Here is a 70,825-nt window from a genome sequence, read left to right as displayed (position 1 = left end):
TTATTCTGTTGGCAGATCATTTGATTCTTTCATTATTTCTTAAAAATAAGCAAAATTATCTCCAATATGTCAAGAAAAATGATCTAATAACATGTGTTCTTTAGCTAAATTACTTAACTCAAGTAACAAACCAAATCATAAAGCATTCTTACAGCAATCTCGTCATAAACAATCTCGTCTTGCATTCCATTCCACAGTGCTCGCCCTTTAAGGGTGGGGCCTGATTCCCACACTGTTTGGCGGGTCTCCTGCATAGTTTCTTGCTTAAACCTGATTAACTGATCAGTTCATTGCCAGGTTGAGTTGTTGTATTTGAACAGGAAAATCAGGCTTTGTTGTTAGTTCCCCACCCCTGATTTAGAGGAACAGCATCTCAAATCTTCAGGCTATTCACTGTTATTCAGTCCCAGTTGGTCAGAAGTGACCTACACATTATCCCATCTTGTCTTCACTTACATTAAAACTTCAGAAGTCCACATATCACGTGACCATTTCATGGATCAACCAATGGAAATGGTCCAAAATTACTTTAAAAATAATAAAACATTTTTACACTGATGCACATCAAAGTCAGAGCAATTGGCCCTCATTCGCCAATACCTTCTTAAGTTTTTTGGAAAATTTGTTCTGTAGAAAGATCCTAAGAAAAAGTATATGCTAGATTCATGACCACAGAACTGTTCTCGTCTTGGTGCTCTTATATGTAGATTCTGTTTTTGCCTGAGAACAAATCCCACATAAGAAAACACTGGTGAATGTCAGAATCTGTGAAAACTGTGGTTGTGGGTTTTAAGAAGAAATTTCTTCCTAAGAATGGCTGGTGAACAAGGCCCACTCTATTTCATCTCCTATAAAGATCCATTCCTGTTTTTATTATGAGACCACACCAGCAATCCAACGTTTTATTGATAATAATTTACTGTAGATAATGCCCATGAAGCATCTACGTAAGCCTTTGTCACAGCTGACATAAACCTATATGAGCGTTCATAAAAATTTATTCCAGTAAGCGTCATCTGATTTGAAAACTGCTTTGGTCAACTTTGATGTCTAGTTGACAACTATACTAGTTGACATTGACTTTATTGTGATGTTGAGTTTGTTTCTGGGGTGAAATGAAACCCTCTTAAAACTAAATGTACCAAAAAGGGTTGGGATACAGTAAGACAGGGGTTGTCAAACCAAATGGTAAGAAGAGCCATTTTATCCTTTCAACAAAAATCAAACCACTTTGGGAGCCTCAGTATTTTATGTTCATTTTACCACCTTGGCTAAGTATGTGTCTCAGTGCTGATGTAATATAAATATAAAATAAACAGAAATGGAGACTCTCATTGCTCTGCTTTTAGCTTTATCTCAGCTATAGCTGCTTTGCTCACATCTCTGGCAGGAAACATTTGTGCAAAAGTAGAACTGTTTTTTGTAAAATGTCTCTCAGCATTCAAGTTTTTACGAGGTTGAAGTCAGCTTCTCATTCAAATTTTTCTGTTCCACCTTAAATGGTGCCTGACGCACCAGAATGTAACTGCCTTACCATTTAAGGTGGAATGGGACCATTCAAACAAGAAGCTGGCGAATGAGAAGCTGACTTGAGCCTCAGGACTTTTTAATGTTTGACCGTTTCTCATCGCAGATTAAATGTATCAGGAAACCAGCTGGAGTGATTATAAGTGCCAAAATAAGTCCATTCATCTCCAAATCATTGATGTTTTGTCTTAAATCTTTCTCTGTCTTTTCATTTGCTACTTGCTAGGCCAGATTACTGTCTGTGTTGCTATGGTGACCAGCATACATAACACACCAGTTCTACATAAACTCCATTGTTTATGGACCATTTCTTGGTAAAACTGCGTTAAACTGATCAGCAGAGTTTTATTTTACTGCAAAGGAGGATCATTTTATTTTTACCTAATGATATAATTCTGCTGTGGAGCCACAACAGAGCAGAAAAAGAGATGCATGAGTCTCCAGAACTGCATGTTGCCAACCCCTACGATGAGAGAACCACTTCTGGTTTACTAATGAACCTGTCAATGGATGGTTCTTTGGAGAGATATCTTTGTGAAAATGAGATCTGTGAGTGTAAAGAACATTTGTATTATGTAAAGGTTCTTTAAACCTTTTTACTCACAAACCTCTTTTTCAAAAGTGGTTCTTCAATGGCAGTGTTCACAGAGCCCATTTATTAGGGCACATTTATTTTAGTGCAATGTGAAATGTACACTAGTCAAGGACAGTAAATGGAAGACAATTTATTACCGATCACTTTTAAAAAATAAGGTGCCAAAAATGATTTCTGAGTAATACTGTAGGAGAACCACTTCTGGTTCCCTAAAGAACTTTTGTAGTGGAACATTCTTTAGACCATGGTTTTTCTAAATGAGATGTGTGAGTGTTTAAGTGTCCTTTAAAGTTTAAAGAACCTTCACAGAAAGCAAAGGTTCACAGAAGAACCCTTAAATTGGTGAAGAACCTTGAAAGATTCTTCTACAGCAGTGCTCAAAGTTTTTTTAAACAGTGCATAGATGTTGTGGCTCAGGGTAGGTCACAGTGATGCTGATGACAAAGCCTGCAAAGTTTGGCTGACTGAACAAAAAGTGAACATTTTCTGTGATCCCTAAAAAGAGAGTTTCATTTTGCCATTTATGCGATTTAAATTATGTCACATAATCAACATTATGTCACTGATGGACTTAAAATACCTTTGCTTTGAGTGACTCTATACCTAGTTATGCTTATTTCATTAATACAAATGATTAACAAGCAATTTTTTCACAAAATCAATCATAACACTGCCAAAACGTCAAATGTTTTGATGGTGACTGTTTCAGTAGTGACACTTCTAGTTCATTGTGAATGGAACTAGCAAACACAGCTTTCAACAGTTGTACACATGTCAAATAATCATATTTTTTTCATCAAAACATGAAAAAAATAGCTAAATTGCAGAAAATATGTGGTTTGATTGTGACAGTTCTTAATGATCCACACTGATTTTCAGACTTTGGGACACATTTACTTCAAAACAATGGGATCTACCTGCTCACCATGTGGACATGAGGGACAGGAATGCAGCCTCACTTCCCGCTCTAAAATGCAGGCATGTGACTAAAAGAAGGCTCCGCCCCCAAAACAACCAAAACTGACCTGAAAAAGTGGGACAGCAATTTTTTTTCAGTAAACTCATGATAAATGTAGATCTTTGAACTTCACTTTAAAAGACGTCATAAAAATCTTTTAAAAAACTTCAAAAAAGGCAAATAAATGTAAACATTAGTTTAACAAGTGTAAATTTAGGGATCAGGGTTTGGGACAGACGCCTTCTAACAGAAACTTATGATAAATAGAAAGTTCATTGTAATGATTTTGCGTATATCAAGTTTAGCGCTCTCTCAATTAATGCCTTAGGTCAATATATCACATCTAAGCCCTGAATATGTTTTTGCTTCACTGCAGGACCACAGTTGAACAAATTCAGTCCTTATTTTGGTCCATAATGTGCTCCATCATTACACATACATTCACTGTCATCTGTCATGGTTATTCTGTCAACGTGACTCGGCCAAAGCAGCCTTTTATTTATAAATGATTATGTGTCATGAAGTCTTACGTAAGTGTCATGTAGCCTTATGAACTTGACATACAGTAAAGCTTCACCCTGTCGTGATTACGTTGTCTTTACTATGTGCCCTCCTTTTCTCTGAATCATGTGTGTGTGTGTTTGTGTGTGTATACAGTGCAGGATCACGGCTGAGCACTTAGGTCACACTCCTGCTGCTGGCAATGCCGCAGCAGTCACAACAAGGCAACTCACTGTGTGATGGAGTGAACAGGAGCTGTGTGAGTGTGTGTGTGTGTGTGTGTGTGTGTGTGTGTGTGTGTGTGTGTGTGTGTGTGTGTGTGTGTGTGTGTGTGTGTGTGTGTGTGCTCGTTTGGACATATGTGCATTTGCAAGCCCTTCCAAATGATTCTTTGTATATGTTTTATGAAAAGCACATGCATGTTTCTGTGTGTGATAATTATGACTTACCATCACATAATTCTCACTTAATATCCCATATTAATAGCTTACTATATCATAATTATGCCTTCACATCTTATAATGGTTACTTACCGTAATTTGGACTTTCTGTCCTAAAATAATGATAATAATCATTATTATAATATGCTAAATTAATTTTGAGATAGTGAGTCACGATTAGAAACATTCTCATTATAATGAAATGCAGTTATTATTTCACGTTATCTTAATATCTTGTCATTATTAGATACTAAGTCATAGACATGAGGTGTAAAATCATAATTATGAGATGGTAGGTCTCATTTGTAATATATTATGCCATAATGATGACATAGCAAGTCAAAATTATGGGAAACGTTCTTATTATTGTCATCATTTCTCTATTATTACTATGTTATAAATATGCCTTACCATCTCATGATTATGACGTGATCTTTCATAATTGTATTCCACAATAAACCAGTCATCATCATGAGACAACAAGTAAAATTATTAGAAACATTTTTATTATTACAGCTTACTAAATGGCTAAACTATGAACTAAAAGCAAGCTTCCATACAACTAATCTATTTATACACATGCAAACACAGTCAAATTCATCTATCTTTTCTCGAGGGCCTCATTAGTTTACGTTATCATTTTCCTCTGCCTTTAGAGCTTATATGCACTAGGCTTACATTAATAACCACAATTCATAGTCAGCACATTCCAAATTCTTTGGTCAGTCTTTAGGTCACAATTTTTGCACGTGATACATGCGTAATAATTTAAGACCCTTAGCCTTTTACGTAATCTCAGAAACTGCCAGACCAGTACACACTCTCAGTGGGCAGCAGGGCTGAATGTGAAATGGGTGTTTGCTTTAAAGGTCATTGCCTACGGCGTAGTGTTTTCACAGGCTTAACTTGGTAAGTCCATGAAGGCTAGCACCTAGCGGGCATGCGGTGACATTAAAGAGGCCGTCGACATGTTTCAGAATCATGCTGGTTTCATTAAATCAGATTTTACAAATTGCCTGGAGCAGGGCTGCCCAGAGTAGGACCCGTGGGTAAAATTGGGATCATAAGGATGTTAGATATGATTACTCACCCCATCCCAGATCCAATAAGAGAACAAGCATATTTTCTATACTATAAATTGTATATTAAACTCTATAGCATTGAAGACATTTAGTGATGTAATGTAGCATAATGTTATGAAATTCAATTTTTAAAACTTGCTTTAAAACTAATCGACTTTCTTTATTTGTGTACTATTTTGTCTTTTTGGAACTTGGCCCACCACAAACATCAAGATGAAAGGTTTGGGCTGCCTAGGCCTAAAGTGTGCTAGCTATCTAAGCTGCTGAGAATCCAAATGCTCCTAGTTAGCTACACTGCAGAACAGCTAAGCATCCGTTTGCTCTTAGTCAAATTGGTGATTTGCTTAGCATCCAAATGCTCTTAGTTAGCTTAACTGGAAGCTTGCTTAGCATCTGAATGCTCTTTGTTCGGTAAATTGGAGAATTGTCTAGCATCCAAATGCTCTTAGTTATCTTAACTGGAAGCTTGCTTAGCATCTGAATGCTCTTTGTTAGGTAAATTGGAGAATTGTCTAGCATCCAAATGCTCTTGGTTAGCTTAACTGGAAGCTTCCTGAGCAAAAGAATACTCTTAGTTAGCTAAACTTCAGTGCTAAGCATCTGAGTACTCTTGGTCAGCTAAACTGGAGGACTGCTGAGCCTGTAGGTCGTTTTTTTTCTCCTGTTTTCACAAATTTTTCTTTGGCGTTCTCCTTCCTTATGCAAGTGGATGATCTTATATCTAATCTCCTCAGAAATATCTCCTGAACAATTTGAATAACTTGTATTTAATGGTCATTATGACTGGAAATGAATTAAATGATGTGTGGTCTCAACAAGAATGCCATAGTGGTCACTTTTCATTTACATGGAAAAGTCCATCCATCAGTCCATCTTAGCTGATTAGCACCCCAGACAGGCCGCCAGTTTATCGCAGGGCTACATGAATATAAATTAGTGTATGTGTCCATATAACTAGCCTCCGGTTGTCCCTAGATACAAAAACATGCTAATGGAGTGTCATATGAGGGCAGATGGGGAAGCATGTGGTACTTGAAATGAACTTGAGCTGAGATGGTAAGTCACAATTATGATATACTAAGTCATGAAATGGCAAGTCTCTCTTTTTTCTCTTTTACCCATGGCACTGATGTATGAGAACCTGCTGCTGTGTCATGCTCAGAAGATTCCTGTTGCGGTGACTCCGCTCCTGCTCATGGTTTGGAAACCTGCCACAGACTGGCATTACGTAATGTTTTCCTGAGGTGAAACAGGAGGCCAGTGACCATTAAGAGGTGGCACTGAGGCCTGAGAGCCAAACTGACATTAGTATAATTATACTGCCTCAGATATATCCTCTGGTGGGCAATGCACTGCAAAATATGACACCTCAGCGATTGAAAACTTCTTGAATCCAGTCAATATAGCTAACATTTCTCATTTTGAGATTATTGTAAAAATATTAGAAGACTGAACTTATTTCTAGACTTATTTGAAAAATTGCATGTCTGCATTATGGCTATCAGCCAATAGAATAAGACAATTTCAATACATAAGATGATTTAAAACAAGTAAAACATTTAGATATAAAGTGAGTAATCTTACAATAGTGTTATAATATTTAACAATATCAAAATGAGATTAGTGACTAGATTTGACGTTGTCTTTTTGCCACAATTTCATTTTTGTGCAGCCTGTTGTCACGATTGGCTCCTCCCATGCCATGCGCTTCTTTGTTTTGGTGTCCCAGTCCTGTCCATGTGTTTGTTTTGGTTTGGTAACTCCGCCCCGATTGTGTTCACCTGTCCCTCATTGTTCCGTGTATTTAAGCCCTGGGTTTGCCCCTTGTGTTTGCCAGTCTTTGTATGATTGTACTGGTCTCTGTTGAATGTGTTTGTCTGTGTTAACGGTTGTGTTCTGCAGTCTATCATGTCTTACCCTCGTTCTATCCATGTTGGCTCTTTGACCGCTTTGACTATGACCCTGGATTTGCCCACAATAAATCTCGCTTATCTCAGCGTGTGCGTCCACCTCCTTGCTCCCCCTTACACCTGTGAACTTTCTTACACTGCAAAAATTTTTAATTGGCTCTTGTGCTTGTTAATAAAACTTTGTCTGTGTTGACATAATTATCCCAAGCGTTAAATTTGCCAATCGAGTCACAGAAAAGAGAATGAACTGTGCAAGTCTCATGGGATTTCCACCTGCAATGATGACACATACACAAATACTGTTGTACTAGTACTTGTCAAAGGACATATCAACTTTTTGAAGTTGTGGAACTTTTTCTGAGGATTTCATATGTTGAAATGGGACCTCTACCCATTTACCGCATTAGTAAAAATTATAAATGATCTTCTATTATTCACGGACCAAGGAAATGTGTCGTTGTTAGTCCTCCTTGATCTTAGTGCAGCATTCGACACAATAGACCACGCTATCCTACTAGATAGACTAGAAAACCTTGTAGGGGTAACAGGAACAGCTCTTTCCTGGTTCAGGTCCTACCTCACCGATCGATATCAGTTTGTTAATGTAAAGGGTGAATCATCTGTTCGTGCAAAAGTAATTTATGGTGTTCCACAAGGTTCCGTTTTAGGACCTATATTATTTACAATATATATGCTACCACTAGGCACCATTATCAGTAAACACGGCATAAATTTCCACTGTTATGCAGATGACACCCAGTTATATATATCAAGCAAACCGGATGATAAAATTAAACTTGCCAAGATTGAGGACTGTGTAAAAGACATAAAAGATTGGATGTCAAATAATTTTCTGTTACTTAACTCAGATAAAACAGAGGTCCTGCTTCTTGGTCCAAAATTAGCCAGACACAGACTGTCTAACTCAACACTAAAACTTAACAATCTCTCAGTTTCATCAAGCCTATCTGTTAAAAATCTTGGTGTCATGATAGACGCTGATCTCTCTTTCGACACACATATATCTAATATCACTAGAACAGCTTTCCTGCATCTCCGCAATATCGCTAAATTAAGAAATTCATTATCTCTACAGGATGCAGAAAAGCTAGTTCATGCATTTATCACTTCAAGGCTAGATTATTGTAATGCCCTGCTGTCTGGATGTCACAGCAAAAGCCTTAACAAGCTTCAGCTAGTCCAGAACGCTGCAGCCAGAGTCCTCACAAGAACCAGAAAGTTTGACCATATTAGTCCAGTTTTATCAGCCCTGCACTGGTTACCAGTTAAATTTCGCATTGATTATAAAATTCTATTACTGACTTATAAAGCTCTAAACGGGCTCGCCCCTCAGTACCTGAGTGAGCTCCTCTCCCACTATGAACCATCACGCCTACTTAGATCACAAGGTGCTGGCCTACTACTGGTACCTAGAATAAATAAAGCTACATCAGGGGGGAGAGCTTTCTCATACAAAGCCCCCCAGCTCTGGAATAATCTTCCTGCCAATGTTCGGGAATCAGACACAGCCCCAATCTTTAAGTCTAGGCTAAAAACTTATTTGTACAGTCAAGCATTTGGTGATTAGTCTTCCCTGTCAGGTCTAGACCTGCTGGAGTCTACACTGCTCTGTTTTACTGTAATCTGTGGTCAGCCACTCTTTACAGTATTAACTCTGTTTTTTTTCTTCTCCTTTCTCTGCCGAGCTGATCAGCTGCCCATCCTGTGCGCCTGATGCTGTTGCCTCTACTGCCTTGATTGGTGCCGCTGCTCACCAGCCTTCTGGACCGGTTTGACCACCACTGAGCTTCTTGCTGTACAGCGCTGTGCAGTCCTCACCCTCAGATCTCTCTCTTTCTTTTCCCACTTTACTATAATACTTCATACTAATAATGTTTGCTGTCCGGTGTCGACCAGAGGAGGATGGGTTCCCCTTCTGAGTCTTGGTTCCTCTCAAGGTTTCTTCCTCTTTTAGGGAGTTTTTCCTTGCCACCGTCACCGCTGGCTTGCTCATGGGGGCTCGGACCCGGAGTTTCTCTCTTCTTTTCTCTTCTCTCTGTAATGCTGATTGTTCTGTAAAGCTGCTTTGTGACAACACCTGTTGTAAAAAGCGCTATATAAATAAATTTTGCTTGCTTGCTTGCATGTATTAAAATGTAGTCTGTTGCCATTTGCACCATCTACAGGAGACAAGAATTTATTGTCTCTGAGCGCCATCTATTTGCTTATTGGGCTTGTCTTTCCATTTCACTTGCCTCCTCTGTGTTGTCCTTCCTTCTTCCTCCACTGTATACAGTGTCCACTTCTAAACCTTCTCCAGCAGGAACTACAAGCTGGAACAACTTGGAACTTTGGGACTTTACTGAATTGAGTTGGCAACAAGATAGTAGATCAAGTTCAGCCAGTTGTATTACTTCATGTTGGATCAACAAAATTGCCATACTTTGAAAGATTCTGTCCATAGTTCAATTAAGTTCAGGTAAAGAAGGTTTTTTTTGAACGTACAGATGCTCCAAGTGGTTCTAAATAAATGTTCTACATCTGTTTTATTCTGGCTGACCATTTGATGAGTTTAAAATAAGTCATTGTTAACAGTGGTGCTTCTGGTGTTTAGTCTGGACATAACACAAAGTAAAATAAACAGAAAAAAAGTGGAGAATACACAGACATGCAGACGTAAACATTACAGGACTAATGGACTGTTTAGAGCTGTTTCTTTGTGTGTGTGTTTAGAAGTGTGCCTGAGTGTGTGTCCAGAAGAATAGTGGGAGTGTGTGCAGCACTACTTCAAGCTGAACAGCAGCTCGAATCGTTTCCAGATAAGGATGCTCTGCAGAGGACGCATATCATTCTGTCATTTAGACACCTGCTATTTCAACAAGTCTCCTGAAACAGTGTGAACAGGGAAGCTGTCCCCACTTTCCCCTGTACCTCTCTTCTTTTAAGCAGGCTTTCTACTAGATGTTAGAACATTGCTGCTGGGATTTGTTTCCATTCAGTCAGTAGAGTTGGGCCACAAAAAATATCATCGCTACTTACTGTAATTGCAATATCTTGCAAATTATTAACCCCTTAAACGGTCTGGGCCCACTGGCAGACCCAAAGTTTTTCTGTAACCTAAGAATAGATCAACAAGTTGGCATTAAAGTCTCTGTAGTTATAGTTATAAGTAGCCTTAAAGAGGAATTCCCCAATTGTTCAAAATTTTGCGATAAAAACAAAGCCATTTAAAGTGGTTTGATGTGAAATGGTTCATTGCAAAGAAAACTTTACAACTTCTTGACAATTTCTTTACAATTGTGGTGATCCAAAACAACCAGTGAACCTACATATCTTCTGAGCTTTCATATGCAATGATGATGACTGTAAAATAGAGGGAAATCTGGACAGAGAATTCCACCCTTTTCCAACTGAGGACCATGGTCTCAGATTTAGAGGTGCTGATTTTCATCCCAGCCGCTTCATACTCAGCTGCAAACTGGTCCAGAGAGAGCTGGAGGTCCCGGCCTGATGACGCCAACAGGACCACATCATCCGCAAAAAGCAGACGTGAAATCCTGAGGCCACCATACTGGACACCCTCCGCCACTTGGCTGTTCCAAGAAATTCTGTCCATGAACGTTAAATACAACGTATTTCAAATGTAGTTTAAACATATGAAAATATATGTTGCTATATTTCTTCCACGTGAGAAGCCTCCTACAGTGAGAGCATATCCCTCTTTATAAATTCAAATCAGTCATTCTTTTGGAAGTTTGATGCTCAGATGAATTAAAAACAAGCTTCAGCTGTTCTGTGTATTAATGTAGTTTTATAGCTTTGACAGCCTTCATTCCCAAATCATCGCTATACTGATCAATACACTGTTCTGTGTTTGAGCTTGAAAGCTCATCTGGCAGCAGAGATGTGCTTGCCACTTGAACTACACTGGTTCTGCAAGGATTCTTTAGTGTTACTATGGTTCTACATAGAATCATCACCACTCCAAGAACCCTTTTCATGATTAAAGTGTTCTTTGCATCATCAAATGATTTTTCAGATTGATAAAGGGTGTATTTCATATGGTTCTACATGGAACCTTTTTGAAAATGGTTCTATACAGCATTAAAATAGGTTCTTCTGTTGTTACAGGCTCACCTTCCTAACGGAGGAACCCTTTTTAGTGCTACGGAGAACCATTTCTAAAAAGGGTCTCTGTATCAAAAGTATTTTAGTAGTAGTACACAACCAACTAAAAATGAAGGTTCAAGGGTTCTACAGTAATGCAAATGGTTCTGTATAGAACCATGAACGCTCAAGCGTATTTTATATGGTTCCATATAAAAACGTTTTGAAAATGGTTCCATATAGCCTATATGTATCAAAAATAGTTCAGCAAATAGGACACTCTTAAAAATGATGGTTCTTTAGGGGTTCATTAGTAAAACAAATGGTCCTACACAGAACCATGAACACTCAGAGGACCCTTTGTATTATTAAAGGATTCTTTGCATGGATAAAGGGTTGTTTGAGTGTTCGTGGATCTATGTAGAACCATATGCTTCACTAAAAAAGAACCCCTGAAGCATTTTTTTTAAAGTGTCATATTGCTGAAATATTTTTGATATTATTTAGCAAAAAAGCAAAATATTAGCTTCTGCTTTAATCTCCTCTACTCAGGTGTCCATGTTTATGTGTCCTTTGTTGAACCAGCCCGGTCATTTCACTGCGCATGTCCATCTAGGATGAACAGTGACCAGTGAGCAGCATACACTCCCTGGCCTGGTGAAACTCCTTAGTCACTCTTTGAAATATCACATTTCGAGGGAGTGGGGAAATGAATAGCATTACGGCTCTTCTTCCCGTCGTCAGGGCAACCAGTCCTCATAGCTGTCACGTTTGGGCCTCTGACAGTGAGTGCCTTTTAGGGCCTTTGAATAAGCCAGGCCCTAAAAATACTCAGAGTGCCGAGCAGGAGGATGCTCTCCACACTGCCTACCATTCAGCTCTTCTCTGCCGGCAGCTGGGGAGAGTGAAAGAGACAAAGATGACGTTTGTCTGAGAGAGGAAACGACAAAGATCCTCTTTTAGCTCCATGGAAGGTTAGCTGAAGGATGCAGATGGTGCATGACCTTTCTTTTTTTTTGCAGCGGGTAAATGCCATTGCTTCCTCGGCAGCTTCGTAGTTTTATTCTGGTTGCACTCGGTTGCTTACTAACCTCATAAAGCCATTTATATTAGCTTCACACCCGGCGTAACGGTAAGTATAATGTAAAAAGAATAGCTTGCAAGTGAAGTAGGCCACTACTTGAGCTTCATGGATTCTTTGGAAGTCAAGAAGGCGCTTTACAGCAAATCAGGAAGTACAAAGGAAAATCAATCAAGAGGAATTCCACAGATTCATGATGCAAAATTCAGTCATCGAGATGTAAACATTCAGAGTGGTTTGCTTTGAAACGGTTCACTGTAGGACAAATCTTAGACTCAGTTACCTTTACAGTGGTCTTTATAGGGGTCACAATGTCTACAACACAAATATGGCCATTTTATTTACTATCCAAAACCAGCAGTCATCTTTTGCGTGATTTTGTTGAGTGGCAAAAAGTGGTCAAGCTGTGAGGAAAATGGGAAAATAAATTGGGAACCAATGGAAAATAATTTTTCTTTGGGGCCTTTTTTGCCATACATCAGCCGGCATGTACCTCAGACATGAATTAATTGAGTAAAAAACAAAGAAAAACAAGGACAGCGACGGTATGTTTTAGGGCAAGATCCAGTCTCAAAACTGCCATAAAACAATGCCTCAAGCATCAGGCAAAATATTTCTAACCATTACATATTATAATAGCAGCACGCTGTTAAAATAATCAGTGAACAGTTCTCAGGTTATAGCCGTGTATCTATGACAGAAAATGTATGTCTTACTTTTTTAGAGGAAGTGAATGCCTTGGAAACCAAACCAGCCAGCTGCTTCTCAAATTGTGGTAAACCACCCTCTTTGCACTGTGCAAATGATTTAAGCTTGAATTGAGACCACAGAGGCTGTTTGTGAATCAAATGAAAGGTACAGTTTTCCTCTGATACCAAAATTTAGTCGATCAGGTTTGGTGTCTCAAGTTTTCTTCTTTAGTTTTGCACTCAAGGCTAATGTAGCTAACAGCTCAAAATTCCTTCTCAAGTAAAAGCAGTCACTGTGGTAAAGTTACTGACGTGAAATAGTGACTCAAGCAAAAGTACCTTTTCAGAAAACGACCTGAAAAGAAGTACTTAAGTATAAAAACTATTTAAGTACTGAGTAGCTGCAGTGGAGCTTCTTAGTACATCCAGTGTCTCTCAGCATAGAAGTTTCTTCTTGTTTCTGGACCCTAAGTTAGAGAGAGTGAAAGTTGTGACCAATCATAAAGAAGTATGGATGTGGTCACCAACATAACAGAATAAAAATATACACAGAAATGTGGTCAACTTAGTTAGTCTGTGGAAATGTGTGCCCAATAACTCAAAAGAGTATTTGTAAAGTCAGATGCTGATGTTGAATGAGAAGGCCTGGCTCACAATCGATGTTTCAAGTTATCCCAAAGCCTTCATCACAGGTTCTACGCAGATCACTGAAGTTCCTCCACACCAAACTCATCAAACCATGATTTAAAGGAGGTCGCTTTGTGCACTGTGTTAATAATTACTACCCAACTCTGCTTATAACACCATGTGTCAGCTTAGTGCGAACAGCAAGTTCAAGATAATTTAGTAATTAGAGCAAAAGAAAACTCTAAATTTGATCTACTGACATGCAAAATCAACACAATCACATAGATATGTTGTCTCTTTTATTTTTGTACTTCTGCAATTTCAACAATAATTGTTAAAAAAAAAATCTCATGTCATACAAATCATCATCTATACTCCAAGCATATAACACGAACACGTAAGGCAGAGACAAATGATACAGTGGCAAATGGCTTTAGATCAAGGAGACACCATCTCCTTACAATCACATAGGATAGCATTTATTATTATTATCATTTTATTTATTTATCTAAACATGTACATATCTGTTAGATCCATATAAAGACACTTAAAAGAATGTAGAATTCGAAGATGATTACTGAAGTATTAGTTTGGTAGGCCAGGGAAATGAGAATGGATTAGCTTTTTGGCTGCCAGAGCCACTCCCAATTAAGAAATTTCTCTCTGCCAAAAACATTACCTTTAGAAAACGTGGGAGATTTTTTATTGACATTATAAGGATCAATGGCAGAACATACATGGCACCAAATCAACCTCTGGTAAACGACTCTGAATATTTGTTCAGTATTATTATAGCTTTTGTTGTGATTTGTAAGACCTTTCTTTTTTTATATTTTTAACTCCTAAAATACACTAAACGCTATGTACAAGTGGACTTTCACATATATATGCCTTAGAATTTTAAATAGATCTGACTATAAAAAAATAAAAAAAAGTGTAATAATATTGAATAAATTAAGGCTGCCATTCGTTCGAGGGGGAAAGACTCCTCCCTGTCATACTGAATGGATCAGAATGAATAAATTTAACATGGCTCTGGTAGAACGGAGACTGCCAATGAGGGGGTCTATACACAGAGAGGTTTAGATAAAATAAGGCTAATAAAGAAATAAAGAAGACCGGTCTCTAAACACACTTACAAGTGATCTGAGACCAGATTACTCGACTTTCTTCCCAATGTAGATGTGTCCAATTCCAGCTGCTGCTTAAGTCTCCACCAATCACACAATGCCTCCAAGCTTGGAGGGTGAAGGCCAGGTGTCATCTGAGACACGTGAAGCTCCACTGCTTAGAGTAGAATGATAACGGCTAATTATGATATGTCAGCTGACAGATGTGGCGTTGGCTAGCATTGCACTAGTCTTGCAAGGCCAGATGTGATCTCATAATGAGAAAACATATGTGGGGACAACTTAAACTTTTAGTGCTGGATTGAGGCAGCAAACAGCTGCTCGTCCCCTCTAAAACCTTCCCCCCAAATTCCTCAAGTTAACATACAGAGTATAATTGATAACACAAGCAAAATAAGCTAGCTAGCGAAACACTATCTTTAGCAAACTAAACCGATTTTTTTTTTCCTTGAGAGAGATCATGCTTATGTTAACTGCATTTGCTATGTCCTCTAAGCATGTCTACAGACTTAGATTTAGTTTTTGGGGGACTTGACGGGCTCACCATCGCCCTCTACTTTCAGCTCTGCCTTCACAAAGCATTGGACTAGTTTAGCACTTACACTTAACTTAAAATTTCTCATTATTGTCCCCAAACTTTCTCATTAAAAGATCACAGCATCATGCTGGATTAGGGGGGAGAGGGAAGGCCATTTTAGCCCACCTAGCAAAAACAAGACTAGTTTTGCTCTCTTGGTCTCCAATCCATGGATTGCTGTGGCATTACCAAGGATCTAACTCACAACCTCCCAACAATAAGGCCCCTTTAGTGCCTCAAGACCAGTATTTTTCATTTATTTACCATTTATCTGAACCAGGGAAGATCAAATCCTTATTTAAGAAGGCCTGGAAAGCACCTAAGGACACTACTGTGATGTTGGTCATTAAGTGCCAGTCAGAGAAGCTGGTTCTGAATTTAATCACTAAGTCACTATTGTGACACAACACAACTACAGACAAAATACATTAACCACAGTTCTAAGTAAAGACCCCCAAGCTTGGCATTATCAAACCATTTCCGTCAGACGCCGGGCGAGGAGAGAAGACTGTAATTTGCTTGGCATAAGCCTCCCACTGCACCACCTTCAGTGTATTTGGCCCTGTGATTAGATTATGTGCTTCTGTGCCAGGGACAGAAGCACGAAAAAGAAGCCAAAGCTAAATATAGCAATAATGATCAGTCACAGAAGGAAAAGCAGCAAGTCACACAATACTCATGTCTTTGAGGTCAGCACCATAGATTATTGATGGGATTCTGGGGTGGACAGGGGCTCGGAAAAGCAAAAAAAAAAAAAATCAAAGCTGCCACTAACAAACAGTCTTTCTCTCTCTCCCTCGTTCAGGCGTCCTCATATAAAAATGGCTCTCCATTCGGCTAAACGGCAGATACAGTACGGACTATCATCACCTTAAAAACACGACCGTACTGTCAGTTTCAGTGCGCTTGCTTTGTTTGTTTGTTTTTTTTTATCACAGCTCCGCTCATTTTACAGTAGTAGATCTTTTTTTTCACGTTCTACACAATTACAATCAAATGAAACAAAACATAATAATAAAAAATAATCAAATCAAACACAGGTCCACAAAAGAATAAATACAAGAGGGCCAGCCTCTAGGATGAATGCACACACACACACACATACACAACTTCAGGCACGCTAACTGACACTATTACACTTGCTAAACGTCAGGTCAATGTACGACAAGCAACGAAACCTGCGCGTAGTGATTGAGCTCAAGTCTAGTTTTGGGGGGGGGGAAGCGGGGGCATAAGAGTGCACGTGCGTGCGTGCGTGTGGGTGTGCTAGATCATGTGTAGTTTCGCAATCTACCTCGATCTGCAGGCCCTTTGTCCGAGCCTGGCCCTCAAATTAAACATCCCACAACCTCTAACGGATCATTACAAATGGCTTTACCTATGGCCACAGTTAGTTTAACTGGCATAGAGGTAGCTAGAGGCACTGACTGAATAGGGGAAATGAGGGTCTGTTATGTATAAACACATGCTGAAGAGCGAGAAGAGGCTGTGTGCTCTGGGATATTGACTTCCCAGTGTACTACAGAGGTATAATGTAACCTATGCAAACATACACGCACTCAGTGTAGGAGCGAGACAGTACATCCCAATTCATGTCATAATAATATCATTCTATGTTTGCTGTATGATTAAAACAGGTGCCTTACTGATGCTGTGGGATGTCTGCACAACATTTATACAACTAATGTATCACCTACACTACTGTTCATAAGTTTGGAACCACATTCAAAAGTTTTCAATAAAATAAAATGAATCTACACACAGAAGCACCATTTTAGTGCCCTGAAGAACCATGTTTGCAAATGAAATGTGTGAGTATGAAGAACATTTCAAAGTTATAAACAAAATTCACATAATATAAAGGTTCTTAAACCAATTTAAGGACTCTTACTAAAGACTTTACATCTGTGGAAGTTCTTCAAACTTTGAAGAGGTTCTTCCCACTCATATATTTTATTTACAAAATTGATTCTTCACTGAAAGTTTCTTTAGGGCAGTGGTTCTCAAATTTGGTCCTCAGGCAATTTTTGCTCCCATCTAATTTGCAACATATCGAGATCAAAGAGCAAAGATGTGGACCATCTGTGGGTCCCTGAGGACTGGTTTTAAAATGATTTCATTTTTAAAATGACATGATTTTCAAAACTTTTGAACAGTAATGTATATCTGGCAAAGCATATTCTGCAAATCTGAAAATGTTCCTCTATCAAAGCACAAAATATACTGCTATGACATCTTCCTACCACTCCTCTAGCAGCTTCTGATCCTATACTGCCCATGTCTGTCCAACTCTCCCTTTCAGACAGACGTTACTGCCAGTGCTTTCTGGTTGTGTGCCCAGAAATGGCTGATGATTAATTTTTCGCTATAATGCCTTAATCAGTGGCATCTGCATAGTGTCTAGCTTATGTGCCTCTTACTCTGGCCAAATTACGATGTTGCAGACATTGGAAAACATTGCAGAGCTTGGAGAGAACATTGGGTTAAGAATGATAGAAGCCCCATGTAAACCAGGCATGACATTTGCTAAACAGTGAATCCAGTGTGTTTTAAACACCATTAACATCACTGTGTAAACATCACTATACAGAAATGTGCAGCTGGTTGCATAACCCTGAAAAATGGGCATCATCGCAACTTCAATTTTGAAACACCAAGTGGTCTTCTCTTAAAAGAATATGCCACCTAAGAACAGAATAGAGTAGAATAATGAAATTACCGGTGGCTATTGGTTATCTTGGTTGCATTTGGCCATTACAACTTTTTTTTTGTAGTTTTTGGTGATCCCAATAAGATCACCTAATAAGACTAACCTGGCTAACGATGAATATCAGTGGCTAGTGGTTATCATAGCTGCATCACTAGCCTTCAGTCAACAATTTTGCTGATTCTTTATCTTGCTGATTTTGATGTATTCTTTAATCCAGACTTGCACAAAGGATAGTAGGACAAACACTTTCAGAGGACACAGGCAGCCTTCAATTCCACAACAATTATGTCACCTTTTTGCATAGCTCTCTTCAATCTCACACGCACACACAAAGCCAATACGCATACATAAAGAGCACAACAATTGCATGTCACAATAGACTTTTTCAATGCCCTCCACTGTTATTACATATTTTTCCAGTAGATGCGTCAGAGGGGTTTGCATAGTCTATTGCCTTTTCTTAGTGCATTCTAGCATAGCATTAGCGGTCAGTGTGAACCCCCACCCCCTTTCTCATGATTGAAAAAATGAAATGCAAAAAATCTCTCTACAAGAATGCCTTATGTCATCTAGTGGTGTAAACAGGACTGCCTACACTTGTGTATTGCTCCATCATACGCTCAAACCTCAAATGAGCTAATCCAACAGGTCCCCATGCATTTGTTTAGGCTGTGAGTTAGTGCGCTGTTACCATACTGGCTATAGGCATGCGAATAGAGTCTATGCACACGCAAAACACTCAAACTCGTTGTGACGCAGGATGCCTACCATGTCTGACGGTGTCTATCCCATTTATATCAGTGCATGTTTGTTTATATTGTATTGCACAGAACCCGCTGCGCTTTATTCTAGACGAAGGAATGAGACGTTCTCCTGTGGCAGCAACTAATGTATCTGCATCGAGCGCCATGCTTGTTGTCGCACTGGATAGCTTACTCATTCCCATTGTAAACACATGACTCCACTCTCGCTGTGGACTGGTTAGAAGACACACGGCACTCGTTGCTCTGGTGGTGTCTGGTTTGGTCAGCAGAGAGGTTAGGCGCGGCCAGAGTCCGGGCAGGTGAGCTTCAGCCAATCCATTTAGCAAACAAGTGAGGGGAAAGAGTGGCTAAACGAACGAAGCAATTGCAGAAGCAAAAGGCCGAAATGGTGTTGCAAAAAGGCGGACGGAGACCCGATACCTGAAAAGCGTGATGTGATATAAAAGAAAGCTCACAAAAAACAGTTCCTCCTCAATAATTAGCCTGTAGCAGAATGTTGCAGGACTGCGTCGTCTTTCCTTCTCTAGAGCAAAAACGTTATGAAATGAAAATCGAAAAGAAAAGTGAAATGTTCCGCAGAGGTTTGTGGAGCAGTGAGAAGATGAGTCCTGAAAGGTGTTCTGGCCTTGCTAGGTGATACGGTTGAGTTGGGCAGGACTGATTCGTGTCCTGCCCTCTGCTGAAGTGTGAATGCGACAGAGTGATGGTCATTAATAGTCTGCAATGGGGGCCAAGTCTCGGCTCAGAGCAACAGATATGTTGGTGTAGAGACTCCTTCGGGACACTTGGGGGGAGTAGCGCAGGTTGTTCAGGCCGTCCAGCCTCTGACGCTCCTTGGAGTGACGGAGTAATGTGTACCTGAAAAATGACAGATAGGCGGCCGTTCATTTAAACGATTTCAACTTCATTATCACTATGGGAATTCTTTAGAGTAGCTCACAAAATTTCAGATTTCATGATTTAAGTGAACTATTAGGTATGATTCAAAGTTGTATTAATCCAGGAGAGTACAAGCATGTGTGTTACAAAACTGATACATGTCTATATCTCTTTAAAAAAAATTGGATATAGAGAGTTTTTCAAAAGAATAAAAGCTGATGTTAATGGAAAACACATTTTTATTTCTCTAAAAAAATCTATCATAATATAGCACTGATGCTATATTATATGTGCCAAAGTGGTCTATAATGCACTTTGAAACAAAACCATTCAAATATGAAGTAAAATGCTTCAAATATAGGCTTGTCACAATAATGAAATTTTAGCTGACAATCAATTGCCTTATAAATATTAAACTCCAATACTGCCCAAGCTAAAACAATAATAATATATAAAAAAAAATCTCAAAGTTCATAAGACACAAACTAACTACTGAATCCAGTAAAAGGTTCACAGTAGGTTTATAGTCATTGCATTTTTATTAACACAGCTGGTAACCAGAATCGAGGAATAGTACTGACCTCCCCAAAAACTGGACCTCTCCTCGGTGGTGGTGAGGAATGGACATATAACGTCCAATGTCTCCTGGAGGTCGGCTCACGGTGTAGCCAGCATACTGAACCCTGTAACACATAAAAGAAAAAAGGAAAGTCACACCCATCTCCATATCTAAGACTTTGTCCAAGGAGTGGAGTGTAAACATATCTCATGTACCAATACACTAAAAAACTCTTAAAAGCTTCCAGTTTTATTATTATCTGCACATTTTTACTTATTTATTTATCATAGTCAAAAATCCGATTGGAAAACATCATGTACATCATTCAATATCATTGAATGTGTTGTTGCCAAACTACACTATGCTAGACATGCTTGGAACCTAGTGAGGCTAGAGTTAAACAATTTAGAGTGGAGTTCCTGTTTGGCTTAGGAGAGTTAGCTCACACTTACCTGTTCCAAAGGTCATCATCCTCCCCTCCCCAACCCCAGAATGCATTGGGAAATCCATTTATCTTCTGAAACTGCTCGGAAGTAAGGCCGCTGACACCACCAAAAAACTCATCATAGGGAAGCCTACGCAAACAAAATCAAAAACAACAATACAAAAAAAAACAATGAGTAGTGTGGAAAAACACAGTAGATGGCAGTAAAATCAGTCTCTCAAGAGTCAACATTTTCTTGTTTAACTTCGTAGGATGTGACAGGTTAAAGACAGGAAGTGCATGTGTGGGAAGGCTTAGGCTAAGTCTAAATGAGAGTGTGCTTATGCATATGAACACTAAGATTTTAATAAAGAGTTGAGAGACAACATGAGGTGTGAATCACATAATTTCTTACATGATTTCATACATATTTGTGATATCAAGCATACTGACAAACTGGAACGGTTTTCACTTCTACTATAAATATTCATTTGATATTCCTAAAGGAAAAAAAACGAAGAATTTTTTTTGGTACAACTGCTGTGTTCATTGTGTTTTTTGTTAATAATGCAATAAGCAATAAGATTCCATGAGTAACTGGGATTTTATCACGGGAAAGGGGTGCAAAGTAAAAACTCATCTATGGTGGTAAAATCACTGTAACACATGGCCTCAGGTACCTTATTGCTTTCATAAAAATATGACAAAATAAAATATAAAATGCATGCAATTTCACTAAATAATTTAAGCATTTATTTATAATAATCAAAATGAACAATTCTTCCACCAAAAAATGTACTCTGTGGAGAGCTACTGTTGCCAAGCAAATGTGGACTGTTGAAGAGGGACAAGAACTATTCATAAACATTTTCATTTACTGTCATACAACAATGTAAATATTATAATATAGTAATGTTTATTGAAGAAACCTTTGCCTTATACATAGTTTTTATTAACTAAATTGCCACTGTAACAATAATGCTAATTTTTAATTAATGTTGTGTTGCCATCAAGCTAATAGTGCCAGTGTTTAAAGGCAGATCTTGCCAAAAACACACAAAGCATGTAAGACTTGCAAGTAACATGTGTTTTCAATTTTTTTAGTGAATCACTCAGTGAATACTTTAATTCAAAATGAATATGAATCTTCAGCATGTTTAGCTTGCTATCATTTAGCCTAGTTGTCTAGAAAGTAAGTTGTCGTCCCTCAGTATAAACAAACCAGGTTCTTACTTTATCTATTACTACACTTTGTGGTCCACGCGATCAGCATTACAGTCCATTCACAGCAAATTGGTTTTTAGAGAGCTGCATTATTATAGAATGCAGTTGTTGTGAGGCAGTAATAGGTGTACATATACATGCCTTATAATCTGACTCTGAATCTGTTATACTTTCCCCAGGTGCTGGATTGGTTGAGTGACTGAATGTTGTCAGTTTTTTTCTCTGTACTGAAAACATATTGAGAACAACAGTGCACATGGTGTTGTGAAATCGTATGGTTATGCCCCAGTTACTTACATGTATGAGTACTTGTTGAGCTTGACAGCAAAGTGACGCGGCATTTCGCTGCAGCCGTAATAGTTCCGGTCATTCTCCAGAATGTGGTCGACATCATGAAATATTACACAGTCCCAATGCAGGTCCTTCATGGCCTCTTTAAAGCCCACATTGAACAGCATGGCACGATTGAAGGGCTCATCACTGGCCTGTGAAGAACATTCACACAAACTTGAACCTTGCTGTAACTTCAGTTATCTCCTAGTCAGTGATAAATGACTGGCTGCTGAGTGCTGACAAAAGATTTTCTGCACGTTCTGTATCATACCCTGAATTACTTTGGCCTTCCGTCACTCTCAGAGCGGAGATAAACGCTTTTGAACCCTCATCCACCATTTCGATGGAGGGAGTGATAACATCGATAATAATGTTGGTCCACGACACCCCAGTGGATCTGCTACAGCGTGGGTGTGCATTACATCACTGTAAGATAAAGACTTGTGCAATGGCATGAGACCACTGTGTCGTCTGGCAATGGCCACAGGCGCCGGGTCTTAATGGTTTCCCATTAGGTATGGCAGCCTATGTCCGAACATGCTTCCTCTAGGGGTGGGTCTGTGTGTATACATTCCTTGCAGTTAAAAGTGTTGAGAATTTAAAAAAAAATCCCAGTGTTATTTTATTGTTCACCTTCCACTACTGTATAATGTTGTATGCAAACCTTTGAACATCCAAATTAGATGCTTTGCTGATTTTCTAAGTGAAAATAACACATTCTCTACAGAAAATAAATATAAATATAGCATTTTTCTGCACAATTTCTATTTCATTTTTGCCAGGTCTAATAATCTGGATCAAAAGCATAAAATAAAATCTGCTATAATTTTTGCTCCTCCACATTATATGTTTTTAGTCCCACAAATACAAAGTTTGTTCATTGTAGAGGAGGTGTTGCCTTATTTTCACACAAAAACAATTAACAAAACTTTTTTTTTAACAAAAATGTTTGCATATGACTGTAAATATGAATGTAGATGTTGTTGAAAGTAACCCTGAATCTTACCAATATCGTCACTCATCCCATGGGCTCAGAAGCCTCTAGGGACTCAATTTCCCAGAATCACCAGGGGGTTCACATTAGTCTCAGCCCTCTATCTCGCTCCAATCACCACTCTCTGTCTTCTGAACACCAACTTGTTACACCTGTTCTGGTACGATTAGCTTAGTATAAGCTATTGTGTGGTATTGCTTCTTGTTCCAAGAGCTACTGAGTGTTATTCATCTATTCATCTACTATTGTGATTTTTCTGAGACTTTCTTCTGAGACTGTTTTGCTATTTTGCCTTTGCCCTTTGGACTCTGTTTGCCAGGTTATGGTTGTCGTTTCGTGTCTTTTGTCTTTCTTGGATTCGACCTTTACCTGTTCTCTCACCACGTTTTTGGGTGATCATTCTAACATAAAAAATCACATTGCAGTTGATTTGCTTTCTTTCTGTACCTGTTCAACGACATAGAAGCCAAACTCGAGCCTCTGTCTCTGCAGTGCTGGGATGAGGTGCCGGAAGAGGATAGGCAGATGCTCATGACGGTTTCGGAAAGGCACCAAGATGGCCACCTAAGCCGGGAAGAAAGAAGGCAAGGAAGATAAGCTACCCAGATAAACAGCTTTATAGATCCTTTTCTTTTGCACAGTACTGTTAAGGGAAGTTACAGGCTTGAAGAGTCTGTACTTTATAGTATTCTCATCAGACATCAAAGTCCTGTCTTTTTTAAACAGTCTGGCGACGTGGTCACACACACAAGCACAACCGAAGCTACTTAACGGGTGTCAGAAAGAAAAAGAAAAAAGAATTCCATCGTTTCTGCTTTTACATTTTCAAATGAAACTATTGCAAATGCAGTTTTCACTTCAGCTATGATAAAGTTGTAAAACTTTGTGAATGGGTGTCAGTAGAAGACCTGAGGATTCACAACAAAGTTAGGAATGTTAGTTCTGAGTTGTATTTCAAAGTGGTTCTATGGGGAGAAGAGTTTTCTGTTCTCTGTTCTAATTTTCACCCATGTGAAATGTTTAGGTGATGCTGGGGCGCTGACCTAAAATAGCTGCATGTTGTTCCTTTTACTGCTTATCTAACTGCTTATCTAGCTACAAATAAGTTTCCCCTGTACTGCTGTAATGGCCTTCACTGACCATGGTCTATAGATTATATAGATTATAGAGAGTGTCTGGACATTCAGCACTGTATCATAGTTTAAAAATCTATCAGCCAAACAGAAAAATAACCTGTTGTGGGTGGTAAACTGGGCCAGTAAGATTATGAGAAATTAAAAACCCCAAGTTAAAGACACAAAGAGTCAAACAAATCTATAGCGATCCAACTTATCTTATTCACTCAGTGTTCCAGATCCTGCTATCAGGACAAAGACTGAAAGTTGCTACGGCTTTTCCACTCTCCTTTTATATCTGTAATGAGTATTTCATTTTGCTTTGTATGTGTAGTCTAGTGCAGATATTGTGTTTTATGTGTGTAGCGTAGTGTTTCTATGTATTAAAGAAAATTATTAATTTTATGTTAATGAAAATGGACAATAATATTCTATTCTATTCTGTTCTATTCCAACACCCAATTTCTACATTTTACTCAAGTGTCAAGTGATCTTTATTGTGTTTTATATATGTGTGTGTATGTGTATATATAAATATTGCTGCTGTCGGAACAAAACCTTGTATCTCCATTTTTGTCATTGTTCAGTTTTTGACATAACGTGAAGGTGCCTGTTGGCATTTACATGGTATGTCAATTTTATAATGAATGGACCAGATGAAACGGCCTAGAAGTGCTTGGAAAAAAGTCTGGTTCCGTTAACTTACATTAAAAGTAAAGTATGTTTTTACCTTCTCCTGTAAAGTTACCATTTTGGAGATTGTATATATATATATATATATATATATATATAGTGTGTGTGTGTGTGTCAGTATGATGCATGGAGCAGGGTCTGGTGACAGTTTTACCAATGTTTCTGATGCACATCTTGGGCAAAACTCCTTTGGAAAACTAATTACAAGATACTTAAGAACCATACTTTTAGGACCCAAAGTAGCCACTGTGGTCTGAATGTGCTGCCATCTTGTTGATATAAATGCTTGTGTTGACACTGGCAGGTATGTAAAATGACTTCTGTAGGTTTGCACCCAAAAATGTATTTGTATATTCAGAGTTAATGACCCACACAAGCTCATACACCACTGAAAGGAAAACAGCATCAGACTTCAATGTTTTCATCTCTGTGCTTCACAGTACCCTTACTTGGAATCGTTCACTAGGAATTCCCCACACACCATCAATTTGACACTCTACTAAAAATTTACCAATGTTTAAAAGGATAAAGTGTCCAAATACATTTTGGGCTGACTGCAGATGGTAGGGGTGAGCATTTTTGCTATTTAAATATCCACAATATTTCCATATACAGATCCATTTAAATGAGGCCATTTCACTTAACATGAGACAAAATATCAGCTGCTGGTGTCCTGGTGTTCTCTGTAGTTCTTTGTCAAATGCTTAGTGAAAACTGTCTTCCAAAATTACAAGATACATGTTTTATTTCCTTTTTATTCAGTTTATTCTTATTTAAACAACCTACTAAAAAGAATACTTTAATTCCAATTGCAATATCCACATATTCATATACTCATGCCCATTCCTAATTGAGAGGGGCATGAAACGGTAGGGAACAAGGAAAAGGATTAATAGATAGATATGTGATGTGACACAGTAGAGAGAGTGAAGGATGGAGGGATGAGACTCAAACTCGCCTTCCAGCGGGGTATGCAGTCCTGTGGCTTCCAGTGGCCACCGAGTCCCAGGCTGGGGTCCACCTGCCGCAGGCCCCTCTCCACTTCCTCCAGAGCTATCTCGCTCATATTCACCTCCAAACGGCCCTCTGAGGGGACATGAAACATGACTTTAACAGGAAAACTTTGTGAGGATGACAAAAGCTGTGTATATTCTCAACTAGGTAATCATACAATACTCAAAACAACACATCCCAGAAAAATGAACAACTCTAAATAAAATCTCTTAATGTCATCAATCTTGTCTTGCATGACATACTGCAATATATCAAACTACCCAGCTACACAAGTTATGGACTTCACTGTAGACCAGGCATGTCAAACTGCTGACCTTCCAAGGCCAGAGTGCTGCAGTGATTAGTGTTTACCCTCATCTAACATTCGGAATTCAGTTCATGAAGTAGCTGATGAGCTGATTCAGGTGTGGTTAATGAAGCAGTGTGCTGAAATCTGCAGTGTTTTGGCACATAAGGACTGGATCCTGACATATGCTGTAGACCATACAGCTGCATTTCTGCATCAGTTGACCTACAGTAATAAGCACAGTCTAGGTTATTAATAATTTAAAGATTAACCATTAACTGATGAATATAAAATTGTTTGACCAATGCTTTCGGTTAAACATTTAACTTAATTTCTGATAAATGATATTCAAATAGGCAGTTTTCACTCAACTGTTTCTGAATTATATGCATGAATGTTCAAAAGCACAAGAGCCCGACTGAGTGATGGACAATTCTGGGTTTTCTGGAGTCAACACTGACTCTTGACTACTCAAAACTGAAATATGAATTTAAGTCTGAAGCCTGAATTAAACATATTGGAAAAAATAAAACAAAATATAAAGTGTCCAATAAGTTTTGCACAGGACATGTTTAATTTTTTTTCTTAATATGTTTAGTTCAGCAGTAACTGTGCATTAAAATGTGCTCTCTGTAGAGGATGCCTTAACTTACTTTCATTAGAAAATCCACAAAACATTATTTTATCAGGGGTGCCCAAACTTTTGCATTTAAATGTAAAACATTCAAAGAATTGCAAAAAATAGAATCATCATTTCTATAATATCAGCCCAGATATAAGGATGACATGGTTAACTGACAAAAAAAACTCAACAACAAGAAATTAAGGATGCCACAGAAATAAAAATGAATCTGGACACAACATACTCATGGTGGGCAGTCTCTCTGGACAGATGTCAGTGGGCAGGTAGGTGAATCCTGCAGGCAGATATGGAGTGGGGGGAGCAGCTGTTTCACTCAGGTTGAAATCATACGGATAGTCTAGAGAGAGAGAGAGAGAGAGAGAGAGAGAGAGAGAGAGAGAGAGAGATGCATAGGGAAAATGATAGAGCACAGATTTATACATAAATTCATCAACTTACAATAAATGACCTGTCACATCAGTAATGGTAGGCATTTTATTATTGGTACAGAAGGGAAATGGCTTTGCTGTTTATTGTATGTTCAATTATGCGCGAGGCAGATGAGTTATTAATGGCGGCTGACAGGACTCTGCTCGGCTGAGCAATCAGGAGTCGTTCTGTACCTGTTCCATTGATGTTGTAGGCACTTCTCACCACCTGCTCCAGAACCTGAGCTCCAATGTTCCTCATGTTCTGCCGGATCCTCATCCCTCGGGCCTGCACCATGAACAGGTACTCATTCACTGCAGACAGAGAAAGAGAGAGACGATTTTCAAATGCATGTCCTTCAATTTCCAGCTGTCTCAATTATATATCCATTTCCCACTAATGCCCATCAAGCTTGTCAATTATTTCCAACAACAACAACAATTTTCATCTTTGTCATTCATTTTAAGAATACAAAGTCTGTCACTATTAAGTTTTAGTAATGCTGATTCATTGAGTACTGCAAGTTTATAAAAAAGACTAAATAATAAAAGTGGGTTCAAATGAACAATAACATTCCACACCTGGCTTTTCAAAGATTCCAGGATGCCTAATTGGGAGGAGATAAGCAAGGTGGCCTTGAAATACATACACAGTCTTTTGCAAAAGTTTAGGTGCCCTGTACTGACATATGTTGTTAATTTTCTAAGTGAAAATAAGTTAACATATCTTCTACAGATAATACATTTCTGTCATTTTTAATACACATCTGCTGTTATTTGATGAACTTAACATTAATTCATTCAGACACATACATTATCTAAGCCGCTTATCCTTCAGGGTTGTAGGGGGTGCTGCAGCCTATCCGGGCACTCACTGGGTGGAAACAAACACCCTGGCCAGGGCGCCAGTCCATCACAAGACAAACACACATACACGCTCATCCACACCTAGGGGCAATTTAATATCTCCAATCGCCTGACTGCATGACCCTGGTAACCCGAACTGGGAATCGAACCCAGGCCTTTTTATGTAAACTCGATAACTTTTAAGATACAAGACTCAATAACAAACAACTAGAAATTGTACACTAAAATGTTCAGAAAATGCCATATTTAAGTGTGATGTCTTGTCTGAACTAAGAAAATTCACAAAATGTAAACCACATTTTTTGCACAAGACTGTAAAAATCAGGCTGTTTCTCCCTATATTATAAGGTAGTAGGACAATTTCCATTCATGTTAAATGTGTAATGTCATTAAGCCAAATGTTAAGTCATATAGAACGTAAAGTGTGAAACTTCTGTTTCCAAGGAGAAATACAAGTAACAAAGACATTCAATTATTTCAAACCAGATAGCTGAACAAAATACAACAGAAATGGTTTTATTACGATTGTAGTATGTAAATGTAAAATATTTGAAATAATAAGTAGGATGTTGTATAGAAAGAAGAAATGTTAGACGTCAATGAGTCCTCAGTAAGTGAGAAAGCTGTAGAACATTGAGAAATATCCTTATATTCTGAAATGAACATTCAGCACATGCTCCATTTGAAAAGTGGTGATCAAATCTCAAGTAAAATAACTTTTCAAGAAATTACCATAAATAAGACAATTAAATTTATAATTTCTTGGTGTTCCCAAAACTTGAAATACTGAGTAAAGTGTTCTATTCCAATCTACACTGTATATGTTACAGCTGAAGCAAAAAGAACTGCAGTTATCTCTATGGCTAAGTAATTCCAACCTTTTGAATGATAGTGTAAATACTTTAAAATCTAAAAGCTATTAGATTCGATCACGTGTCAGCTTCCAGTCCTTGTAGGCAAAACCACTGCAGACTTCAGCACACTGCCTCGTTAAACACACCTGATTCAGCTCATCAGCTAATTAGCAAGGCCTTAATGAACTGAATTCAGAGCGGTAGATGACAGTAAACATTAATCTCTGCAGCACTTTGACCCAGAAGGCTAACTTTCAAAGCTCCCCTCATGAAAAACCAGTAATTAATAACCGACACCAGGTTTGGTTCAATCAATGTGTCATTTAGTAGTTACTTTTTATGGTATCTGTAATTTGTATCTGTTCTAATAATCTATATGCTATTGTTACATTCAGAAACACATGTATTTGCATATAAATGGTTTTAAATAATGTGCCAATGTTGTCAAAGACTTCTGTACAGTATTGTATTTGGGTTCAGTTATGTGTCGTGAGTAAGCTGCTGTAAAGGAGCTCCAAAAGGTGGGTCTATTGTTTTTGTGGAATTCTAACACTAATCTTGATAAAGAAAGAGAATGAACAAGGAAGAGAGTATGTGTGTGTGTGTGTGTGTGTGTGTGTGTGTGTGTGTGTGTGTGTGTGTGTGTGAGAGAAAGAGAGAGAGAGAGAGAGAGAGAGAGAGAGAGAATTTTGACTGATGTGATATGAGGAAGTCAAATATGCTCACTCCCAACCAAATGACCTCAATGTGTCAAATGCTCAATATCCATTTGTAACAATTTGTATATAAAAGAACATAATGACAGCTGATGTGTAATGTATAACATACTGGGTGGTATTAATCACAATACAGCACTTATAACACTTGTGGTGTAAACTCCATTTTCAACAACCACAAAAATAAATAATAATAAATAAAATATGTGGTTTATGAGGTGTTATGGAATGAAAAAAAAATATCATTAGGCAAATATGTTGTCTATACTGGTATACTGATCTGTACTGGGAAATATATTGTTTTATACTGGTATACTGATATGTACTGGGAAATATATTGTTTTATATTGGTATACTGAACAGTAATGGGAAATATATTGTCTATACTGGTATACTGAACAGTACTGGGAAATATATTATCTATCCTGGTATACTGAACAGTACTGGGAAATATATTGTTTATACTGGTATACTGAACAGTACTGGGAAATATGTTGTCTATACTGGTATACTAAACAGTAATGGGAAATATATTGTCTATACTGGTATACTGAACAGTACTGGGAAATATGTTGTCTATACTGGTATACTAAACAGTAATGGGAAATATATTGTCTATACTGGTATACTGAACAGTACTGGGGAATATGTTGTTTATACTGGTATACTAAACAGTAATGGGAAATATATTGTCTATAATGGTATACTGAACAGTACTGGGGAATATGTTGTTTATACTGGTATACTAAACAGTAATGGGAAATATATTGTCTATACTGGTATACTAAACAGTAATGGGAAATATATTGTTTATACTGGTATACTAAACAGTACTGGGAAATATGTTGTCTATACTGGTATACTGAACAGTACTGGGAAATATGTTGTCTATACTGGTATACTAAACAGTAATGGGAAATATATTGTCTATACTGATATACTGAACAGTACTGGGGAATATGTTGTTTATACTGGTATACTAAACAGTAATGGGAAATATATTGTCTATACTGGTATACTGAACAGTACTGGGGAATATGTTGTTTATACTGGTATACTGAACAGTACTGGGAAATATGTTGCCTATCCTGGTATACTGAACAGTACTGGGGAATATGTTGTTTATACTGGTATACTGAACAGTACTGGGAAATATGTTGTCTATACTGGCATACTAAACAGTACTGGGGAATATGTGGTCTCAAAATATACAGGATGTCATACTGTCTGTACTGGTATATGGTTAAACAAGAGATTTTTAGCTTTAGCAGTATTCATCAGTAAGAAAACTGTTATATAATTATATTAACTATAATGCAGAGTTATCACTATTTAGTGAATCATCATCCAAGACTTTTCCAGCACAATTTCAATGAGATATTTGCACAGACACTATATACATCACAAAAGCTGACATCCTTAACATTAAAGTCAACAATCCCTGCACTGTAAAAAACGCATTGTTTTAACTTAAAAAGTAATCTGGTTGCCTTAAAAATTTCAGTTCATAGAATTTCTAATATTAACAAAACAATAACCTGTGTTTTACATTCTGTTCCATGAACTCAAAAATTTTTTTGAAACTGTTTTGCATTGTACTTACTGACGCACACTTACACAAACCATTACTCAGCTAATCATCATTTGATCACAAGTTTAAAATAGTTGGGCCATTAATCCACTGGGACTGCATATTTTAACATATTTTGAGCTGCCCAGTCATTCATACTATTGTAGTTTGAAACTTGATATCTGCTAGTGTAGCCTCGGTCTGTCAGCATTCCGACACAGTGTCTCTGTGCACATTCAACACTGTGGAATTCCTATTAAAATAGGTATGAATGAACACTCAAAGTAGGCATTAGCAACTAAAAAACATTCTATAACATACCATCTTAGAGGCTTAACAGCCCAACTTTACAACAATGGCCCAACCCACAAAATCCTAAATCTCACCATTATCAAGTCACACAATCAGACTGGACTTGTTTGTGCCCATGTGCGCAACAATTCCTAATGGGGAATGTGGATATCACTGTGATCTGGAGAAAGATTTGGCGTGGCAAGTTGGGTGCCTTCAGAAGCTAATTATTATAAATCCACTGACGTCACAGAGGCACTCATGCATTTCCCAGTGTTCCAACAAAAAGCTACTCCATCACCTTGCATACACATCCCTTCAACTTTTTTTCCTCTCTGCTAGCTTCCTCATTGGCTGATACCTGAATCACTTTTCAATTATGTCACTGGCCATCTTACACTAGAGGAATAGGAAGCATTTGATGTTGTTAAAATCATGTTTAGAAAAATTTCATAAGGCCTCTAATCACTTGATGGCTCTATTGGAAGGCTACCTTATCATACTCCCAAATCATCCATGCTTGTGAATGAACTCTTGACCAGGAAGTTCACTGTGGTTTTGAAAAATTTACAGAAAAGGGTTCATCAGGGTTTTACTGGGCTACAGTAAATTATTATGCGCCCAGCTTAATGCAGACATATGAGTGAGGAATCAAAACTGTGGGCCTACATACAGAATCTTTATGGAGTTTATGGTGTTAAAACATCCCTCATTTTAATATTTTAATAGCCTCAAATTCACAACAGACTTTACAGTGTAACATTGTTAAATATAAAAGGTGCGACTTTCAAAATGGGACACATTGCTTTCCAATGGGTTCTTCAGGGGCTTGTGTGTGAGAGAACTGCAGTGGGTGTGTGTCCTTCTTTGGCACTCGGTCACAAGGCTGCGCTGATAAAAGGACAATGACCCTTTATAGTGTGGGCTCTGGCCTCAGGGTAACCCTCAGTTCTGTTTGGCTTTCAATGCTAGAGAATGGTGCGTGTGTGTAAATTTTCTTTTGCTTAGTCACCAGTCTTCACACTGAGATAAAAAAGCTGTGCACCATCCCTGGGCAAAAACAACACATTTTGCAAATGTTGTTTGTCGGTCAAGTTAAACAGAGATGACAACATGATGCAAAAACAAGCAACCAACATTATTAGCAGTATATTAGGATAGTGTGTATAATGTAATTTGTAGTTTTGCAGTAGAAGGAAGAGGTGGGTTATATTACATAATTAACATAATCAATTGTCGTAATCATGTCACATGGACATTGTCTGCACTGCATGCTTCAATATATGCTTATTTTATTAGAAATTACATAATTAGCATTATTTAATTCACTGTAATGTAGCACAGTATGTGAAATGTACACTGAACAGCGCTTGTCCAGCAGTGAGCTGATATTTTTATATGCTGCATGCAAAATTCGGACTGTCCTTTCTTTGGACAGTAAACAAATTCATGCTCAAATGGCTAAATATGAATATCTTTGGTCCACCTCATAACCATTATAGGCTTAATATAATATTTATACTACTGTAAAAGGGCTGACACAGGCAGGCCTAAATTTACAGGCTCTGTCACATCTCCTGTAGCCCGCTGATTTGAATCAGACCGACATTTACATAAGCAAGATGGCAAAAGAGAAAGAGAGAGTGTGAGAGAGACAGAGAGAGGAACAGAGAAAGATAGAGGTGTTGGTGTAAGCGATAACCTTGTCAACACTCTCACAGAGGCGTTGTTCATTTTTTCAGCCTGCTCTGGTGTGCTGTTCAGGCTGATTCTCATGAGACTGAGCCACAGTTCGTTCACTCTCTTTTCTTGGCCACTTCACCGTGAAAAACACAGTTTAGAGCCCACACAGGCGAACTGGGTGAAAACCACTGAAGTGAGAACATGTACAGGTGCCAGTGATTCAGATTACATAATCTTAGGCCATGCTCCCTTTACAGGCTTAATTCCGATTTTTCACTCAGAGCTAAGACAAGGAAAGCGTGTTTTGATGAATTCTCAGAATTCACTGCGGAACTGTGTTGAGTTCACACACACACACACACACACACACACACACACACACACACACACACACACACTTGTTTTTACTGTACATTTGTTTTCAGTAATATAATGCAAATTGTTTTGCTAATATTCTACAAATTCACAACTTCAAATAATTCTTGGGAAGCAGTTAAACAAAACTGTAAGAAGTGTCTATGAAGAACAACAGCTGTAGCTGCTTCTGAAAGGACTGAGAAAGCTGTATAACATTAAAAAAATTGGTTATAGTAAATTTAATATCCAGTATAAAGATGTAATAAAATTAATATTGAGACTGCCTACTTTGTGATAACCCATTCTTGAAGAATTAATTTATCATTTAATACAGTCTCAAAGTTTTTTAAATGGTGAATGATACATCTACAAACACCACTGGCACCCATTTTCTAACTATAAGTCTACATCACTGAGTGGACCCTGCCAAAACGGACCAAACTGATGAAAAACGTTTGACTGGTCCACTCTAAAAAGCCTTGTGTCATTGGTGTGAAGTAACCTCTTTAGTTTCGCACTGTAGCTGTGAGGCTAATGTAGCTTATAAGTAATAGCCACCTCTTCTTCTTTCGGCTGCTCCCTTTAGGGGTCGCCACAGCGGATCTTCTGCCTCCATCGTGCCCTATCCATTGCCTCCTCTACTTTCACACCAACCATCCCCATGTCCACCTTCACTACATCCATAAACCTTCTCTGAGGTCTACCACTTCTCCTTCTACCCGGCACCTCCATCTCCAACATTCTTTGACCAATATATCCACTATTCCTCCTCAACACATGTCCAAACCATCTCAACCTATCCTCTCTGGCTTTATCTCCAAACTGCTCCACCTTCACTGTCCCTCTGATCTGCTCATTTCTAATCTTGTCCATCCTTGTCACTCCCAACGAAAATCTCAGCATCTTCATCTCCACCACCTCCAGCTCAGCCTCCTGTCTTTTAGACAGAGCCACAGTCTCCAAACCATACATCATAGCAGGACGCACTACTGTCTAACTCTTGCTGCTATCCTTCTGTCACACATCAGCCCTGACATCCGTCTCCACCCACTCCATCCTGCCTGCACCCTCTTCCTCACCTCTTTTTTGCACTGTCCATTGCTCTGGAAGGTTGACCCAAGACATTTGAAGTCATCCACCTTTACGACCTCTACTCCTTGCATCTTCACCTTCCCACCTGCCTCCCTCTCATTCACACACATGTATTCTGTCTTGTCTTTACTGACCTTCATTCCTCTCCTCTCCAGTGCAGACCTCCACCTCTCCAGATTCTCTTCCACCTGCTCTCTACTCTCACCACAGATTACAATGTCATCTGCAAACATCATGATTCATGGAGCCTCCTGCCTGACCTCATCTGTCAACCTGTCCATCACCATTGCAAACAAAGAAAGGGCTCAAAGCTGATCCCTGATGTAACCCTACCTTCACCTTGAAACCATTTGTCACTCCAACTGCACACCTCACCACTGTCTCACTATCCTCATACACGTCCTGCACCACCCTAACATACTTTCAGCTACACCTGACTTCCTCATACAGTACCACAGTTCCTCTCTTGGAACCCTATAATATGCTTTCTCTAGATCCACAAAGACACAATGCAGCTCCTTCTGACCTTCTCTGTACTTCTCTACCTACACTCTCAACGCAAAAATTGCATCTGTGGTACTCTTTCTGGGCATGAAACCAAACTGCTGCTCACTGATCTGATCCTCTCGCCTTAGCCTTGCTTCAACAACTCTTTCCCATACCTTCATGGTGTGGCTCATCAACTTTATACCTCTGTAGTTACTACAGCTCTGCACATCACCCTTGTTCTTAAAAATGGGGACCAGTACACTGCTTCTCCACTCATCAGGCATCCTCTCACTCTCCAGGGTTTTGTTAAACAACCTGGTTAAAAAGTCCACTGCCTTCTCTCCTAAACATCTCCATACCTCCACAGGCATGTCATCTGGACCAACTGCCTTTCCTTTTTAAAGCTGCCCTCACTTCCACTTTACTAATTCTCTGCACTTCCTGATCCACTATCTCTCCCCCCATTGTCCTCCTCTCTCTTTTGTTTTCCTCATTCATTAGTTCTTCAAAGTACTCCTTCCATCTACTCAACACTCTCTGATCACTCACTAGTACATTTCCCTCTCTATCCTTTATCAGCCTAACCTGCTGTACATCCTTTCCAGCTCTATCTCTCTGTTTAGCCAAGCGATACAAGTCCTTTACTCCTTCTTTACTGTCCAGCCTCTCATACAGCTCATCATAAGCCTGAGCCTTTGCCTTTGCCACCATTCTTTTTGCTATGCGACTAGCCTCACAGTACTCCTGCCTACTTCCTTCATCTCTCTGGTTATCCCACTTTTTCTTAGCTGCCTTCTTCTTCTGAATACTCTCCTGGACTTCCTCATTCCACCACCACCTTTCCTTGTCTTCTTTCCTCTGACCAGACGAAACACCCAACACATTTTTGCCAGTTTCTCTCATCACCTTAGCTGTAAGGTAGCTCAGGTAGCTCCTCACTACCCCCAAGGGCCTGTTGCAATTTTTCCCTGAACTGCCTGCAACTGTCCTCCTCCTTCTGCTTCCACCGTCTAATCTTTGGCTTCACTCTCTTCCTCTTCTTTGTTTCTAATCTCATTCTACAGACAACCATCCTATGCTGCCTTGCTACACTTTCCCCTGGCACCACTTTACAATCTCCAATCTCCTTTAGGTGGCATCTCCTGCTAAGGATATAATCCACCTCTGTGCACCTCCTTCCACTCTTGTATGTCACCCTGTGTTCTTCCCTTTTACAATAAGTAATAGCCACCAATTTAGCAAATTGCATGCCTAAATCTTCACATATATCTTTATATATGCTGTTGTCTATTAACATGGTCAAAATTACAAACAGAATTGAGCCTTCAGGATGGCTGCTACTGATGTTTTTAGATATTGTGCATTTTTATAGTTAACAGCGTGACATAAAGTGTCTAAACCACATTCGCAAATCTATTTAAAAATACTCAAAAAAGGTTGAGTCAAGTGTGTGATGGTTTAGCCATGAAGTGCTAATCAGTGGTCATAAGCTTCCTTTAAGTTAGCCACATTACCCTCATAGCTTCAAAGCAAAACAAACTAAATTAGTCCATTAAATGTTAAACTGAACAAATGTAAAGACAAAATTTATTTACTGCTGATTTATCTGTGCTACATAAATTTCTCTCTCTGTATAGATAACATTGTGTCATTCAGTGTCAAACACTTAAGTTTATTTGAGATTACTTACAACTTGAGGTGAATTTGCAACAAATGTGTGATGATCATTCTATGCTAACTGGTGGGTATAAGCTTTCATTACTTGTTAGCATCATTAGCCTCATAGATCCAGTACAAAGTAAAAGAAACAGACAACAGACATGTCTTGGCTGGCTGATAGTTAGAGGTTGGAGCATAATTAATTTATTTGATTTTTGGCCAAAGCCATGCTTTAATATCTCACTATGGCATTCCTGAGTCAAGAACTTGCCTGGAACATGCAGGTAATGTAGACAACTTCACACATCATTTATTCTCTTCCCAGAAGAGTTTGTGTGCTCGGGTGTCGTGCTGCCTGTTGCAGAGCCACACCAATACAGATAGTGTCACATACCATAAAATCACTCACTTCATCACCCAGCCTTATAATAGAGATGTATGTAAAGTTGGGAGATGTACCAGAATAATATATATGCTGTGCCATAATATGGACACTTTAATAATGCTTACATACAATATCAAACTCATATTTACAAAACATTTTAAAAATTGCCATAATATAGGACCTTGAAATTTAGATTTGACAAATTTTTCAATCCAGTGTTTGATTATGTCTTTATTGCAACGTGGGGCTACTGTACTAAAATATGCACATTTTATTAAATATACTGTGTTTGTAACATTACAAAAATAATTATTCCTTCAATAAGCTAATGCAGGTGGATTCTGTCCCACATAGCTTTAGATATTTTTCATGTTTATGTATCAGCAGATACATAAAGAACAATTAGGAGAAGGAGACGGAAGAGAGGGAAAAAGCATGCTTTATAGAATCAATGGAATCAAGACATTTTTCCTCCTTCTGTTCCCTGTTTCCATCCCTCCTTCTGAGGGATGTTTTAACACCATAAACTCCATAAAGGTTCTGTATGTAGGCCCACAGTTTTGATTCCTCATTCATATGTCTGCATTAAGCTGGGCGCATAATAATTTACTGTAGCCCAGTAAAACCCTGATGAACCCTTTTCTGTAAATTTTTCAAAACCACAGTGAACTTCCTGGTCAAGAGTTCATTCACAAGCATGGATGATTTGGGAGTGTGATAAGGTAGCCTTCCAATAGAGCCATCAAGTGATTAGAGGCCTTATGAAATGTAAAAAAAAGTAATTTTGTGCCATTTCTTTGGGTGTATTCATCATGAAATGTAGACATAATGTGAAGGATAACAGGCACGTTCAAAGCAAAACCAAAAATGACAAAAATGGATAAAAGCTTTCCTTCCGACAGCGGCTATATATATATATATATATATATATATATATATATATATAGTGTACCAAATCTGCAATGTAGTGTAAAATACTGTGATACAAGTTTTCAACATAATATCACCCATACACAGCCAATTATGGCCAGCATTGATTCAGGAGAGAAGGCAGCTTTTATAGCACTCAGATAAAGGATGTTGGCCATTTTCACGGCCGTCTGCTGGAACTATGTGATCCGTGTGATTCACCACTGCGTGAGCCCACTGTGGGGGAAAATAGGCTTTTGCTTTAAACCAGATAAATTGGTCGTCTCCACCAAGAGTGCAAAGCTTTCACTTTTTTCTTCGGTACAAGGGGAAAAAAAAACATATACACACCGTCCGACATTAACCCAGCCAGATCCAATCTCTTTTCTGCTTGAAGTGCAGTTTGTTAAATTCCATTTCACATGGCTGCATTTCCCTGGGAGGCTGACGGATTCAGCACTTCAGGGCCCCTTGATGCTTGTAGCGTATGCGTGGAGTGCCAGTGAAAGTTAATTGTTTTTTAAAGCGTTTATTACACGTATGATTGATGATGAGGGGAAATGATGAAGAATATCTTTAAACGCCTCCACTTGAGTTTAGCTTGCAGAAGCCCGGCCTGTTTGGTGGGTATTGATCAGTGTTGTCATTGGGGAACAGACCTTCATTATTTCTCGTGGCCTTGGTGCACCAGCAAAAGCCACGCAAAGAGCAAGAGGCGATCAATATACAACCATTACACACCAACTCAGGTAACCAGCTATAAACACCCACACCCATCTCTCTCACTTTCTCTCTATCCCTTCCTTTTCTACCCTTTTCACTTTCCCCCCTTGCTCTCTCTCCCTCTTCATTTCTATCTATACCTCTCTGTCACTCTCATTCCCTTATTTTCCCACTCTTTATCCCTCTTTTTCACAATCTCTCCCTTTCCTCTCTGCCTCTCTCTTCTCATTTCTATTGATACCTCTCTGTCACTCTCACCTCTCCTTTTTTCATCCTTTATCCCTCTCTTTCTCACCATCTCTCCCTCTTTTCTCTTTAACTTTCTCTCTTCATTTCTGTTAATACCTCTCTGCCACTCTCATTCCTTCCTTTTCTCACTCTTTATCCCTCTCCTTCCCACCATGTGTCCCTCTTTTCTCTTTACCTTTCTCTCCCTATTCATATCTATCCATACCTTTCTTCTTTTCTCTCATTTTCTTTTTTCATTCCACCTCTCACTACCCCTCTATTCCTTTCTCTCTTACATCCCTCCCATTCTTACTCTTATCTTCATATTTCTCTCTTCTGTCTTTCTACTTTTTCTTCCTTCCTCTTCTCTCCCTTCCTTTCTCTCCACCTCTTCATTTCTGTGTATTTCTATGACCTCTCTATCTCATTTCCTCTCTTTTCATCCCTCGATTACATCTCTCCTTTCCTCTCTCTCCCTCATATTTTCTACTCATACCTCTGTCATTCTCCTCTTGTTTCTCCTTTCTCTCTCTTCATCCCTCTCTCTTCTTCTCCTTTTTTGTCTTTGACTTTACCCTTCCTATGTCTTCTTTTTCACCTGTGTCTCTCCCCCTCCTCTTTTTCTTCACCTTTTCTTTTTTGCCTTTGGTTTCTTTCTCTCTCTTTCCCATTCTCTCTCTTCTTTATTACCTTTACTTCTTTCTGTCTCTCAACCTCCATCTCATTTTCTATTTTTATCCCCTTCCCTCTCTGTCTCTCACTACAAATTAACAATGATTCAGTCCCAGAGAGAGCGAGACAGAGAGAGCGCGCGCGCGAGAGAGATGAATCAGAAGGTGCAGACAAATACACAAACATCCTCCTACAACTAGAGGCGAAGCAAAAACAAACCAAAAAAAAGAGCGCGAGAACTGTTGAGGAAGCCCCCAAACGAACTTGCGTAGTTCCTGGACGCTGTGAAGAGTGTGTTTGTTGTTGCTGGCAGTTTTCTATGCTTGGCTACCCAGATGTTTTGATTTGTCTCTTCTTTTTTTCCAAGTAATCGCTAGAGGGAAATTATCAGGGTGAAGGGAGACAGGGCACGTGTGCATGCACTGGAAGTCAGTGACCCTGAGCAAGATAACCACAAAATCAATCAGCCCTCTCACTGTCGCTGTCCTCCAGAATGATGCTTTTCTTGATGCTTATTTTTTAAAGACATAATGATTTCCTATGCCTTAAAATATCTTAAAAGCGCCCAGTGCTATAAGCAGGCGATTAATGCCAGATGCATGAACAACAGCAAAGGGTTCCATGAATAACCTTTTAAAATCCCAGGATTATTACATACTAAGGCTTATTATTCAGTAACTAAAGGGACTTCAGTGCAAACTATTTGAGCTATTGAAGTGTCCAATAAAACTTTGGGCCATTTAAGGGTTTAAACCAGTCTTTGTCAGTTTTGCTGATCCCGAGCAACTTTGTATGTAAGTACTCATGTGTCATAATTAGTGGTGTAATAATTAATTTGTATTCTCAATGCATCATTTATAATTCCTCCAGATGCAGCTGCATGGACAGTATAAGAGACATAATGATTACTGAATCATATGCATGAATTTAAAATTCTACGAATCAAACTAATTCATCAACAAAATGATTGATCAACAAAACAAACTTCTAAAAAAAAGTGATACTTAAACACATGGCCCAAGCAACTTTCACAAACTGACCACACACTGTTGATCAGTGTCACAATTGGCCCCTCTCAGTTATCCATGCGCTTTTGTTTACTTGTCCATGTGCTTCCCAGTTCTGCCCCCTTGTTTCTAGACTCTGCCCTTGATTGTTACCACCTGTGTTTGCCACCTGTGTCTTCTTGTCCCTCATCATCCCTGTTGTATTTAAGCCCTGTGTTTTGCTGTGTTAGGTTGCTGGTCTTTGTTTGATATGGTAGTGTTTGGTATTGTTTGGTCTTGCTTGGTGTTGTGTCTTCAAGCCCCTGTTATTTTTCCTAGTCTCTGTTTTTATGTCTATCCTGAGTTTCTTTCGTATTGTCTGTTCCCCATTCTCTACGTGTCGGCTCTGTGACCCTGGACTGTCTTGATCCTGATTTTGGATTTGCCCATAATAAATCTCATTTCTCTCAGCATTTGCATCCGCCTCCTCATCGCTCCACTACATTACAGTCAGAAATCAACCAACAGCTATCTTTTTTGGTTTTGGAACTTAACAACAGTTAAGGAACTTAACAGCAGTTTTTGGTGTGACGATCACCTGAACAGCTGACCTGCCTCTTTCAGTAATCATTTTTGCAGTCACTTACAGAGTTAATGTTGTTCAGATCAAAAGGAACTGCTGGCCTTTTGGAGTAATAATAGCCTTAGTCTTGATTTAGCCTCTAGCCCTGCCTATGGTACGCCTCTGTTGGTCAGCTGTCTCACTTAGCGGCGGGGTCTCACTTAGCAGCGGGGTCCTGACAGCATGAATGGTGATATTAACTTGACTGACTCTAAGTGATGCAGCATGAGTGAACAAGACACATGTATGAGACAAACGGCTTGAGAATTTTGGATGTGAAACAACATTAAGTTCTGTTTTTGTGCCAGAGAAGCTGCTACGTGAAGCAGTTTTTATATTTTACATTTAGTTAAATTGTTAAACATGGTTCTTTTTACCAGTTCTATAATAGTAAATACTAAATATATGCATAATGCAGAATGAAAGAGGAACAATAGTTATTAACAGCCTGTAAGTATGTACAAAGGGCAGACACCCTTGCACCCTCAGCAGAGTCTGATTTTATTAATACATGTTAGTCACTGGGGAAGAGACAGGCCAAAGGAAAGTTAACCCTTTCATACAGTAAATGAAAAACATATGCTTTTAAAGCTTCTAATGAATATAATCCAAAAAGAAACTGCCATCTAGCCAAGCTGAGTGTGTTTTTAGATTTTACAAAAATAAAATGCTTAAAGAATGTAATTGTATAAATATCAGGATTTACAGATGAATGAGGGTAGATAGATTTAGCATTGGTGTTGGTACTCTGTACTGGCCAGTTCTAAAGGATCAGGTATCTCTAATGATATGGGGAAAAAGTGGTATTGGTGAATCTGTACACTGAACAACTACACTGAATACTGCTGTGCCATAAACTGCATTTTTTTGTTATTCATTATAATACACCCTAAAGTTGTGAGAATCACAGAAATAAATAGCCAAATCAAATCGCTCTGTTGTGTATTGAATCACTGTATAGTTTTTAATTCAGAAAATAATTGGACTTTTCAAAGCCTAACCATAAACTCAGTAACACAAAAAAGGTTTGGCTCTAATATGACATGGCCTGTCTTGAAAATGTACAAAACTCTCTCTCTCTTTCTCACACACACACACACACACACACACACACACACACACACACACACATACATGCAACCACCCACACCGCACAATTCTTAAGAAAACCATGCCCTAGTTTTGTTCTTGATTTCTTGTTTTTTCATGCTTTGATAGAATTGCCACTTACTTCCTGAAACCTCGCAGATGCACAGCAATTTCCATTAGTTATAAATCCATCTAGAATGGAGAGCAACCCATGCATGTAATAAGCCAATTGTTCCACAGTCCATCAAGATTGAGCTGCGAGACGTAAAACAAAGAGTCCATCATTTTCTCGCTGACTTCCTTATTAATACGGCATTTATAGCTGCCACTGAACAACCATCCATGAGCAACTGCTATAAAGCATCAATGTATGCCACAATGTTCTCACATTAAATTAACAACATCAGTTGCTGTAATTAGTTATGGTATCTTCATCTTTTTCTTGGTGTTATACTATATATATATATATATATATATATATATATATATATATATATATATATATATATATATATATATATATATATATATATATGCTGGAGCCTATGCCAGCAGTCATTGGGCGGAAGGCAGGATACACCCTGGACAGGTTGCCAGTCCATCACTGGGCAGACAGACAGACACAGACAGTCACTCACACACTCACACCCAGGGGCGATTTAGCATGTCCAATTATGTGTATATTGATTATAACCATACACACATTGTGATATGAGATTCATTGTGCAACCAAAATATGATCCATACAGCTTTGCTGTAGAGAATAGCTAGTCATTCAAAGCAATGGCTGTCATTTGTGAAGTGTGATTGAGAGTACAAATGGCACTGTCATGATTGCAGAAACTTTCTGATACGCTTCTCTCGTTTTGCTTTGCTCTGTGTATCAGGTGTGATGAAATACTCTTTACTCACGCTATAATGTGTAAGATGTATAATGTATTTTAGACACCTGAGATTTGATTTAAAAATCAGATTTAAAAAAGCTATTTATGTGGTTAGATGCTAATATTAAAATAAACATAATTCATGAACGTCGTACCCCTTCTTGATTATAAGCATGAAGAGACTACAGCTGTCATGATCACAAAATCTTAGTTGATGATTGTCATATAACTGATTGAAATGAACAATTTCATTGTATTTTCTTGTTCATAGTTTGCAACTAGGGCGGCACAGTGGCGTGGTGGGTAGCGCTGTCGCCTCACAGCGAGGAGGGCCTGGGTTCGATTCCCTGGCCGGCGACCGGGGTCCTCTCTGTGTGGAGTTTGCATGTTCTCCCCGGGTTTCCTCCGGGTTCTCCGGTTTCCTCCCACAGTCCAAAGACATGCTGTCAGGTCGATTGGACATGCTAAATTGCCCCTAGGTGTGAGTGACTGTCTGTGTCTGTCTGTCTGCGCCCTGCGATGGACTGGTGACCCATCCAGGGTGTATCCTGCCTTCCGCCTGATGACTGCTGGGATAGGCTCCAGCACCCCCCGCGACCCTGACGGAGAAGCGGCTTAGAAAATGGATGGATGGATAGTTTGCAACTATTGAAATACAACCCTAAAGTGTATGTAATAATTGTATTGAAATAGAAAAATGACATTTTCACTGTTTTTCTGCTGCAACTCAAAGCCCATAATCACTATTTATCATTTTTATTACCATTAAAACCATTTGTAAAGTGCTGTTTGTGACAGTTTTGGTTACAGTTTCCTGATACCTCAGTCAATAATCCCTTTGGTTTAAATGAACATTATCCAATGTGTATACAAATACAAACAGGCCTCACTATTAGCAATGATTTATTTGTGTCTTTAATAATTTCATCCCTTAATTAGTAAACAAGTTGATCATGGTTTTGTCCATGGTGTTAAGACAGATAAAATAGGCTGATAAGCCAGACTGACTGACTCATAGGTGAATGATGAATAACCTGAAATGAACAGACACACATGGCTAGCTGAAGTGTTGACAGAGGCCCTCTGCGAGTAATTGATGAGTTCAGCCCACTGAAGACATTACTATGTCTAAATACGCACCTAATATGTTGTTAAATGGTGGTTACTGCAAGCGATTGACTGATGATTTTGAGTCAAGCTTGAGAATATTTTGCCCTCGTGTAACATGTGCTGCTCTATGTTATGGTATATGATGCTTGGAAAAGTAGGATTAGGAAATCTTCAGGTGGAATGTCAGATTTAACCTTCAGAAGTTGCAGTTCAGACAGTGTGCCGAGCTCCTGTTGATAAAAACAGTCCTGCCTCACTTCCTCCAGTTACTACTGTACAGGACAACATGCTTTATGTCAGCACACCGTTTTCAGCTTTAAATGATGTCAATTCTTGTCAAATGATGTCAAATGATGTCAACATTATCTTGTTGATAATACATTTCAATGTATGGCTGCTGTTCATCCAAAATGAGTCAGCAATAACTCTGAAAAGCAACAACAGACAGCACGTTTAAAAACAGAAGAAACTTGAGCTCTGGTCTTGTTTTCCTTTGCACTGGTAATGTGGCCACAGGGGATTAAAGGGAGCTTGTTATTGACAGTGACTGCACTCGCAGCAGCAAAATATTTGTCAGTCTTCTCTGCTCCATGTTTTTGTTTTGTTTTGTGTTGGTAACTAATATATTTGAATAAAAAATGTTTCTTGGTTATGACCTAAAACGTACTTTCCTGTTAAATGTTGGAAAAGCTAAGCATGCAGGTTCATAAGTTCATTTTAGGGCTTATCATAAAGGTGATACAAACTCAAAATATATATCATGATATTTTTCATTATCCATCCAGGTAATAATTATATAACAATGTTAATCAGTATAATAAAAATCTTAGTATCATTGTTATTGTTATTATTATTATTATTATTAGTAGTAGTAGTAGTAGTAGTAACATGTTGTTTGTCACTATTATTGTTAGAAATAAATGTTAAATACTTGTGTAAATACTTAGGGGAAAAGGTTGGGTTTATCATGGAACAACAACACATTCGTTTTCATATCTTCTGCCACTTGTTGACCTAAACGTTTGGCCTCTAGCTAACCTCTGAAAAAAAAAAAGAATTGATTTACTTTCAGTGCTTTGTTTGTCAGTGAACCTTACTGACATTTAAATTGGACACATAATGTGTCTTTTAACCTGCCTTATAAGTATGTGTTATGCTTAAAAGAGGATGTGGTTATACGAAAAGAATTATTTTTAGTGCAAAGCAAACACTCACATACTCCTTACTAAAGTCTCTTCTCTTTTGCTATTGTACTACGCATGTGAGGATGTCTGGAACACACGCATACTGAAAAGATAATATATTGAATGAATCTTTCAGTTCACTTACTTTTGGCAGTAACTGTAATTTATTCATATGTAAATGATGTACACTTTTCAATCAAGTACATTCTCAACACATTTTTCATTGTAGCTGGGCAGATAGATACATAGAGGGTGTAGTAAGAAATCAATGAATTCAGTTCGATATACTACAGCAGTGTTTCGATTCACTATCATTTTTGATACAGCAGAAATAAGAAGTACCTGACAATCTGTCTCATGTTAATGTTCCCATTTTCACCTTATTACTGCATCTAGCACTATAAAAGTAGAATATTTTATTCCAATGCTGTAGCCATGAGCTATTATGCACTTATGAGGTGTGTGTGTTTCCTTATTGCTCTCGATTTTGAAATAAAGAGGAGGCAATATATTCAGAGGAGGAGTGGTCTGCTCTTATAGCAGACATGGTTGTTTAAAAGTACTGTGTATATGTTTTAGACATCTGAGAGACTTGATTTAAAAATTAGATTCAAACAAGCTATTTATCTGGGGAGATACTAATATTAAACATAAATAACATTAAAATGGAACCAAACTGTTCTTCAAACTGTCTTACATGAACTATGTTTGCATTGATTTATTGCTCATTTATTTTAATTATATATGGTGATTTTACAAACAAAAACACACTTAATGGAAATACAAATGGATTTAAATGATAAGATGTTTGCACAGTACTGTACTTCATGCAATATAAACACTATTAAAGTGAGTACTTTATTTATTCAGTTCTGTTGAATATACTGTATGATACCTGTACATATTGAATTGAGAGGCTAACAATGAATGACACAGTACTATGCGTTGTACTGTTACACTCCTAAAAGACAAACAGATATATAGATAGTGGCAAAATACACTGGATGTTTTTTTTACAGACAAGACATGGCATACATGCACATGCATTCACTAACACCGCACACACTTCTGTACAACTCTTGATGGCTGAAAAGCAGATTTGTGACCCAAAGCCAAAGCAAGGGTCTTGTGACCATATCAAGCCCTGAGCAGCTCTTTCTGGTCATGACCAGGTCATATGATCCAGAGTGGGGCTGATGAAGGACCAGAGAACACAGAATCTACAGAAATGTGCACAAACCTTCTGGATAACAAGGAATGTAGTACAGAGCAATATGCACGTGTTCTGCATGCTCTGTATACTTTAGGCTATGCCAGAGAACATGGAAAAAAACACACATACATACACTAGGGCCACTGCTATCAATTATATAAGTAATAAACTAAAATAAGTGTTCTGATTCTGTTGAGACTTCCATGTAATTTTCTGTCAAATATCATACATTTTTCCTTTTTTTTCCTGACACTAAAAAATTTATAATTTATGAATGGAAATTTGTAATTAAATGATAAGTCTCAATTGTTAAAAAGGATGGACGTGACTGTAAAATAACAAATGCATAGGCTTTCAAATTTCCAATTTCAAAAGATTTCAAAATACTCTACTATAAAAAGGCACATCCAGATATCTTGGACAAAGACTAACAATACATGGCTAAAATACATTTAAATTAGGTTTTTCTGTTCCCTACTGTATCAGTGTGAGCAAATCCTTGCCATTTCATACAGAAGACGAAGTTTAATCAATGACGTTTCTTAATCAAGCTCCATTAAGTTTACTTTTGAGTATACAGGCCACATAAAGCCTGGCCATGTGTTTATCATGGGGCATCCACTGTGCTCACCCTATGCTCCTTATTATCACAAACACACCAGGTCACTGTATTCAGACATCACAGATCACTGAACACAAGCTCTTATCACACAAACACACCTACAGTACTATACAAAAGTCAGAGACTGCCCTTCATTTATTTAATTTAAAGTCAAAATGGCCACTAGTTACAAGTAATTCATTTTAAGAAGATATTTCTAAGGAGATTAGATATAACATAATCCACCTGCATAAGGAAGGAGAAAGTCACATAGGTGAAAAAACAGGAGTTTCTGAAACTGGAGTTAAAAAAATAGTAAAAGCTACAGAGAAAATGGAATTACAAACAACCACCTGGAAGACCTCGTAGACACCAAAACTGTCCTCACTAGATAAACAGCACTTAAAGAAGAGAGAGGAGAAAATCAAGCTGCTTCATTTATGAAAACATCCACAGGTGTTTCTGTCCATCCTTCCACTGTGAGAAGACAACTCAGTGCAGTGGGTCTGAAAGGATGTGAAGCTGTTCAAAAAGAACCTAACTGAGAAAAGGAGACAGAGATCAAACAAAGAAGCTGTACAATGGACTGGCCACCCCAGAGTCCAGGGGCATTTTGCACCAGTTGAAAGTAAATTGAAAAATAAAAAAAGGGTGGTCTCTGACTTCAAAATTTCAAGCAGTCAAAAATCAAGGGGCTTGCTTTTCAGCTTTAAAAATGAAAGGTGGAGTTTTATAAAAGACACTACAGAGTCAAGGCAATTGTTTTCTGAAAGTGGAGACATAATACAAATCAGCTGCACTAAGACACCATATTACTGGTCAAAACTTTTAATAAAACACACACTCACACAAACCCACATCCACTGCTCTCAGACTTCATTTATTACTGGATGGAAGCTCTCATTAGACATGCACTCACACAACATACGTCATCAGACACAGACGTGGAATGCAAATTATTACTTTTGTAGTGCGCATAAACCCCTTCATCATGATCAACACACATGACAGTATTATCATTACTGTAACGCATGGCCATGACTGTCTGTTGGAACAGCTAACAGCCTGCGGTCAGTCACTGTGCAGTCACTCACTGTTGGTATGCATCAATATGGAATTTCTGGACTGATTATCGTGGTCCATAAGGCTACCAATAAAAAATACTAAACTAAACACATTTTCTGTATACTCCACTGGTGTACTCCATTGCAAGTATACTGAACATAAGAGGACAAAACAAATTTTAAAAAATTTTTAGCAGTGACCTGATAAACATAATTCAGCTTTACTATTTGTCAACAAATAATATATCATCTACTAATACATCTGTGCAAACCCAAGATGCAGAGAAAGTGAAGAGTTAAGCTGGGCAATATGGCACAAATGTCATCTCATGATACTTCAAGACTTTTCCGCATAATTAATACACCCTCAGAACATCACAGAGCCTCCTTCAGCTTGAACCACACCTTGAATGCACACCTCATTGAAGGTTTCCTGGGGTCTGCATGATGGCTGGCATCATTTACATATAGGCAGAAATGTGAATTCATCTGACCAGTCATGAATAGTTAAATTTTTGTGCCTCTTCTTTCACTTTAACCAGGCAACGTTGTGAGCAGAAGTAAGCAAAGGCTTCATACCACTCTGCTTCATATGTTCATGGTATGCAGTTTCCTGTGGAGTGTTCTTTCAGAAATTGGTTGTAAAGGACCAATTCTTGCCTGGAAGCGAAGTGATTTTTATGAAACATGCCAGCAGTGCTTTTCCACCACAATTCTGATGAGAATTTCCTGGAGACTGGGATTTTTGCCACTGCAGGTAGACCTGTAAGACTGTACGCAATGCAATCATTCCTTTTTGCCAGTCATTTCCATCTGCTTTAAGACCCATTTTCTGCACATCGAACGAGACATTAACTGCACTGTACCACCTTTTTCAATCTATGAATACTGTTGGAAATCCCTGATATTTATAGCCCAGTCATCCTCATGCAACGCCATCTGCAGGAGCCTGAAGTTACTACCACGCAAGTGACTAATTTTGTAGTCTGGGGAGCATAGATTACCATGATAATAGCAATTATTGTCATATTGCGCTACCCTAAAATAGAGAAACATTTTAAAAACCTGGACTATTCCTTTAAAAATCGTGGAGAACTCCAGTTCTGGAGAGCCAGATTCCTGAACAGGTGATTGTCTTGCTACAAAACACCTGATTTAACTTAGCAGTTAATTACCAGTTTTTGCTGCCCTGTCAGAAGAGAAATTAGCTAATTGTGCTGGACTCTGGTCCTGAGTTCCCCATTCCAATTTAATGGACACACACATGCTCTAAATGGCCCAGCTCAATGCTCAACAAGGAAGCTATATTGCATTATAAAGTTCCACCCTTCAGTAAAAAGAGCCAGCTGTCTTATTACTAACATCTGGAACATTGGAACATTGTTGTGGAAAGATATACATGCAGAGTGGCCAGAACAACCTGAAAAACTATTTTATTTGCATTATTTAGTTATGCCTGCTTAATAGGTATAGTTCTCAGTTTAGGGTTTATAGGTTATCTCCCCATTCAGAGATAGGAAACAAGACTTGTATAACTTGAAATAAATGTCCAGGGACATTTGTCACAGAGTAGAGGACCTTTACACATATCTTTTGACAAAGTAAGTGATTTTTGCCCATATACAGACAATAATTAAAGGCCCAGTAATGTATATTATCCAGCAGGGACTCAGTTTTCTGGCCAGTTTCATGTAATTTGTTAGCTGGAGTGTTGGTGCTTGATGCAATGAGTGGATGAATGGATAAATAGAGTAGTAAACAAGGATATGGCTGAGAGTTATGCTTAATGTGTATACCCTCTTAATAATAAGGATGACTTAGAGAGATTTTGGTTGGTTATTTGAGTTACTGTTGCCTTTCTATCATCTCGAACCAGTCTGCCCATTCTCTTCTGACCTCTCACATCAACAAGGCATTTTCATCCACACAACTGCCGCTCACTGGATATTTTCTCTTTTTCGGACCATTCTCTGTAAACCCTAGAGATGGTTGTGCGTGAAAATCCCAGTAGATCAGCAGTTTCTGAAATACTCAGACCAGCCTGTCTGGCACCAACAACCACGCCACGTTCAAAGTCACTTAAATCACCTTTCGTCCCCATTCTGATGCTTGGTTTGCACTTCAGCAAGTTGTCTTGACCACCTCTACATGCCTAAATGCATTGAGTTGCGGCCATGTGATTGGCTGATTAACTATTTGTGTTAACAAGCAACTGAACATGTACCTAATAAAGTGGCATGTGAGTGTATATGCAAATGTGTGAGTGTAAAGAACCTTTTCAAAGTTTAAAGAACTACTACCCTATGTACAGGACAATGTTTTTACTTAAAATCTGTACCAAAATCCATTTGGGAACTTTAAAGGTCCCATGCCCTATATTATCTAAATTATTATTTCCCTGAGGTGCCAAAAACAACCATTATTGCTTGTTACATGACCGTTTCCCAGCCAGTCATAATTTATTGTTACATGCCCATCATTCAGGCTCTTACATCCCTTTAAAAAACTTTAAAGACTAAAGTTCTTACTGGCTGCCCTGTATTGAGCCACATTCAAAAAGCAGTGCAGGTTGAAACACTGAAATAACTTCAGCATGAATGGCAGCGCTAAACTGCTGTAGGCTGAATAGGCAGATGTATGTAAATGGTTTGCATGACACTGTAAAAAATGGACTGTATGGACTGGGAAACTTTAACAATGTTAACATACTCCAAGCTCATGCTCATTTATTTAGAAAAATTCAGTTTTCTGTGGATATTTCCATATATTCATGTCTGTGGTAAAATTAGACCTTAGGCCATTTTTTCACACAGGCCCCAGTGCTGTCTGTACTGCCATCTTTACAAACAGCTCCACTGAAAGGCTCCACTCTGACACATCCACTAAAATAAATAATTTCCCTGAGCACAGGCACAAAAGAGACCGATGATAATAAGCAGAGAGTAATGAATTTACTGCAGCCATTCCACACAGTTCCTCTCCGAACAACCACAGGAAGCCATTAAACACACCATCAATCATTCCAACCCAGAGAAAGAGAGAGGGAGAGAGGAACTGAATAATGTACAACGTGTAGAGTAAACTGCTCGTTTTATTGTCCTCAGTGCTTTAATTTAGCTACTAAGTTAATATGCTGCTTCCTCCAATTATCCTTATAAATGGTTACATGTATCTATTGTAACAACCATATTGTATCACAGCATGTCATACTGCATCACTGTATTTTGGCTTGCATGTTATCATGTGGCTACTGCATTAACTCTAGGCCATGGAAGAGCCATTTTGTCCTTTCAACAAAAATCAAACCATCCTGGGAGCCACAACATTTTATGTCCATTTTGCCATCTTGGCTGTATATATGTCTCTTTATGTGCTAATGTACTAGTATAAGCTAAAAATATAAACAAAAACGCAGACTTACTTTGCTCTTCTTTATGCTTTAGCTCAACTACAGCTGCAGAAAACAGTAGAAAATTCTTCCACAAGGCTAATGCTGCAACTGACTACAGCTCATAATTTTCGAACCTCCCACGAGGCAAAATAAAGAAAATGTTTCTTGAACACTGGGAATTCCTACCCAGAATGTTGGGATGGTGCTCTCAACTCCAAGTTCAGCATATGATGTGATACTAACATGGCTGCTCACTAGATCAACATAAATAACAACCACTCTTCTACTTTTCAAGAGTTTTGTTTTAGATGATCATCTACACTGACGATAAAGTCAGCAACATTTAAAATGACGTAATTTTTTTAAGGGTGTACTTCATTTGTAACCTTACAAAAATGAATGATATTTCTCTGTAAATCTAATCCAGGAGCAGCTCTAGTTTCTACAAGTATTGTTATAGGCAGATATGTACATAAAAATTATTGGATATCAATGCAGCATTGACCCAAACACCCAGGTCAGTGTGTCCCTATATAAAACATTGTTAGTCACCAATGTTATACAGTATCATTTATTACGTAGTGTTTCTGAGTTACCACACCAGCTCATGATGCCTACATCAAACACAAAGTGAAATCTAATAGACTTCCCTAGTCAGGACATTAAATGTCAACAAAATGTACATCCAGCCAAAGACCATATTGCTTTGCTCCTAATGGCTCCTAATACACTTCACAATTGAGTCTGAAGTACTGAGCATTAACTCCAAGCATGAAATTAAAGTCTGTGAAAATGCCCATTTATCAGTGAATATAGGAAGAGACTGCTACAGAAACAATGAATATCCATTTTTGTTGCTGTTAATAAGTCCAGTTTTATGGAAGATCAGCTTTACTGCTTCAGTATTAGAGCCTAAAACAGCTTACTGGGCACTGACCAGCAGGACAAAATAATGCTAGCCTGTACTCACTAAGAAAATAAGGTACAAAATCTTAGGGGTACATCTCAGTACCTTTAGTCAGGGAACATAATTGTCCACTGAATGTATATAATCCACTAAAATGATATTTTCTTGTTGTATTGACTCCACACACCCCATCTCGTCTACAGGCTTTTTATTTTATTGTTCTCTTTTAAAACATTAGGTCATTAAAATATACAAATTAAGTACGAAAGTTGCTAATATTGAATCAAAATCCTCTTTACAAACATCTCTTGACAAAATAAACGATTTTGGCCACATACTGGAATAAGATCCAGTCATGAGCTTCCCAAAGATTATTCAGCAAGGACCCAGTTATCTTACTGATTTCATGTTATCTGTGAAGTGGAGTGTTGTGTTTGCTGTACTGAGTGGACAAATGCAATGTTAACCCCAGACATGGCTGACTATCACAGCAATGGGACCAAAATTTGCTTGTGCTGCTAGCATGCTGCTCCATGTTTGTGTTTATGTGTACTGAGACAGTTCATAAGTCTGATCCCACTCTGTTGTTACTGGGTTTTCCCGAAATGCCTTTAGCTCTTCTCTCAATTACAGTCTGTACAGTGTAATCCTGGTAAAGCCTGTTAACCTGCGGCCCTTCAGTAACCCACTCAAACATGCACATACAGAACTGAAGCGTAACGAAGCTCCGCCTCTGCCAGACCACTTCCCAGAAGGCAGGCTTTGATGTCAAACAGCAGCGGAGGCAGATGGTGAAGCTTTACAGTAAATACTGTTACTCTGCTTCAGCTTCACTGGAAGTTCCTATTCTGTACATGATTGGTCATTATCTGGGCACATGGCCAAATCATTCCATAGCCCCTGCTGCAGAGAGAAAGCGAAAGAGACAGAGAAAGAGAGAGAGAGAGAGAGAGAGAGAGAGAGAGAGCGAGAGAGAGAGAGAGAAATGGCGAGAGAGGAGAAAGGCAGAGCAATAAAGAGAAATATAGAAGGTGACAAACAGACAGGAATAAACAGAGAGAGAGAGAGAGAGAGAGAGAGAGAGAGAGAGAGATGTCAGATGTGTCATTAAGTGACCAAAACTGCAAGTGTGACTATTGAGGTTTACACCAAATTAGTAGTTAAAAGCTTCCATTACTTGTAAAGCTGCTCTGGGGCAAAACTGACGACACCAAAATGAGTTGGCTGACTATACTTAAGGTAGAGGGGAACTGTGCAATTTATTTATTTTTATTTTTTTGCCAAGCCATTCTTTAAAAAGATTATAAGTTTAAGATACAAACTCATGATGTCCTCAGTCTGTTAGAATCTAACAAAGGTTACAGTCTTTCTTTTCAAACAATTGGGCTGTACAGTCTGACAGGAAGAGAGTAAAAGACAGAAAGCAAATACAAATGGAGAGAGAGATACAGCAGAAAGGAGAGAAGAGAAAGGCAGAAGGACAGAGAGTAACACAGAGGAAAAAAGAAAAAAAAAGAAAAAGAAGAGCAAAAGACAATAAACATGTAGAGTGAAAAAAGGAAGGGAGAGAAAGAAAAGGAAACAGAGAGAGAAAGAGAGTGGGGCAAAAAAATCTCCCTTTGAACAACTTCCCTTATCATTCTTTCTTCCTCCTTTCCTGAACATTCCTTCTCTCCTCATCCTCTCATCCATCATTACCTCGCTCCTTTCCCCTCCTCCGCTCTGCTCTGGAGCTGTTCTTCGTTTCTGCTCCTCCTCCTCCCTCTTTTGCAGAGGAGACTGCAGCGTGGGTGTGTTCATCAGGGTTACTCGCGGTCAGTTTGAGAGACTGTCACAATGACACTGTGCACATCACCTGACGGACACATGCACGGCTTTCTGCTCCCATTTCAGCCGTTCACATTTTATTACACCTTATTAGGGGTCTAAAAACTAAAAAATTTGACCCTTTAAGGCCAACACAAAAAAGTAGCTATTTAATTATATTTAATATTTCTTTATAAAGCTATTTAATGCCCTGCTCTTCTGTAATTGTAATATGATTTCTAAATGTTGTTGTTGCATTTGTTTAATATGTAAAGTACGACAAATTACCTTTCAGAATGAAAAAGCCCACGAAAAGGAATGCAAGTCGCACTATTTTCTAAGAATTTGGACTGAGTCCATAAAGACTGGAATATCTTTTCTGGCTTGAGGCTTGAAAGTTGCATGTAGTGCACCAGACTGCCAGTTGTGTTAGTTGTGGTTGTGGTGTCACAGTGCATGGGTGTTTGCTTGCTTTTGATTGGTCTAACTCATCTAAAGGGAGTACACCATCTCTGTGTTATTGAATCATTGCTAATAATGTAGACTACAATATAAACTGCATGCATATTTTGATATAAAACGATTAATCTTTCAGCCATAGTCGCACATTAGTTGTGCTGATCAATGCAAATGTTCCTCACCTTGAACTCCCCCGGACCCCTCCCAAATGGCAGCCCCTCCCACTAACAAGGTGCATCTTTTTCACAGTGATAAAAAAACACATTAGCAAACATAAAGCTCCTTTTCTACACGCTGAACTTGATAAAGTAATTCCACTGTTGCCTACAGGGATGTGCAAGTGACGTAACTCCACTGAGGCAGATTTAAAAGAGCAGCTATCTTTTCTTCTTCGCCTGTTGAATCCTTGTAGATAACAAAACATTCACTGATACATGCACAAATGAAATTACCTGGCTATTTTCAACTGAAAAACCCACAAAAGAGTGTGCTTTCATCATCTACATTTCACTTTTCCCTTATATATATTTTCTCTAGTAATATAGTGTCTTTGATTTTTGAAAAATTGATTTGAGACCTCACTTCATTTTGACATCCCTCAACAGATTATCTATAGATGCTCAATTCATTAGCAAACTATCTGTTAAAAGTCACTTGGTTTTGCCTTGCGATAAAGGGTAGAAATAGGATTTATGTCAAGGTTTAGGGTTAAATTAAGGAATATGTAATAGATAATTCGTAAAATATGAGGTAAATGCAAAATAAGCACCTACAGATTTACATTTACTGTAGGCTAGCCAAATGAAGTGTCATCGAAATTTGAGATTTCATGATGCCGAATCATTTGCTAACTGAATCTTGGTTAGAAATCTAATCCTTCACTGTTTATGTCAAGGTATGCTGTAAAAAGCCATTAATTCTTGATCCCATTCCCTTCATTAAAGACAAGTCAAACAAAGGACGTGCGGCATCATGACAACGCTATCAACAGAGCGTCTCCGTAACAACAAAGCCAAAACGTCTCGCCTGACTGGTCAGGTGACCGCTGTAATCAGCTGAGCTCCCCTCCATTCTTCCCATCTGTGCTGTGATTACCCACTGAAGAAGAAGTGCCAGCAGGAGAGGCCACTGTGGGGAGATCACAGGTAAATGATGTCACCCAGAAAGTGACGGCTATAGAGAACATTGCCTGGCAACAGAACGTCTACTGTCCTTGAAAAGACCCTGAGATGACGGCTCCCAGCTCAGCATGTGCTGTATCTCCGGAGTGATTCTGTGTGTTCAATAAAGATAAGTGCAGGGGTCCATGCTGAGCATTAATAAGGAGACTTTCCTTCTTAAAGCCATGACATACCAAACTGCCCCAAATGTAATCGACTGGAGTCTTGCTTATGTATTTTCTGACACTACATTATATTATAATTATATTAATAGTATTATATTAAAATATTAATAGAATAAACAGAAATTTCAAATCATATGTAAACTGCACATTTTGATTTTGGCTTTGTGTACTTGAATCTAAATAGGAAAGTACAGAGATGTATGAGCTATGGTTTCCATTCATTGTCCAAACATTCTTTAGCCCTAATTTACAGTTTGCAGTACTACATTTGTCAAGACTGTGGAAAGTATGTCCTTTCGATGAAAAATCAGCAGCTTTAAGAGCAAGACTCAATTGACTACCATTCAAGTGACTCCCATTCTTTACAATTTCAATGGCAAAACTTGAATCTTGCTCAGAAGGCTGTATTTGAACAGGCTGATATGACAGGCATAGCAGGATAAGGAAAATGTATCAACCTCTACCTGCAGAGGGAAATTTGTAGTCTCCTAGTGATAAACCTAATTTTACTCCTAGGAACAAGAATTATAAATAAGGATCCTTTACATTTATGAGAAGGAAATTTAGGTCACATTGTAAGATGGTAAAATTCACGAGATAGCAGTATTTCCAAAGAACTAGAGAACCTTTCCGTAAGACGTTACTGCTTGGCCACAATAAAATGATATTCTCTCAACCCTCTCTCTATCTTATCTGACACTGAAATGTTTTATGGCCAGAAAGACATGTAATATGTAATGAATAAACAGGCTGAATGCCACCTTGGAGCCCAGTAAAAGTTTAAAATGTAAAATTTTGTAAAATAAAAAACGAGCTGTTTTGCTTGCAATGTTTGAAGTGAACTGTCCGTAGGGCGCAATGGGTGAATTGTAAAAAAAAAGACCAAAGTTGGACACCCAGTTCCCTGAACATTTCGGTTTTCCCTAATCCAACAAACCTGATTCCATCCATCTGCAAACTAGGGTCACGCTAGGGCTTCACTACATCACCCATTAAGTATTGATACCACAGATGGCTGCAATATGCAAATGAACCTAACTACTCAAAACAGACGTTACTGTGTGCTGTGACCATCAAGAGTAACAAGTGTTCTGTGAAGGAATTAATGTAATCCACAGCAAATGTGAATGTTTTGGTCATGTTTTACCATGTTTTTGTCACAATGCTTATAGCAATTGCAATACATAGGGACGTTCTTCTCAGGGAAAGCCCAAAAATGTGCAGAACATCAGGTTCATGACATTCTGGAAACCACTTAACTAAAATCTGGCCGCCTCTTTACTCAGAGGAGCAATTCTTCCAAAAGCTTCACTGTGCATACACCCAGTCTCCTGTGGTGCCCGAGAACAGGTGCACTTTTGTAGATGTAGACGAGATGTCCTTGTATATTCTGGCAGTTGTGGCTACAGCGTCAATCACCATACCTTCGTACAGTGTCATATTACTCTTCCTTCTGCCTAATTCACTTAAAAGACAGGGTTTTAATTGGGTTTGCACAATGATGACAGGATCTACATGCACTGTTCAGACAAGAGGGAAAAGAGGAGTGGTCAGAAAGGAACCTCTGTTTGGGAGATTTATTCCCTACAGGGGGGCAAGTGAGTAAAAAATATGTTTATGTAAATAAATTCAGCTTATATAGAGGACACCACAATACCTGCTTCAACACATGCTGACACTGTGAGTGGTTAGCTGTGGAGTAGAAGAGGTGAAGTGCTTCAATTAAAATGCAAAATTAACTATCGCAATTGCAGATCTGTATATGCTGAGCCTCAAAAGTAGGGCTGAAAGATTTGAGGAAAATATCTAATTGTAATTTTTTGGGACTAACATTGTGACTGTAATTTAAATTGTGATTATGCTCTATAAATTAAGGTTCATGCCTGTTTGTTTTTTTTTTGGCAAAGATCAGAATATTAATCTATTTTCTACCTGATTTTGGACACTTAAATGTCAGCCAGCCAGCCACTAAGTTGTGGTTGTGATGTCACAACACATGGAGGTTGCCCCACTTAAAAATTAATACAGCATTTTTGATAATGTAGGCTATAGAATATGGCAGCTCCTGCAATTTGATAACTGCACTCTCTTCAATATATAAATGATTAATCTTTGAGCCTTACCTCAACGCTTCAATATCAATACTGTACTGGGAAAGAAAAAGTGGAATTATGCCTTTCACAAGCAAAAAGAAGAAGACAAAAGGTGGTAAGGAGGCCCTGTACTAAAAGCCATTGACAAACATCATTCTACTCTTTACCCTATCCATTGCTGATTGTGCACATCAAATACGACTGGCTAGCAATAAATGCTAAATCTCTTAATAAATCTCTTTTCTCGCTCCATTGTTGTAGTATGGGGTTACAAACATGGGACCTGTTTCAGACTTTACACCAAGATCACAAAAAGCATATTTTCCTCATCCATGCTCTCAGTATTAAAGATAATGCACTGTTGTTTCCTTTATCGACTTGACTATAACAAATGTGTTCTGGTTACCCCGAAATGGATTAGGAAACTTTTAAATCATGTGGCACATTAAAAAAAGGCTAAGAGGATTTCTGTTGCCAAAGGGAGTGGGTGACCGCCCCGATTGATTCTCAGCTGAATTCCATTGTTAATACGGTACTGTGCGTCACATGGCTGTCCTTGGACCTTAAACAGGAGGGTGAGGTTCGCAGGCTAAAAGCATCTACTTCAAGATAACTGCAAGAAAAGCTGTCACTGTACAACTCTCACTTCAATCGATCTGTAGGATGTCTGAGCCTGCTGGGACAGAGCAACAATCCATCATTAACATGATTCCATTTGAAAGCCTCTCGCACTTTGTAACAGGAGCTTTTCGTATTCGGCATGGCCGAGACAGTGTGCGCCAAGGAGAAAAGATATTCAAGGTCGATCACTTTAATTTACACAGCTGGTTGATTTGTCCTTAGAACAATGTGCTCTGATGTTGGTTCCACTGAGAAAAACTTGTTTTAGGATGCCAATAACAGCAGTTCCTCTAGACAGCAAATGAAGTGACAGGATGACATTACAGTAAGCTTTTCTCAGTCACAGTGGCTAGCCGATTGTTATTTACACCTGCTGTCCATTTCTTCATCTTCAGTAAACAAATGATGATGCAAATGACACACAGACCATAGGACTCTTACTTGCAAATGAGCATACAAATGAGGAAGCAAGAGTCTAGTGAAGCTGACTCTTCATCTCCTTATATGAATGGCCAAGAAAGCAGGCAAAGAAAGGACATCTGAGGAAGGGACAGAATGATAGGAACAGTATTATGTAAATAATAATTAGTAATCTTTATTTTTACAGCCGCTATCACTGTTGTTAAAAAATCTCAAAGTTCTTTACACAGGAAGAGAATTGAAAGGTTGGAAAGGTAAAATATAGTGGACTAATTGAAGGGATAGAGAAGGGAAGCAGAGCCAGGTGGACAGGACAGATCGATGCCCAGCAGGGTGAGCTCATACTGAGGGACAGCTATTCTGTAAGGACCCTGAAACAGATCTCCATTAAGACTGACTAATGTAACAGCTGACTGAGAGTATCAGCTGATAGTAAATTATGCGGATGTATCAGTACTGGATAAGCATCTGTATACATTTTATAAAAATAAAAATAATAAAAAATGTTTATATAAACATGCATGGATTAGCATCAGTATCAGCCAAGGCTGAATCACTTGTTGTTTTTATATACAGAATTCACAATTTGAGTGCAATCTTTAAATTGCAAGAGCTGCTATTTTAATAATATCTATAATGTTGTCTAAACTAGCTCTAGTTGGGGACATTTAATAATGGAGAGCTTTTTTCCAGCAGCAGTGGCAGTCCAAGCCAACAGTATATATATATATCACACAAAACCCTATCATGGATAAAACAATGCATTCGTGTAGACACTATCTAAAACTACTGGAGCCTGTTTGACTTTCTGAACAGATACAATTATATCAGTTCGTATTACCAACTTTTGTAGTTTTTAGCTTCTTAAAATCAGTACTGATATCAATCACATTCACTGGGCTGTAGTCTCTAAAATGCACTCATCTGCCATTAGTAATGCACATGAGAATTCAGCAAGAATATACAAACATTTACAGCCACTTATAGGCAGGGCTTGAGATAAGGTGGCTGTAAAGCCGGTTTCTATTTTGCTGCATTTGTGGCTGTGCATCTGAACTGCAAGATTAAGCTACTGTGCGCTCCAGTGAAGTGGCCCTAACATACAGCAAAACCGTGTGATTTAGTGGCAAATCTTAAATGCAATTGTCCAGTCTTTATTCGTAGGACGTCTGTGCCAACAGTTGCTCAAATCATTGTTTTTCACCACAGACTCTGTGGTCTACACACTTCTGAGAACAGTGGAAAGAAACCACTAGCACAAAGATCATCAAGCTGTAGGTTGGTTGCTGTCAGTGGGAAAATGTGACACATGTTGCCACCTACAACCATGTATATGTCTGTCAGTGTGGCCCAATGAGTGTGTAGGGGTGTGATTATGTGCGCAATATGCATAGGGTTTTATATGCACGCTTCAGGAAACTCCAAGAAGCAGTGTCCTCATGAGAGAGGTAAAAAATCAGCTTTTATCACCAAAGAAAGGTTTTCTCATGACAACAGCCACAATTTTACACAGAAACTGTAAAAATCCTACTATTATTACTAAGAGGAACTGAGCACCTGCAGCATACTGAATTAACTGCCCACTGGCTTCTATTAAAGCCTTGTTTTGTTCCACCATGTTTTCTTTTCTTCTACTAAGGGAAATCATTGTCTGTGCTAATTGACTGAATGCTACAAATGCAGCTGTTAGAGATTAGGCTGTGTTCCTTTTAAGTGTTGTGGCCTATACATATTAAACAGTACTGAATTAACAAACATATACTGACAGAAACCTTACATACACACTTACAAAGATGGTTCTTTAAGGGTTCTTTACTAAAGAAAATGGTTCTACATAGCACCATGAGCATTCAAAGAACCCTTTGCATTATTAAAGGGTTCTTTGCATTGTGTAAGGGGTCTTCAGACAGATGGAGAATGTGCTGTAATAACCTTTTTGAAAAGGTTCCTATACAGCATTAAAAAGTGTTGTTTTATTGAAACAAGTCTGGCGTGGTGGTACTCTCAATAACTATTTTCTTTACTAAAGAAGTATGTAGTACCAGATTGTGCCTGTGTCTTAACAGCCTATTGATTAAAAGCAGTTCATTTTTCAGAAGACATTTCTGAGGAGACTCCACACAAGATAATCCACTCACATAAGGAAGAGGAAAGTTAAAGGAAAAGTGATAGAACAAGAGTTTCCAAAACTAGAGAAAATGAAACAAAGAAGCTGCTGGTATTCTCAGAACTATTGACAGACCACCAACATCACTGAATGTGCTTGAGATTCCTTGGATTGTGGGAAGCAGGAAATGCAAAACTGCTAAGACAGAACTTTGGAGGTGTTTCTTATGATTTCTTTGAGAAACTGGAAGTGAGTCTCTTGAAAAGAATGGATGCTGGGTCAAATAAAGGATGGTTTCTGACTCTGATTGTACTGTATATATTAGCAGTGTAATTACATGATACAAAAAAAATGTAATGTTTCAATTTTCTTTTACACAAAAAAAAGCTGAGTTTTGATCTTACACCCCTGCAACAAGCTCATATGCTAGATATAATGCAATGCACTACAATATGCTGCAACACTATTCATTACACTATAATACATTGTACTCTTTCATCCCTAAAATATTTCTAGTATTTTCACTGATACACTCTATACTGTTACTATGTAAAGGTGTACATAGTTCCTCGTTCGCATTTGTGTATTTCAGTGTACTTTTTCAAATTATTGTGATTAACGTCAAAATAATGTCATTAAATTGTGCTGATAATTTAAGATTTCATGATTGTGTGAAGCCCTAAATCAACTTGTAAAGAATCATAGTGGAATCAAGCTGTTAAGAGATCAGACATTTACAACCTCTAGTAGAAACAGTTGCCCTTTGGAACTGCTTAACCTTCAGACTAAAGTGACTGCCTTGAATGCTGAGTCAAAGAAACGGGACAATTTATTACAAATTAATAATTAATTAGGCACTTGTCATGTATGACTATGTTTGTTCTTCTAAGCCTCAAAAGCTTCCCAGAAAGGAGCAAAAAGATAGAGAAGGTGGAAGATATACAGCAAGCCTTCATAAGCACGAAAGTAATCAAGTTCACGCTGACTTCCTTATAGCAGCTGGGAAGCCAGACAACAATCAGCGGAGAGAAGAAACACAAGAGTGACAGTCCATGTGTTATGTGTTCAAATGTTTATCATCAGCAGGGCGATGCAGCAGATCTGAGCTCTCTCTCTCTGGCCCTTGCTCTCTCAAATGGCAAACAAAATGCTCAGGGGATACAGGGAAGCACCTGGGTTCTCCTCAGATCTGACTCTATGTACAAAGGCCATTTGCTCTAGTAAGCCCCAAAAGGACTCCCCCACAGCTCCCTAACTCCCAGCTGTGCATGTGTGAGTATATGCTAATGGTTTTCCTCATCTCCTGACACTGTCTCTTGTGATATGGTTAATATCTCTTGGGTCATAGCGAATGGTAGCTGGGATATGTGTGCGTGTGTCTATGGGATATGAGCATGTGCCGTCTATTTTCTTCGGATATTATTGCCTAAAGGGCACACTATACTTCACAAATGACATAACCCCTTCAGTTCCTATGACTGTACTTCCTTACTTATTGGTCCAAATGAATTACTCCAATGGAAGTGCCAGCCTACTCCCTCATTCCCACTGGAATTGTAATGTAAACCCACTCAAGCCCACTCAAAGGCACCTTCCGTCCTGCTGCTCAGGAGCGACCATTTATAATTAATACACTGGTTCTACTGGTCCTTGTATGGAGTTTTAGAGATGCCTTTCTGGTGCATCAAAGCATAGCGGTTGCCAACAAGGGTGGGGGTGGGAGGGCAGGAGGGAGATTCCAGGAGAATGGGTTCCAAGAAGACCTCATTTCATTAATTAGTGAGCAAATAGACAGTAAAAAAGAATAAGGTGTGACTGAGGTTCCTTATGTTAATATACCATTTTCAGTGTAGTACAGCATTCAAGACTACACAAGTGTAATATCTGAGACTTTAGAATTACATAGTGGTCCAATTAGACTGATTTCTTAGCAGCATAGAAACACAAAATGAAAGATGTGCTTTAAAATGCCCCAAGCTAATGCGCTAGCCACAAGCTAACATGTTAGCCCTGAGCTTACACACTAGCCACGATACTATGACACAAAAAAATATGAAACAATTCAGTACATAATACCCTATATGTCTAATCTCTATGAGCACTGTCCAAGAGCTGATGGTTTTGTGTCTTGCTTTCTGACCCCCAGCTGGCAATCTTCTAAGAGTAACAATCAACAATAGTCAAAATCCACATTACAAATGAAGAGCAATGCAAGCACAGTGAAAAAAAGAGAGATTTCCTGATTCATATGTACATCATTTCCAAATGAATAAAACATACAACTTCATTCTGTCATCCGGCTGTGTTGGTGTCATTTATTTTGTTCATGTACGAATGGTGTACACCTTTGAATCAAGTCAAGTCAATGCATCGCTTTTTTTGTGGACTGTATTTCTCAGCTGCAATGCATTGATTGCCACCCTGTAAAGAAAACTAGATAGAAGAATATGAGAGACAAAGGCTCGAGAAGCCTTTTTCATCTTCAGTTTATTACCATTTATAGCATCTCCTCTGTTGCTTCTTTTACCCTCTTTCATTTTATAAGTCAAAGAAATGCAGAAAAGTATTTAAAAAGATGGCCTGTGTGTGCACATGTACTTCACCTACTAGTCATGTTCTCTGCCAACCAGATGTAGCTGAAAGCCTGACTCTGTGAATGTATTCATCAGTGAACAATGACACCTCTTAACTCAGCAGTGCAGTGCAGCTTTCGGCTTCTGTCTACTCTTAGCCTCACGCTTGTAAGCAAACTGACTAGTGCTCCAGACTGCGGACTGTGAACAAGCTAGAGATGCATGATATGGTATAAATATCACAATACTTTTTACTTACTTCATTTTTTTCATAATCACAATAGATATTACAATAGTTTTTTTTTTTTTTTTTTTGGGGGGGGGGGTCAGTTAAGCTGGAAAAGACGCAATGAACCACTATACATAAATAAATATATATATATTTGAATATATCCATCCATCCATCCATTTTCTAAGCCGCTTCTCCGTCAGGGTCACGGGGGGGTGCTGGAGCCTATCCCAGCAGTCTTCGGGCGGAAGACAGGATACACCCTGGACAGGTCGTATTTCAATACAACATTGGCCAAATGTTTTGCCAAAAGAATGCAGTTAATGTATTAATCAGAGGTTTTAACGCACTGGAAGGTATTAGCTCCATTTCAGAATCATTTATGTACATTTTGGACTCCTTTTCTGTCCAAAGAAAAATGGTCATGGCTCTACCCTGGAAGTGCCCTGCTACTACTGTCTTGCAGCAGCAGTTTCTGATGCTACAGTTTTTCACTTCAAAGCCACAAAGTCTATTGACTGGTTACTGCAGTTCACTCTCCCTCACCACAAAATACTTTGTGTTGCATTTGCAGAAGCAAAGTAGGGCAAAACACACATATGTTTTACCATTAACTAGCACCTGAATTACTAACATTTCGATTTTATCCTCATGCATCAAAGATCATCAGGATAGAGAACAAACCATCAGAACATGTGTGTGAACTAATTTCTGATTCAATGAGAGACTCAAAGACAGACAGAGAGATACAATCTTAAAAAAGGATGAATTTTCAAAGGTCCCTCAGTAAAGAAAAAAATGTTCTATAAAGAACCTTGAACACTCAAAGAACCCTTTGCATGATTAAAGGGTCCTTTGCATTATGAAAGGGTTCTCCAGATTGATAGAGAATGTGCTGTAGATGGTTCCATTCTTCTATTGTTACAAGCTTGACATCACAACAATAGAGGAACACTTTTGGATGCTATACAGGACCTCTTTCAAAAACGTTGTATACAGAACCATCTCTGAAGAACCCTTTCATGATACAAAGAACCCTTTAATCATACAAATGGTTCTTTTAGTGACTGTAGTTCTTTACAGAACTATTTTCTTTACTAAAGAACCTTTAAAAAACATATTTTTAGGAGTGTACACCGTATGTTCATGTGATGAAGCTCCATCCAACACCTTTGGGACGAGTTGGAGTGTCCAGAACTGACCATCCAACATCAGTACCTGACCTCACTAATGCTCCTGTGGCTGAATGCAATCAAATCCTCACAGCATGTTCCAATATTTTGTGTAAAACCTTCGTAGAAGAGTAAAGCATTATTCGTAGAATAAGAAGCAAATAGGACGGACTAGTAGATGTGTACAAACCTTTAGACTGTTTGAGAACCTCTGTGTGCCAGAAAGTTCACTGTGAGGTCTGCAATGACAAAGCTGAGGGCAGACACAGTAGAATCTACTTAACCTTCTTTGGAGCACCATGTGAGGATTTTAAAGCTGAGCTCTAGTGTAAACGATCTGTCAAACATTGTCCCGCTGCACTGGTGCCGCCTCATACCAAAGGTTCTGTAATTTATTACCAGAACTGTCATGCCAATGTAGGCTTGGTCTTTTAAAGTGTCTAAGAACCCTGTGTCTAAGTTGAGGAAGTAGTCAAACCAACGGAAGAAACTGAGGAAGCTGGTCATACAATCTGAGGAAATTTTTTTTCCTGTTTAAATGAACATCTCAGCCTCATTCAGAAGCCTCTGTCAATGTGCATGTGCTACCTTCAGGGCAGAAACACTGACTCCACTATTAAGCTATTAACAGCAGATAATAAAAAAAACTCCTCAAGTAAAAAAATACAACAAAAACAATTGCAGCAATAAAGATAAATGACCTTTGAAAAGCGACTGAAGGCGAAGACAAAACAACAAAGATAGAAATAAAGGTTCTGTGCAGGTACATTTGTATTTAAATGTACCCTGAAAGGTACAACCGTGTATTTAAGGTCCAGCTGTGCACCTTAAATTAGTTTTTCTGAAAAGCACATGTTTGTACATTTTCATAACCTAATGTTTTAAGTCAGAATAAAATAAAAAGCCTGGAGATGAGACGGGGAGTGTGGAGTCAATACAGCTTAGAAAACATTGTTTCAGTGGATTATGGTACAACTATGTTCTCTGACTAAAGGTACTGAGATGTACCCACCACAGTGACAAGCGGGGCACTCCCCAAGTGACAGCTTACTAACTTTATTTCTGAGAGTGTACAGTGTGACACATTGTGAAAATATGACACATATGAGATCAGAAAATTAGTATACTAGCTTCTTGGTAGGCCACATACTTTTTCTTATGATGCTGAGCATGGGTTGGCACTCGGCTCTGTCCAAAACAGCCCTGTTTTTCCATCATAGAAAAACACTACATGTGCAGAAAGGGCACTGTAAACTTGCTTCCAGTATATTTTCTAATAAAAGAGAAAGGCAGTGGGCAATGTGTCCATATTTTATTGCTATAGTGATAGTCTTACATTCATAATGTCTTTTCTGAGCATAGGGTGGATATGATCAACCTCATATTTTATTTCAAAGCGAGAAAGTAATGAAGGTGCTGTGTAGGCACATTTTCAGTCATCAAGGTACAAACAATTTAAACGCACTTCAATGGTACAACATTGGTTTCAAGGTCCAGTCGCCAGGAGACAAGACGGAGTGGAGTCAATACAACTTAGAAAACATAATTTCACTGGATCATGGAACAATTATGTTCCCTGACTAAAGGTACTGATATGTTCCCTTGAGGGAACCACCCCAGTGACAGTTTCATACCTTTATTTCTGCAGTAAACTTTGAATAAATATCTTTTCTTTTTTAAACTTTGTATCAGGGTTCACTAGCAATCCCAAAGTTTTATTACACACTTCTATAACCTTAGAATAGCTCAACCAGTTTGCACTGAAGTCCCTGTAGATATTGAATAATATGTATGTAATAAGCCTGGGATGTTGAGGCGTTAATTCAGTTAAATAGCAAGCTTTTTGTTGGTTTCAACTCTGGAAACCTCAGAAAAATTAAATATTGTAATACATATCGAGCATTGTGAAAATGTCTATGAGTATCGTGATATTATTTTTTTGTATTATCATCCCACTCCTAGTTTAAGGAATATATAACACATATAACATCTATTTGAACATTCTGAAACACTGTAGAAAAGCCAGAAAGACATTCTTTGTGTTTCTTTTAAGCTTCATGTATTTGTTCTTAAATTTTAGCCTTCCATCACTTTGTACACATTCTACATCGGTAATGTATTGCTGTAACATTTGACCTTGCCCCTTGAATTAAAAAAGGACAGCACCATGTGGAGTTACATGCTAATCAATGACCACCACTGAAGCGATAAGCGTACCATCAAAATCAGAAACCATAATCAATAAAAAAAAACAGGCATCAATTTCCTCTGCATTTGTAACAGCTGTTAAAGCCATTTACGATGCTGAACCTCATTTAAGTCCAACAGTAGAATAGCAAGGATGCTGCTTGTGATGATGCACATGTCCAAACGTTTGGAGACACCTACTCATCCAGTGGTTCCTAATGGTATTAATAGGGAGTCTGTAGCAGTTTTCCTGGATATGTTTGGCCAGCCTCTGCTCTTCTAGGAAGGCTTTAGACTAGATGTTGGAACATTAGGCTCATGTGGGGCTTCTTCTGAGCGTCCCATTATATGGCCAGTGCTTCTACATGGAGATACAAGCTGAACACCAGCGGGTGTCTGGATATGTTTGACCTGGATATGTTTGGACACACCGTGTAGAAATGACAGTAATTGGCCTAAAAGAGCCCCCTAACATTTTCAGCTGCTGGTAATACCACCTAGACCTCAGCAAGATGAGGCAGATGGGGCTGAATCGAATGGAAATGAACGAAGCCCCACAGCAAAAAAGCAGCACCGCCACAACACGATTCGTCTCCACAACTGTCCTTTACAAGCTTCATATGTCAGTGGGCTCTTCTGTCATGCAGCCTACTCAGCCTAAAAGATGGTTCTTTAAAGCTTCTCCGCTAAAGGAAATTTAGAACCATTAGCTCTACATACAACCACGCTTAAAAACGTTCTATATTGAACCACATACAACACATTCTACATCTCACGTTCTCCATTAAATATGGAAATTACTCTACATAGAACTCATGGTAATAAACAGAACCGCTGTCTCTACTAAAGAACCCCATCTTTTCAAGTAACCTACCTATCTAAAAACGGCCTCAGCTTCCCATTCCCCAGCTTCTTGATCGAATTTTCCCGTTCCACCTTAAATGGTACAGCAGTCGACGTTACCTCCGGCGCCAGAATGTCGCTGCCGCACCATTTAAGGTGGAACGGGTAAATTAAAAGCTGGGCAATGGGAAGTCGACTTCAACCTCGTCCTCCTCAGCTCACCGTCAGCCACCAAAGAGACAGAAAAACAAGAGCTGCCCGAGCCGATGAAAGAGGTGAAGGGGTGAAGGACTCACCTATTCCAGGAGCTGAGTAGATGAAGTAAAGCGCAGAGGTGGACAGGGAGAAGAGGAACAGCAGCCCGAGAAATGACCTTCTCCGAAATCTCATATGCGGCGGCATCATCCCACGGGGCTGAACGACAGGAGAAACCCCCACCGAAGGAACGAGACGAGGCAGAGTCTCCTTCTGCTGGCAGTCGAGACGCAGGCGGCGAGAAAAATCTCCTTTTTTCGATCACCTTTGACGGTGAAAACGTTGAAGACTGACGACAAGCGTAAAAAGTCGCGACAAACGTTCAATTCGAATCCTGGAACAGAAGAAGAAGAAGGGCCGCGCGCGAAGGCAAAGAATGTGGCCGAACAGGCGGGAAGCGCGAGCTGGTTTTAAGTTGTCACTCGCTTAATTTTTTTTGTAATATAAATCAAATTTGGATTTTTAAGTTGAATAGAAAACAACGGAATTTTCAACGGCTGTAACCGTCGATGTCCGTTCTTAACTCATCTTCGTCACTTAGTTACATACAGCACGCCCTCCTTTCCCTTCAGCCGTGATGAATGGAAGTGCAGGTTAGCCTACGCTAGTGTATGAGCAGCGTGGTTTAATTTTTTCTCCACCCGCATTCGGATAGAACCCGCCTACTGGGATAGGATTGGCTGATAGAATCTTGTCAATCTTAATCTCGTGCTGTGATTGGCTATCATGACACGCTTTGGCTCAAACCGAATACGGGTGCGGAGGGCGGGGATGCGGGTGCGGAAAAAAACAGACCTGTATAAACCACAGGGTTCTTGTAAGGGAGTGTGTACAAATTACCACCAGTTTTAAGATTTGTAATTGACGATGCTCATCTTGAAAATATTGTGTTTTGTTTTATCATAGAAAGCATGCTGGTTCCTGGTGGTGTTGTCACTAATGTGTATATTGTTCTGATCGGTTAATATCACGGTGTGAATGACTCTAATGGCTTAACAAGTGCTGGACAGATTCCAAATGCATTTGATTTCCCATGAGAAAACCCTGGTTTCCGGTAAGGCACCTTTAGATCTCATTAGGAAACCCATTGGAAGGCAAAATCATGAGGTTACGATCCTACTAGTTTTAGGTTCGAGTGAAGGAACATACCTGAAACTCCTCCAATCTAACATCCTGTAACATCCTGTGAATGGTTCTTCAAGGATTCTTTAATAAAGACAGCCATGAACACTCAAAGAACTACTTGCTTGATTAAATGGTTCTTTGCATGGCGAAATAGTTCTTCAGAAAATGTGTTGTGTATGAATCTATATTGAACCTTTTTGAAAATGGTTCTATGTAGCACCAAAAAAGGTTCTTCTACTGTTACAAGCATGGCATGCTGCAATAGCAGAGCCCTTTTTGTGCTAAACAGAATCATAAAGAACACACTCTCCATCAATCTGAAGAACCAGTTCACCATGAAGAGAACAGTTTAATCATGCAATGGGATCTACAAGTGTTTATGATTCTATATAGAACCCTTGAAGAACCATCTTTTTAAAGAGTGTATGTTATAGTTACCATCATTTTTGGTCTTTAGTATTAAAATGGCATAATTTAGGTGAAGAATACATGCTGACTTGTTTGGGATTTGAAGACTGGGATTTGGGATTTGACTCGAGACTTGAATCGAGACAAGACTTAAGACCTGACTCGGGACTCAAGAATGTCAAGATTTGAGACTTGCTGGTTGCTTGTATTCTTACAGAAAAAAATGAGCAGCACTAAGCATTACAGGAGGAACGATTATGTAAGACTGCATAACGTTGATGTTCGATAGGAAAATAAAACTGTGCTAATCTCTATCGGCTAAACAAGATCCTAAGTCAAACTCACACCTATGATGAAATAATGAAGC

The 70,825-nt window shown here is 38.7% G+C and overlaps 1 protein-coding gene across 1 annotated transcript; it reads right to left on the bottom strand.

Annotated features, from left to right (window-relative positions):
- Positions 1-13,799: 13,799 nt before the first annotated feature.
- b4galt5 (UDP-Gal:betaGlcNAc beta 1,4- galactosyltransferase, polypeptide 5) lies at positions 13,800-69,496 on the bottom strand. Its single transcript, XM_017698234.2, has 9 exons — positions 68,967-69,496; positions 27,465-27,584; positions 27,086-27,199; positions 25,878-26,005; positions 23,559-23,675; positions 22,082-22,269; positions 20,589-20,711; positions 20,159-20,260; positions 13,800-19,556 (listed from the first exon to the last, which is right to left on the bottom strand). Exons 1-9 carry the CDS (start codon positions 69,073-69,075, stop codon positions 19,409-19,411), a joined length of 1,149 nt encoding a protein of 382 aa, XP_017553723.1. The 5' UTR covers positions 69,076-69,496; the 3' UTR covers positions 13,800-19,408.
- Between the last annotated feature and the right edge of the window lie 1,329 nt (positions 69,497-70,825).

Source organism: Pygocentrus nattereri, chromosome 9, assembly GCF_015220715.1.
Source record: "Pygocentrus nattereri isolate fPygNat1 chromosome 9, fPygNat1.pri, whole genome shotgun sequence".
In the NCBI taxonomy this organism is placed as follows: domain Eukaryota; kingdom Metazoa; phylum Chordata; class Actinopteri; order Characiformes; family Serrasalmidae; genus Pygocentrus; species Pygocentrus nattereri.
This window is presented reverse-complemented; position numbering and strand designations above follow the sequence as displayed.

Excerpts from the sequence above, each read along its gene's own strand:
- b4galt5 (XM_017698234.2), bottom strand. The coding sequence starts at position 69,075 with ATGATGCCGCCGCATATGAGATTTCGGAGAAGGTCATTTCTCGGGCTG. Across the intron at positions 26,006-27,085 it reads AGAGAGACTGCCCACCATGA|AGGGCCGTTTGGAGGTGAAT; the intron begins GTATGTTGTGTC and ends ATGTCCCCTCAG. Across the intron at positions 20,712-22,081 it reads CTCAACAAGTACTCATACAT|GCTTCCCTATGATGAGTTTT; the intron begins GTAAGTAACTGG and ends TTGTTTGCGTAG.